Below are 60,948 nucleotides of genomic sequence, written 5' to 3'. Positions count from 1 at the left end.
AGTCTTCACCCTGAGAAGGTTTGTACAAAATGCTAGCAGGCCTTTCTAGCAAACAAAATGCTGTGCTTATGTCTGCAAAATACCTCCTTCCTCTCCTACTGTGTTTTGTTCACAGTAGATGTACTGGGAACAATATCGAGACCCAACTTTTTTTGGAATTATGTAGAAATACAGACTTATATTCACATATGCATACATAAATACATAGCAGAACTTAAAATACTTTACGAATCTGAGGTTTATGTCTAAACACCTCACAGACCTGTCTAGAATATGGCTTTGATACAGATTTTTGGTATTAATTTTGTTGCTGTTTCTGTTTTGTATAATGGAACAGTGTACACATATTTCAAACTTGCTTACAGGATCAGTCTGACCATGGCTTCAATTTGAAGTTCAAGGCCAGCACTACCATGCAGCCTAAAATAATCAAGTAAAAAAACTCCTTTAAGTTTTTGAAGTGTAGCATCAGAATACATTTCTGAACGGAACCAGTTAACTTTATTACATATGTGCATCACAAATATACCTGCAATAACTGGTCTACCCAGTAAGCATTTGATAGCCCAGCAAGCTTTTCATAAGTGAAGATTTTACAGATATGACTTTGATTAGTAAATAAACCACTAGATTTATTAAAGCATTAGAAAGATGGTCTGACAGCCTTTGTGAAAATATTAGCAATAATGCATCAATCAGCTCGTGTATGTTTCTGTTTAATTTTATCTGTTGAAGAAAAAATGTTTGCACATTTCCCATGTAATTTTATAGCCCTATTTTATTAATAACTTAAACTGCTAAGATTTTATTCAGGTATTGTTTATTACATTGTAAGAAGGCAGTAGAATTACATTTTTGTAATGTCATTTTCAAAATCTCTGTATAAAATACTCTAGGAAGCACAAACATACTGACCTGTAAAGTAGGTCTTTTGAGGAGAAAATATGATACATTAAATGTAACAGCAATATTATACAGTATCAGAATAGAATATTTATTATACAAGTAATATAATAGATAATTAAAACTGAAGAGAACATTAGTAATTGAAATTTTTTGCTAAATATGCAGCTAATGTGGTTTTGTCTGTAATGCAAAAGGCTTGATGGTTTGCTTTTATTAGGATAGAACTGAAGAAAGTGCTCAGTATTTCTTTACTCTAGACATCAAAAGGTCCTTTGGTCAGGCTTTTCAGTAAATCCTGTGGAAAAGTGTGGCTCAACTGCCACACTTTTGAGGCAACCAATTTATTTAATACACTGGATATGTGGCAGAAAACTACATTTCATCAGCATGGGCACTGCTCACTCAATAGTACAAGAAAATTCAAAGCAGGAGATTTTACTACAGAGCTAACTTCTACTAATGTTAAATAGTAACTACTTGTGCATCAATCCAAAAACAACATTCACACAAATTTAACTTCATTCATGATAATGGAAGATAACTGCTTTTAATTTTGTGGTATTGTTAAATATGTTTGTTTGGTTGGGGTTTTTCTTTGTCACAGTAATAGATGTATGGCAACACTAACAGTTTGGTAATGTAGCCTTCTCTCCTCCTTTAGCCATAATTTGATTTAACTTTCAGGGACATGACATAAATCTGTGCTTAGGATTCTTATAAACTCTCTCTTTGGTCATTTGCTTTACTTTCAAAACGTACATTTTCCGTATTCTATTTGTGAGAAGTCATTAGCTACCATCGCTGTAAGCAGCTGACATTCACAAATGAATTGAATGCTTTTTTATTAAATCTATTTAGTTTATCTTGCACTAGAGTACCAAAAGCTTGAAAGGGCTTTGAGTCTTACTCATAAGAGGGAATTAATTATTCTTCTGTAGATAGGTGGTAGTTCTCCCACTGCTGAAGTATGCAGAATAAACGCATTTACAGATTTCAGGAACTATCCAAATATGATTGTAACAAATATTTCCATTAACAGAAGAGTTCTGACTCAACTTTCTCAGTAGGCCAGTCTCCCAGTGTGAACTGCATACTGGAGTTTTGCTCCCACTCAAAATCCTGCTCTAAGTTCTAACCTGTTCTCATTTGATTTGCAGTAATGCAATAAATAAATTGCAACCCTCTTTTAAATTTGGTTGCTACTGATCATGAGTTCTAAAACTACCTGGAGAAATTATGAGAGACAGAAAGAAAGACAACTGCAGGTTGCAAAATTACACAGGTTTTCTGTTCTCAGGATAAAGGCTAAAACATGTATGTGGCAAGGTAATTATTTTTTAATTCTCTCTTCAAAATTGGCTTCTTTTAGATGTCTTACCTATCTTCTGTATGAGTTCTAGATGGATACATATTACTATAGATTACATACTACATTTTCTACATTCTAAAGTTTTACTACAAAACTTCATAGATTATAACATACCTGAACCAAAACTTGGCTTCACATCAGGTAGGTGAGTGTACACTTAAAGCCAAACTTTCCAAGTTGGCAATCAGGCCCCACTCATTTGATTACTTCCAGACTATCAGTGTCCATGATCACTGCTATGTTCTGAATCCTCTTCTCTCTGTACTTTCACATTTATCTCCTGTTGATGAAGAGCAGTTTATGATCTAATAATAAACTAAAGTTAGGAAACAAGGATTAAGAAATGGTTTTAGAGTTTTTTAAAGGAAGAAGTCATCAACATCAAAGGCTGCAAATGCAGTGACTGTAAAGTTGACAAAGTGTGTAGATGGTGCAAAGTATTCGTAGCAATCAACTGGAAATCTGACTGAGAAAAGTCACTGAAGAATTTAAAAGATGAATTATAAAATGACCAAAGAAATTAGTTTGGTAAATGTGAAGTAGTGTGTATAGGGAAGTTAATTCCATCATCTACACACAATAGTTACCTGTTACCTTTTGCCAGTCACAAATGGTCTCTTGACAGGTAGTGGAGCTCAGGAGAAGACTAGAGCCAAACAGAATGATCAGAAGGCTTTGGAAAAGGAGCACAAAACAAACCAGTCATCATAATTCCATATAATTCCTAAACTCACTGTACACCTTAATCATTACATGAAATTTTTGTCATGCATTAGTATTAGTAAGAATTAGAAGAACTAAAGAAATTCAACAAGGAGACTATTATGGAGTAGCTTTTAAAGCAAATACACAAACTTTTCAGTCGAAGAAGAATACTGAAGTATATTAACGGGGTATAACATTTTGCAGAAAAAAGTGAATAGGGTGCTTATTTTCTCCTCACAATGCAAAAACCTGGCACTGGCGAGAGACAAAAAAGGAAATACTGTTCCAGACAATACATAATTAAGAAGCGGAACATCCTGTCCAAGAAAGCACAAAGAGAAAAGCATAAAAAATTATTTTTCCAGTTCCTTTGTGCAGGACAGGCCCATGGACGCTATCGGGCAGGCTGGGTGGCTCCCGGGTCAGAGCTGAGGAAGGAAGGCCCGGCTGCAGGAGTTATTTGCTGCCCTCGCTGACGGGGCTGGGACAGGCTGCCAGGGCAGCCGGCTCTGCAGGCATACGCTGACTGCCAGCAGAAAAGCCGCCTGGCCTCTCTCTCACAGCATCGTCATCTTTCACACGGCCCAGCATTCCCGTCTCCGCGACATCGCCCGAGTGTTCCGTCCCGGCGAGCTTCATGAGGGATGGGGGTGGTGGGAAACTGCTCTGGAAACTGCATCCCGCCTCTTCCCGCAGCAGCTCCCTGCTCCAGTCCCGCAGTGCGGCGGCGGAGGGTGCACGATAAGCGGGGTCCCACAGAAAGCCGCGACCCCAGCGCCGAGCCTTCCTCCCCAGCGCCGAGCCTTCCTCCCCAGCCGCCATCTTGGCGCCGGGCGGAAGAACTACCGGTCCCGGCGCGCTCGGCGTGCGGCGCCATCTTGCCGCCGGAGACATGGCGCTGTTCCCCGCCTTCGCCGGGGCCGGCCCGCCCGGGGAGCCCCCCGCGGGCAGCTCCGAGGGCTCCACGAGAGGTAAAGTCCTGGGCGAACCGCCTTGCCCTTCAGTGCTGTCCGGCGGCCCTCGGCACAGGCCGCGCCCGCTGCGGCCGAGTTCGGCCCCGCCGTGTAGCGGCGGCGGGGCGGTGCTGCCGCCGGGCTCGGGCCGTGGGGCCGTAACCGGCGCCCCGCAGGCTGCGGAGCGCGGCACGGGGTTCGTCCTTGCTTTTGTTATTTGATTTTCATTTTTTCTCTTTTTTCCCCACTAGCTTTGGCTATCTTGAAAAGTTGTTATAAATTCCTTGATTACTAAGCCAAATCATAGTTGTAAAGGACTTTTTTGGAAATGAGATTATGATTCATTGTATCACATTGACTGTTGTAGTTGATGTCTAACGAGTAATGCTTTTAATAAAATAAGTAATAATATTAAAGTAAATAACACTTTCTGGTGTAATGCTAAGCGGTGAAGTAGGTACTAAGTTTATTAATGCTATTAAACAGGATTTGATCTTTTTTTTGCTTCTCAGGTTCTACCACCCTTAAATCTCCCCATTCCCTAGACACCAAGGGTTCCCTAGACACCAACAAAGAGAAAGCAAAGACTATTTTTTACCTAGGCTAAATTTCTTGTGTGTTTGGCCCAGTCAATATGGTGCACTAGCTTCTTGTTCTAGCCAGTTCTGCATCACTCCTGATGGCAGAACAGTGGCTGGAGCTCACTCTCCCAGTACAGAGCAGAGTAGCTGCACTTAGGATCCTTTCTGATAATGACATTTGGTATAGGGAGTAACAGACACAATATGATCTCAAACTACAGCTTTTAGGAATAGAGGAACTGCTCTGTCAGGCAGGGATGCAGTAAAATTCTCTAGTAATAAGACTTTCGTTATATTTTAAAACTTTAGGAATTTAGCCTTTAAGTTTGTTACAGTAACCTATGTCTCTTCAGGCCACCTGTCTGGAAGATCAGATTATACAGAAAAAGGTGTAAGACTGACTTTTGGATCCAGATTTCTGTTGTCAGCACTGCTTGTGACTTAAATTTTGGTATACTGGAAGCTTTTTGTGTGAGAATTATTTACAAAACTGGAACATAATTTATTTGGTTTATGTTTTAATAAATATTGTACTTTGTTGTTGACAACGACATTTTAACGTGAGTTGTAAAAATTAAGTATTAACTCAGAACCACGTTTATGGTGGTGTATATCAAATTTCACACGTTCAGCTTATGAGAACTTGAGAACTTGACAGGCATCTGTCTCTCTGATAGATGGTTCTCTACTCAGACCTGATGTGAAGCCAAAGTGCATCATAAGACAGATCCCAGAGTATTTTGATTTTAATGTTGTGTGCAGACATTTGGGACTGCTTCATAGTTTTATTGTAAAAGTTGAAGTAATAATGTATATATGTTAATCATGTTTCATGCAGCCAATCACTTTGTCTCATACTTTTAAAAACTTTCCTAAGCCATTTCTAAAGTGGAAGTGCTGTCTGAAACAGACACTGAAGCGGTGCTTATGCTTCCTATGCTGCCCAATTGCTGAGTTGCAGCAGCTTCTGGAGTGCTGCAATTTTCTATATGCTTCGATACAATTATGTTGTCAAGCTTAATTAGTGTTTGGTGGAAGATAAATTGTGAATTTACCTGTAGCCATGAAGAGAGCAGTGGTGGTAAGTAACCCTGCTGGCATTAGTAAGCATGATGTGCAGCATTATTTGCAATCTGAACTATGCTGTAAGTCAGATGATGCAGTGAGTTTTGCTGAAAGCAGATTTGCAGGATCCTGAGAGGCAACAAAAGGCTTCATGTAACTCTTAAAAATGGTCTCTGTAGATATGCACTGTAAATTAATAAGTTTTTCTTTTTGGTTGAGGAGGTATAAAGAGAGTGTAATTGGATTGCTGTTGTTGTGCTCATAAACATGTAACAAGTACATGCATATTACTGAAAAATAGATCTTTTATATCTGCTCTGCAGAAATGAAAAATGATAAACTTCTTAGACATTCCACAAGAAAAAAAACCTAACAAGTGTAGAGATAGTGTTTTAAAGTTTGGAATGCATTGTGATGTTTGAAATACTTGCATCCAGCTAACTGATTCACTTGAGATTATTTACAAGCAGTTTGAACTTGCATGTTGCATAATGGCAAAAATTGCTCATTTCTTTCTGAGTATTAAGCCAGTTTGGTTAAATTCTTCAGAAGATACTGTACTTGGAGTTGTTGTACTTGGAGAATTCTGAACTTCCCTGCTGTAGCCACAGAGGTGTATTGACAGTCCCACGGGGCCTGATTCTCACAGAGTGATTTCTTCAGTGCGTTAAAGATGCAGTTTGATCTTATCTGCTCAGGCAGAACCAAGCTACAGGAGCAGGCTGGGAAATGGTGCCTGGTGGTGCTCTGCAGCATATTGCTTGGGCTGGTCATGGGAAGTGTATTGGTCTGGACAGTGCCATGAATTGTGGACTCTCTCTATTTTAAAAGCAGGAGAGGTATATGGCTTGACCGACAAGGAGTTCTTGCTGTTTAAGGAGTAGAGGTTAGTGTAGTCAAAAGCACAAAGACAAGAGTGTGACAGGAAAAACACTGAGGCAAAAGTGATTGTAAAAAGCATGGAGGAGAGGCAGGGAGACCAAGTTTGTTCCTTATGTTATCTCTGTCAGTGTGGCACAGGAGGGACTGCTGTTAAGTTCTGTATTTACCCAAAATAACTTTTGTTGTTTAATAGCTAAGAAATTTCACATGCTTAAAGGAATTCTAGGTATGAAAACCCTGTGAAAAATCATCATACAACTTGTAATATCAGTAAAATTGTGACAGAAATTTTCCCTTCCATGTTCTGTCTGTGTCTGATCTTATCTGGTGACATAGATGCAGAATGCTTAATGCTGACTGCTGTATCCAAATTAGCTTCAGATAGATTTCTTTCACACTGTTGAAAGGTCTAATGATATTTCAGTGGTTAGAGAACTGAGAATCCAGTGCCATGTTTTGGCCATGTATAAAGCACTTGAGTATTCTTATCAGTAATGGACGTGCCTCTCAGTAAAATTGTGTTAAGAATATTTTCCACACAGTCCAAAAAGGACACTTTTGTTAGTTTGTATAAGATTTATCTCATTCATTACTTTACCTTTTGTTTAATTATGCTTTTATGTAATTTTTAAATTTCATTTTTAATATATATAACTATTTGTATTCTATATAGTATATATCAATTAATGTATAATTGGTATATAGTAGTAAATATATTATGATACAGTAGATTATCTTATAATATATCAAAAACATATTACAAATGTATACAGTTTATAAATACATAAAGTTAGAACCTTTAAATCATAAAAAGGAATGTTGGATAGATTCTTTATGTATAGAGCTGCATATTAAACATGGAATCTGCTTTCAGTATGTGCTAAATGGAAATTTCGTTGAGTGCTTTCCAATATGCTCAGTTATTGCACATGACTTAGTAACATTTACTGTGAGTTTAACTGTGTGCTGACTAGATTAACCCCCAACTTTAAAAAGCACAGCGAGCTAATTTGTATTGATCTCACACTTTTTTTATCTACAGAGTTAGACTGGCTTAGTAACCCAAGCTTCTCTGCAGAAGATGCACTCTTACTGCACCAGCGCACTGCAGAAGTTGCCAATCTCATTCCTGAAAAATCGCCATTAATAAGGTAGAGTGTACCTCAGTGTCGTATGAAATAGCCTCTTTCTTTTGTCCTGTTTATCTTTTGTTACGAGACCAAATTCAGAAGCTAAAAGCTGCTTTTCATTCTATTGTTCAGCATTTAAAAATACCTGAACTGAGTCATGTGTAAAAGAGTGAATAATGCTTCCATGTCTTTTAACTTAAAATAATGAGAAATTGTATGTATGCAATTACGTCCCCATTTTCTTTTTCTCAAAGCTGCATTTAAATTATTATTATTTTGGAATGGAGAGGGAACTGAGCACTTATCACTCTTCATCATTCTTCATTAGCTTGTAAATGTCTAAAGTGACCCCTAAAATAATGAAAAGATTAAGCATCATCTTTATGATTTCTCTATGGAAATCAGCCATTTCACAGTTGAGTTTTTTACTTTTTGAAAAACAGTTGCTGATGTGAACTAATGAAATATTGCACGTATCAAGTTGAGTGTGGCTGTAGAACATCCTGGCAAGCTGAAGTGGGTGATTATATCCTTTTGCAGAAATGAGCTTTAAGCAGTCGCATTTGCTGAAGAACTGGTTTTAATACGTTCACAGGACTGGGTGCTGTACTTGGCTTATCTACACTGTAACTGGCACTTAATAGTGAATGCAGTCAGGTTGTAGTTTTCAAGTTCAAAACCTTAGTCTCTTTTAATTTGATACAAGCTCCCTTGTCTGTGATGATTGTTGGTGGTCATGATAGAGAATATCTTTATATACCAAGCACACCTAAGCACATCTTTTTCCATACTTAGTCTTGAATTTACATGCATTGTGTGTTTGAAATGCAATCAGTGTTTTGTTTATCAGTCTATATTCTGCTGTGTTTCTTCAAATCTTCTTAGGACTTTAATGTCATAAAGCTAAGGATTTTGCAAGTTACCATCAGATAGAATGAGATAAAAAACCCACCATGTTTATTTTATCTCTGAAAAGGACTTTGTCAAAAAACAGTGTGCAGAAAAATGTTTGCGTGTTTGTTGTTTGGGGGTTGTTTTGCCTATTACTTGGATACTTGATTTAATAAAAACTAATTGGTTTCATCAGTTCAATAAAAACTAATTGCTCCAGTCTAGTTGGTGGTTTGGAGAGAGTTTGCTTTGGTTGGTTTGCAGAAGTGTGCATGTTTGTTTTAAAGGTCTGCTATTGGTTCTTCTTTGGTTTCTTTTTCCTTAGTGTCCCTAAAAAAATTGTGTCAGGGCTGTTGCTTGAGATGCCTTACTTCTGAAATACAGTATTTTCTTTTATTGACGTATTAGGAATAATGAGAGTTGTCACTCCTTTCTTTCATTGAAAGACTGCAGGAAAAAAAGTTTTAAAAGAGCTTGTGCTTTAATTAAGGGTTAGAGAAGACCTTCATTATTAATTTGATTGTTAAGTGCGGGAGATTTTGTGATATGCACAGTAATATACATGTGTTTTGCCAAAACTATGTGTCCTTTGTGTGATCTCTCAATAATTCAGTTGCCTGTTGTACATAGTGTTATTTATTACATTATACGGTATTATATGATAACATTAGTTCAGTAGTCATCAAAAATTGTTTCTTGTTTGGTAGATTTGATTTTTTTTTAATCTGGAAGTGATTGTAAAAGTGTGGTTTTGATGCTTCTTATATAAGTAATAAAAAAACAGAAAAAAATTTTTTCCTTTGCAAGTCACAGGGAAAGATTTCTCAGTTTTTTAGCATGACTTAAGTTGTTTAGCAAAATTAGGAAATTTTATCATCTCAATCATCTTATTTAATTTGGCAACATTAACAGATGGCTCTTTGTACAGATCACACATCAAAATGCCTTGACAATTAAAACATTAAGACTAGCTGTCAGTAATTCCAGCAGCTGAAAAATATAGTTGTGATTTATTGCAGATTTAGATCACTTTTGCTGTACACGTTACTGCTACTGTCTCAAAAAAATAGGGAGAATAAAGGTAAAAAATAAAATGTTCTGAACTTTCTTATGGTGGTAGTCCGTAACAGTTTTACTGCTTAGCTGTATTATATATAAATTAATATACTTTTTTCCAAGCAGGACTTCTTCGAGATCTGAGTTGTCAGAGGAGAGTGATACAGATGAGAGTCTGAAACAGACAAGTAAGAAAAGGAAAAAGAAAAAGAAAAAGCATCACCACAATAAGAAGACAAAAAAGAAAACCAAAGGGGATTCCAGTAGCAGCGAATCAGAGGTGGACACTAAGCACATCAAGGACAAAGGAAGTGGCAAAAGTAGTGAAAAGGAAACAGCAGCAAAGTATGTAAATATTAACATGATGCAAGATGTAAATTCATTGTGTTCTTATGCTTGTCTCTTCAGCTGAAATTCTTATCATTGATTGATCATCTAAGCTTTGTATGACTAAACATGCATTCAAAGCTAGGTGGTTCTAGATTTAGAACCACTTGTTTAATCATATCAAAAAATTGTGATTAAAATACTCAGTATGCTGAATATTCACCATAGTCACCAACTGTGACTAAAATATTCAATATAAAGCATGGTATGGTGGTAATGAAATAAATTTCTAAAGTCATGTAGAGGCTTATGTTCAGTTTTTGTAAGCACCTTGTTTCCTTTCACAGATCTTTTTTGAGGGTTTGGAGAGCAATTGCATTAAACATTCTTAATTAGTGCAAAAATCTTAGTATGTGTCTGGGTTTGCCTTGTAATGTAACTTCCCCCTCACAGAGTCAACATTTCCTTTTTTTTTTTCATTTTAAGACAAAATTTTATGTAAGATTTAAAAATTTTTATTTAAGACAGAATTTTTAATTATTTAATACATCTTTTGTATCCATATATTTTGCTTCATCCTTTCTGCTTATAATATTTCTCTATGAGTGTTTGAACAATTAAAATAGTTTTGTTAAATCTTCTTCATTAAATCCAGGAGCTCTAAGGTACTGTATAATTAGTAGAGCTGTCATTTTTAATGGAACAAGAAAATAGACATGTAGTGACTATCATGGTCTTTGAGCAGGAAAAGAGGTTCTGTAAATGCAGCGAGTATCCAGATTTGGCATACCTAGCTGTGCTTTCCTCAGGCTGCTGGGATTTTAACATTTCAAGGTGGCCCTATCCAGTTGGCAGCGAGTCACCTACTCCTGGTTTTCACCATGTTTGCTAGTTTGAGCAGCCATTTTTCCTCTCTTGGATTCCCTGCTTCCTGTGTTTTCTTTGGCATCAGCAGCTCTGGCTCTGGCTCTGATTCACTGCACTGCAGCTACTCCTGTGGATAGCGTGAGGGTTTGGTGAGATTAAGGAATTGTTGTTACAATTAATGTAGTCTGGGTAGTCTGTGAATTTCCCCCAATTTACTCCTTTTCTCAAGGGGAATTAATCAGGAGCTGAAAGCACACGTTGGTGTCTGCCAAGGTAGCATTGTTTCCCTGAGGAAGGGCGGCAGAGGTACTACAGATGCTGTCTGATACCCCTAGCCAGATGTGGCTCCTCCTTTATGGGAACTTTTATTGGCTTGTGGTGGCTAAGGTTTCCTTGACTGTGAGGAAGGGCTGTAAAAAATACTTGGGTGCTGAACCCATTCTGCTCAGTCCCATCACTCATCTGTGCTGGAGGGGTGCCTGGGCATGGTTCATAAGCTGTTTGCCAGGTTAGGCCAGACAGCCAGTGCTTTGCCCAAGTAAAAGTGTTGAAGTTCTTTCATGATGTCTTTCTTTTACTACTTTCCATAAATTGTTGATGCTGAGAGAATATTGAATTTTCAAAAGATTGGTTTTGAGACCTGAACCACAAAATTGCTCTGAATGTGAAGTGTGTTGTAAAATTTTAAAAAAACTTTTCAAGACTCTAAAACTCACATAATTGTACCATTAATTCAGATTGGAAATTCATAATTATCATAATTATCTAGAGTTCAGAGGCAGGTTGCAATTTCCACTTAAGTTCATTTGTATAACTGTAATCCATAAATCACTCTTTTATCAAATGCATGGGTATAATTACAGCTAGTCAATCCTCTTACGGATTATCTTAATTTTCTTGATTGTAACATCTTACCAAGGCAAGAGTAAATTTTGAAAGTAGTAATATGTGGCTTTTAGATTATAGTATGCCAAGCTATTGATTAAATTGATTGGTTAAATCTGGTAATTCAGTTTTTGGAAGTGCAAGGACTTTCAGTGTATTGATTTGATGGTATTATTAGGGTATTTCTGATTGTTTTTTTCGAAGCGTGGGGCTGACTTTGCAAGAGTGGATCATGGTCAATGACTTTGAGTAAGTTAAATTACTGTGAACTACAGAAATTTAATGTGTCTTGGGTTATGTGAATGCTGAATATGTGCACAAATGCTTAGAATATCCTCCTTCTGCTTGTCTGCAGTCTAGGTAAGAAAGCATCAAATGTTACCAGCAGTCATTCTATTTGGCTGGATGATATCCAGGCCCCCAGCGCAGACACCTTCCGGATAGACAAGAAGCCAGACCCTGCAAACTGGGCCTACAAATCCTTGTATCGTGGGGACATAGCAAGGTATGGAATGTTGTTCTCTATTGTATCCAAACTGTCGCTGAGGTACTTTGAGTCTGTCTGCAACATTTTTACATAGAAGATGAGAAAAGATAACTGAGTAGCTTATTTCAAAATCTGACTTGGCATTGGGCCAGTGTCAGTGGCAAGTGATGTCACTAGGGGGTCTGTACTGCTACTTAATGTGTTTGTCATCAATGACATGGGCAGCAGGATCAAGTGCAGACTCAGTAAGTTTTACAACACTAAGCTGAGTAGTGCACTTAATGCTCCTGAAGGACAGAATGACGTGCAGAGGGACCTGGGCAAGCTCAGCAAGGGGACCTCATGAGATTTAAGAATGGCAAGGTGCCAATGGGTCGGGACAACCCCACGTATCAACACAGGCTGGGGGATGAACAGATCCAGAGCATCCCTGCCAAGAAGGACTTGAGGGGTGCTGGTGGATGAGAGCAGTGATGAGAGCGAGTGGATGATGAGCTGGAAATACGCACTGGCAGCCCAGAAAGCCAGTTGTATCCTGGGCTGCATCCAAAGCAGAGTGGCCATCAAGGCAAAGAGGGGATTCTGCCCCTCCACTCTGCCCTGTGAGACCGCAATGAAGTGCTGTATCCAGCTCTGGAATCCCCATCACAGGAAGGACATCAACTTTTTGGAGGCCCCAGAGAAGGGCCACCAGATTGATTACAGAGAGCTGGAGCACCTTTCCTATGAGTAAAGGCTGGGAGAATTGGGGCTGTTGAGCCTGGAAAAGACAAGGCTCCATCCAGTACCAGGAGGGAGACTGGTGACAACAAGAAAAATGGAGAGGGACTTTTTATAAGGGCATGTAGTGACAGGACATGGGGAAATGGTTTTAAACTGAAAAGAATAGGTTTTGGTTTAATATTAGGAAGAAATTCTTTACTGTGAGGGTGGTGAGGCATTGGAATAGGCTGCTCAGAGATGCGGATGCCCTATCCCTGGAAGTGTTTGAGGCCAGGCCAGAAGGAGCTTTGAGCAGCCTGATCTAGTGGAAGGTGGGGCTGGAATGAGATTATCTGTAAGGCCCCTTCCAACCCAAACTATTTTATAATTCTTAGATAAATGTTTTAAAAGGCAAAAGATGGCATGAAAGAATGGGTATAATGTGCATGATTTTCATTGCTTTTAAAAACATTCTCTGTGTAGCAAACTACAGGGCCATCTGGAGGTGGCAGCACGGGGCAGATTCAAAGATATGTTTTTGAGGTCAGAAATCACAGGTTGTGTTATAAATTGTCTTTGGACAAGTGCTCTTTTTGGTCTCTATTGTTCTGTTTCTGCATCTGAAAGGGAAGTGAACGTATTGATTATTTCAGACTAGATTTGTCAAGAGGTTTACTTACTTGAATAGTTTGATATTGTTGTTAAAAAAAAAAGCTACAGGTATTGTCTTAGCAAACAGATTTCACCCAGACGTTGTACTGAATTGTGTCTGTCCTATGCAATGCTATGTTTCAAGTTAGTATAGATGAAATTGCACATTCAATACCCTTAGTGAGTTACTGGTGCTGTGATGACCCTTCAGAACATTTCCTTGCATTAATACAGAAGGCCATCCAAAGGAGCCTACAGTTGGCATGTGCATTATGTATGTACTCTTCTTGATTTTCTCAGGAAAACTGTTTATTGTATATACAATGATACTGTATATAAATACAGTGGAGGAGGGAGAATTTATTGGTTATATTTTTGTAGCATGGTTTCAATTTGTTTCAATTTTCTATCACCTTTGGATTGTCAGCTATTTTCTGAGATGAAAAGTATTATTTTAGTGTTGCATGTAACTACATTTGCCACTGAAATGACATTCTTGGTAATATTTGAAGATGGTCTTTTCCTGTCTTAATCCATAGGACTATTATGGTCTTTATAAACGTGGCCTTTCTTTTTCTCTTCACACCCCTCTCCACTTTTTGGCATACAAAATGGACAGAGGGTTAGCGATGCAGAAGGAAATTACGGGACTGAACAACTGGTGTCTCTTTTTCAGTTTAAAATAATCTAATCTAAATTAGATTAAATAAATTAAATAATCTAACCCTAAATAATGGCTGTTGTTCTTCCTTCAGGTTTGTCTACGTGGCTTAAAATGATGGAAAGGAGGGTTTCTTCTGCTTGAGTATGACATGTATTATTGAACTCAGAGGAAACTTAGTATGATAGTAAAAGTGTGATGGCACTGACTGAATTGATAAGTTGAAGTCTTAAGCAGAAATCTACCAAGTTCTTAAACTTTTTAAGGTCTATGCATACATTATCTGAGTTAATTTGAATGAAAGAATTTCTTTCAAAAAGGAGGGCTCTTTTCTAATGTGTATTTTAGAAGATATTTAATTGTATTTTTCCTTCCAAGGTATAAAAGGAAAGGAGAGTCCTGTCTTGGCATAGATGCAAAGAAACAGTGCATAACCTGGGAGAGTTCTGCATCAAAAAGGAAGCAAGCACAGAGTCGACCTGAGCGCTACTTTACAAAGAACAATGTGAAGATGCTGAACACAGATGGGATTCTTGTTTGTAATAAAAGTTCTCCATCTGATCCACCTGCTTTTATACCAGTTTCCCAAGTGGAAAATGATGATTCTTCTGACACAACAGAAGTAAATCCTCTTGGGATTTATGATCCGTCGACCACAGTGTGGCTACAAGGAAAAGGCAAGAGTGCAGACAATGAGTCTGTAAATACACAGCAAACAATTCAAGAGCGTGGGATAAACATGAACTCCATTCTAATGACAAAAGTGGAAGAATATAACAAGAAAGTTAGAGAAAACCCAAGAGATATTAATGCTTGGATGGAATTTATTTCCTTTCAGGTATGTATTCTAATGGACCTTGTTGCTTATTATAATAAATACATGAACATTATATTTTAATTTCATCTGTTTGGAACTGTATATCTTTTCTTGGTGAAGAATGAACTGTTAACTCATCTTCACAAATGTCAGTGTTCTTGTAATTCTAGTGGTCATTCTTCCTAAGGTTGTAATGATATTTCTTTTTGTTTTAGGATGAATTAATGAGAGGACCTAGCCTTTATGCCAGTAAGGGAGAGCAGGAATTAAGGAGAAAATCACTCAAGTTAATCTTGGAAAAGAAACTGGCCATTTTAGAGAGGGCAATTGAAAGCAATCCAAGTAATGTTGATCTGAAACTTGCTAGGCTGAAGCTTTGCACAGAATTCTGGGAACCACCAGCTGTGATCAAAGAATGGCAGAAGCTGATTTTTTTACATCCCAATAATCCAGAGATGTGGAAGAAATACCTTCTATTCTGTCAAAGTCAGTTCACTACCTTTTCTGTTTCAAAGATCAACAGTCTCTATGGAAAATGTTTGACAACACTGGCAGCTGTACAGGATGGCAGCATGGTATCCCATCCTCTGCTGCCTGGCACTGAAGAAGCTATGCTGGGTAAGGTTCTTTCTGTATATTATGGTCAGATTGGTCTTCATAGGAGCTAACTGCAGTAAGAACAGATTTTCCTGTGTATTGCATGAAGCTTTTATTCTCTTCAAAATGCCTGGCATCCTGGTTTCTTAGCTGAGAATTAAGGCAGATATTCCAACCAAATATGGATATAGCAGATCCTTCTCTTCCCCAGGAGAGTTTATGATACAACATCCATTAAAGTCTAATGTGCTGAGTGGTTTATAGTGCAATGTCAAGACTGGAGAATCACAGCCAACAGTCAGGAGATGTGCTTTTATAAAAGGGAGACTTGTGGAAAAAATAATTATCTCTTTTTTGGAAGTTTTACAACTGGTTACTTTAATTCAGAAAAGAGAAGGAGCATTACAAGTCTGACATAATTTTTCTTTGAGAAACCTACTCTGTAGATGGAGAATTCTAAGCTGTAATACCTTGTGATCATGCCTTTTATATTTCTTCTATGCATACATCTACCACTTTATAATTTATTTATAATTATCCCTGGAAGGAAAATAAGTCAAATAGTTAGGATGCTGGAGTGGATTCAGGAAAGAAATGAGTTCATGCTCAGTTTTGGCATGGTCTTTAAATTTATTTGGAGCTAAATGATAACCTATTCATTTCAATTTTACTTCCCTACCTTGGCATGTCATTGTGATTATTGATCTGTGAATACATTGAGGAGAGGAAAATATTAGTGTCACCATGAGTATTTTCGACCTTTTTTCTTTTATTTTAAAATTTGTTTTCAATCAAATAGACTGTTATGGAGGAGTCAATTTTTTTTCATGTGCATCATAGTCCAAGAAGCCTCTTTTTTTTATCCAGTTCTGTAATTCCTGTTGGAGCAATGATGTTATGCAGTATCCACTCTGGACTTAGAGATGCTGGGTTACAAAATTGATTTCAGGTGTTCAGATCTCATACAGTCTTTGGCTGATTCATCTTGGATCAAGCATTGGAAAAAGTGCTGCAAAGGAAAAATGTTCTACTGGCCAGTGGAGACTGTACAGCCTGATAGCTTCTAATTGCTTCTGCTGTCTCTGATTTCCAATATTTCAGTCACTTTGTACACTCACTAAAATGAATGATTCTCAGGACAAGGATTTTATTCAGAATCTGGTTTTGGAAACAAAGTTTTTCTTTCATTTTGTTTTCCTGCACATATTTGAACATATGTGACTAATGAAATACTAATTAATGAAGCAGTTTGTTAACTGCTATGAGATTTTTTTTTTTAAATGGAGTTCCTTTAGCAAGTTCACTAATATCAGATTGATATTTTTCTAAATACTTTTTTGCTGGCAATATTCATAGAGAGCTAAAATGAAAATGAACTCAAATTAAGAATGGAACAGAAGCACAAGTAACTTCTTGTTGTTTTGTCTTAAGTCTACAGTGATTTGTTTATGAGCACTCTGAAGTATTTTATTTTTCCTCTTCAGAATTTAAATCATAGGATTAGAGAAATTTCACTGGAAATCTTGATTTGCGATTTCTTTATTAGTGACTCAACTGTGTAATTCTTGGGCTGAATTTTAATTGGCAGCAAACTTATTAGGAAGGGTACCAAAGTGTTCATTGAGATAAATAGACAGAATATTTCACAAACTAATTATGAGGTGACTAGCACTGTAGATGTACATTAGGCTTATGTCTTCAACCTTTGACCTTTCCTAAGGACAAAGTGTAAGAGCTCTAATTTTAAATAGTGGGGGACTGTGCCATCTAGTGTTCAGTTCAGTATGGAGTACTGTCTGCTTGGAAATAGGTGGGGTTTTTTTTAAGTATTGAAAAACTTTCAAAATGTAAAGCTGAATTTAAAATGGTAGATTAGCCTTTACATAAATTTTGAGATAAGAATTTATAATGCTTTAAATTTACCAGGAACTGTTAATATAAAGCAGAGGAATATAAAATATTGTTAATTTCTGCTGTGTAAACCGAGTTCTGGTTTTCAAATTATACCTACTGGTTGGGGAGAAACATCCTTATCTTCTAGGTCAGTTCAGCTGCAGAAGTTTCTTAGCATCATGGAGTGAATTAAGTATGTATTCATGCAGTTTTCAGTGTTTGCCACAGAGAAAATGCTGATCTTTGCATTTCTTCAAATACTGTTTTTTGGGTTTTTTTTTAAATGTAGAAAAATTTACACTGTAATTTATTTCTGGCTCTGGTTTGGCAGCAAATCCTGATGAGGCATTTTCTACAGTCAGAGTATTTTAGTCGAAGTTCTCTGAAGCTGGGAGAGTAGGAAAGGACAATTTTTTCAGTGTCAGTTTGACACGGTGCCTAAATTAGTTAAAATACTTGAGAAGACTGTTATAAACTTAGTAATTGTTTTTGTTGTTTAAATATCTTCAGAAATCTCAGAGTCTTTGTTAGCAGGAATAATCATTGACTTTGCAGAAAAAATTGGATTAAATGCCTAGTTTGTATATTCCAGGTGAATCAGGTTTTTATGTGTATACATCTGATACATATGTAAATTCAGATAAAAGGAGTAAATAATTTCCCATATGTTAAATATAAGATGATGATTAAGAACAGTTGCTGCTAACCTATGTTGTTACATGTGTGTATCTGGACACCTAAATATTTGGATTGTTTAAAACCCTTCAAAGCTAGTGTGTTTAGTGAAGGAACAGTAATATTTAAAGCACTGTTTTACTGTTTTCCAAGCTGTTAGTGATTTGTTTAAGTCTTTATGGGCTTGAGGTTTTTTGCAAGTTGATTATGATTTAAAGCAATTTAAATGGCTTCTGTTTTGTTAAGACTAGAGTATAATTTGGAGTGATTATCACTGAAATGTCCTTGAGCTGCCTCATAATGGAGGTGTTTAGAATACCTGTTACTTCTCCAACTCTGTCATTGAAGACTCTCTTGCAAGATATGGAGAGGAACACTGGGACTTCCCTTTTTAAGCTGAGACTGAAGTTCAATGTGGAGTAGGGATATGGCAGTAGTAAGACAAATAATTTGTTGAAGAGTGAGGGATAGGGCTTTTCACTACTTTTAAGCAGTAATATTTTGACCAGAAGACTGGACTTCTCTTAACTCAGGTCTTACATACAGAAGAAAAGAATGACAATTGGAATGAAAATTATATCCTGCCAACATATTATCAATGTAAATATCTCATGCAAAACTGAGGCAAAAAGGATTTTTTCTTATTATCGCCTCCTGTATGCACTGTGATAACGCCCAGCATCTTCCAAGAGGGCTGATGTTGGGTCAACACTGGCAGATGTTGGATACAGTGAAGTTCAGAGCACTGTGTCTAACTTTGCATCAGTAAGGACAGTGCATGTATGGCACAAATAAAAATCATCTCTTTGGCACTTTTAAAGTGAGTGGTCTTAAGGTTCATTAAACTCTGACAATTTTGACATGCATTTATACTGGTTACCCTCCATGGTTTGGATTTTGATACTGTTCCAAAACAATTAATATTCTACAGCATATTGCGTATCTATTTTTATATTTGTGGGCTGTAATACAATACATTGCAACAAAATCTGAAATGCTAAAATTTTATCTTCTTTGCTTTACAGCTATATTTATTCAGCAATGCCACTTTCTGCGACAGGCTGGCCATTCTGAGAAAGCAGTGTCTTTGTTTCAGGCTCTTATTGACTTCACCTTCTTTAAACCTGACAGTGTAAAAGATCTGCCAACAAGGGGACAGGTAGCAATTTCCATTTAAATGGGTGTGTGTCTTTATGTATTACCAAAAATGCTGTACCAGAAAAATATTGATGAATTTTTAAGGCCACAGGGAAATATTTTGGATAATACCTTACTTAGAGGTTCTTCAAGGTGATGCTTGCATTGAAAAATGCTTGTAGGTCTTCTGGAACTACAGGCCAAATGCCTACTTTTACTGTATATAATAGAAGTGTGATAACCAGTCATTTAATATCTTTTTTAATAATTAAAAATGAAAAAAATGGAGCTAGCTGACCAGGGTCTGTGTCTAGCTAGAACTTGTCTTGCTTTTTTTCTCCCAAAATGCTGTTGTTTTGTTACTGGTGATGGAGAGAGCTGATAGGACATAAAATCTTTCGGTTCAGGCAGTTTTTGCCAAAGTTTCTTAGATTCTCTATTTCCATTAATTTGATGGCTACATTAGGAACACTTTTGTGCTTTCAAGTGCCTTTTATTTGACCCATGAGATTCTGTTCAGCTTATTATGGTAAATGTTGAAGTACTAAATAACTTTTTTTCTCTTAATTTGTTCAGCAGAATGTTGCACATGCACCCTTCTAATAATGAGGAAGTTAATATTTAGATGCCAGTAGCATCATCCCACTAAATTGTTAGGAACTGGTTCCTTTTTAATGAACGTAGAGAGCCACCCTTTAGGCAGCTGGGCTGATGTAGAGGATAAAAATTAAATTTGCTGCAGTTACCTCACTGTCTTGCCCAGAAACTCAGACTCCATTTCTTGCTGTCTTGATTAATACTGTTACCCACAAATGGAGCAATCTTAGAGGTTAAAAAATAGTGGTGTCTTCTTAAAGAGCTAAAATTTAGAGTGCAATCATAGCTATCATGGAGAATTTGGTGTAGCTGCACAGATACATGTAGTTACAGTTATAGTAGTTTGAAAAACTGCATGATTATCTGTAGTATTTAAAAAATCTTAGAGGAGGATGAAAAGGAACTTTGATTTAAAAGGACCATGTTTAGGTTGGAAAATGCAGTTCTTGAAAATAGGAAAATGCCAGATTTACAGCTGATCACACATTCTGCTGTCTTAGAGAAGTGTTATGACTCAGTCTGGAATTACTTGTTTCCGTACTGTTTTCACAGATCACTTTCTCACTTGCAGCAAAGAATAAATCCACAAGGAGCAGAATTATATTCTGCAGTTCACTGTAAGCCTCGAATTTTCTCATGTGTTGATGCTTGGTTTTTCTTGGAGTAAATTTTATTATTAATATTTGTATTAACAGTCACATCTCAATGTCCAAGCCAAGGGTTGGTATACAGCAGAGCATTTAATAGGTGAGAGATTGTCATTAGAGCTTAGGATACACAAAGCAGAGGAGGGGTTGATGAATCCAGAGATGACTGATTGCATACTGGCAGTGACAAAGTCACTAGGAGTAGAATCCTGAACCTCTGATTTACTGGAAAGTGCCCTGACCTTTTTGGCCATCCTTCAGCCTGAAAGATTAAAGTCCTTATGGATTTTTTTTGTCTTGTCTTTAGTCTAGTCATATTTATGTGCAACTGTAACCTTTGATTTGACCAAAGGTGTGTGAGTTATCATTCCATTAGCCAAATTCTTCCTGGTCCCATAGAATTTAAGGAGGAGGGGAGTTTTGGGTTCTGAAAGCCACACCTTAGGAACTTTGTACCTTTATCCATGAAAGATCTATAAGGGACTATAGGCACAAAAGTATTTTGCTTTCTTTAAAGCCTGTTACCTTTTAAAACAATCTTTATTTTTGTGAGAGGAGCTGATGACAGTCCTTGTGTGCCACAGCTGTGACTGAAGTACTCAATTGTGCCTGCTGAATCTTAAGCAGTATCTAACAAAGTCTTCAGATACAGAAATTATATGCAGATACTTACTGGGAAGCCTAAGTTGACAAAGATAATGTCTGTACAACAGCAAAAATTATTTTTCTATGTGTTTTGTTTTGGTTGGTCCTGTCAAAAACAATAGGTGGAATTCTTTGAACCCTTTTGGGATAGTGGAGAACCACGAATTGGAGAAAAAGGAGCAAGAGGCTGGAAAGCATGGATGCACCAACAAGAAAAGGGTGGCTGGGTTGTTCTTAAGCCTGGTATGTGTGTCTTAATATGTGTAGTTGTATGTCTGTGTGTTTTTCTAAACAAAAAGTGAAAGGAAGCTACTTCCCTTAAGACCGTTTCACCCTATAATAAGGTGAAGTGGGATTATATTGTTAAATGACAGTTGCTTCAAGGATACCTAGATTTATGATTCTGTTTCTAGAACTGGACTTTAGTTTCTCAAGCAAAGGTATAGCTAAAATAGGAGGAAAACATTTCCTTTATCTCTGTAATGCAGAAAATGAAGGAATTGTGTCTTCACTTGGCTGAAGTGCTTCTGGATGAGCAGGGATGCAGAAAACACTTCCTGCTGCTTAACCTCACCTTGTCTTGTGGTCCACAGTACTTCTTTTCATGTCAAGGACTATTTCTCAAGCAGATACAGCTTGCAGGGAAGCAGGAGGCTGGAATGTGTCTGATCAAGATGAGTGGTCTTTGCTTTTGCTACTCCTGCTGTAGAAACTCTGATGAAGCAAGTTGGGTCTGCTTTTAGTGAACAAAGGAACTGAAAGATAATTATGTGCCTCCCTTGTCCCTGGATTAAGATGGAATTTCCTTGGCCCCTGAGTTCAGCAGTTTTATTTTTGATGGCTCTAGGCATTTTAAGAAGACTCAGTATAGAGCAGAGGACGACTGCCAGTCCTGGGCAGCTCCAGTATATATGAATGCTTTCCCAATATGTGTCAACCCCTAAAGTTCAGGTGTAATTTTCAATAAGTGTGTTTATTAAAAACTGTCAGGCTTCTTCAAACTTTGACTAGATTGTGGAAATGCTGTCTCTTTTTCATAGAGTTGCTGACTAAAGGGGATACTATTGATCACAAAAACAGAGTAAAAATCTTGCAACCACCTGTTTGTTTTACCTGAAATTTAAGAAGAACTGGGATTGGGAGTGTTTCACTTAGGTAATGGCAGATGTCAGGATCAAGAATTTGGAGGTGGTGTAGAAATAGCTGGATTTTTATAATGCAGGCAACCATCAAATTTTGAGGGCAGTTTTTTTCCTCAGCAATAAAAAGGAAACATCTCTGCAAGCTCTTTGCCTATAGGTGCTCATCAGTTTCTGCACAGAATTAATATATTGCTGTCAGAGGAAAAATATGGTAATTGTATCCTATAGTCCAGAAAGATTATCATAAAAGTGGGATGTGGTTAAGCACGTCCTTTAGTGTGTGTGTGTAACTGTGTGGGTTGTTTCAATTGCACATTAATTAAAATGTTGAAAATACCACTTGTTATAAAGCAACATGGCCAAACTTATTTTGCAGTGTTTAATATTAAAGTACCATTTTTTATATTCAGTGGTTTTCTCAAAATGTTTTAGGCACACTAGTATTGATAGAGCATACTTGAAATTTTATGCTTCAGTATGAAGAATCTAAATTGCACAAAAGGATGACTGACTCTTGGCTGTTGCTTGCAGTTTGCTGTGGATAAAAGTGGTCCACTGCCTGTCAGTGTTTTTTCTTCTCTGAAAAAGTTTGAGTGCTGACACTGATTCACAGCTTCTGAAAGTTTGGAAGCTTCCTACCTTCCTATTCTTACTGAGTTAGTGTCAAACCCAGAACTGTGATGTGGAAAATGTCAGCTATGTTTTGTGTGGTTTTTTTTATTAACACTATATTTATTTCCATTGTTAAAGTAGTTAAAGTCTATGTCATGCCTGGCCTTTGGATTTGGTGGGATGATTTTTCTTTTATAATTTTCTGTGTTTATATATTGATTTGATTTTAGATGATGAGGATGAGGAAGAAATAGATGAGGATCAAGAAATAAAAGATAAAACTCTTCCCAAGTGGCATATTTGGTTGAATGTTGAATATTCCCGTGAGGCAAGGCACTGGTTACCTTGGAGGCCAGACAAAACTAAGAAGGAAACTGAAGAAGATTGTGAAGATCCGGAAAGACAGGTCACTGTGATATAATTGAACAAGGGGAGATGATAAGACTAGTTATCCTTTAATTTGAATTCATTGCCATATTTGTGGATATTTTAGAGGAATAATACTTTTCTTTGTTTGGAAAAAAGGTTTTTTTCTTTGAAATTCAAAATTTGCCTGAAGTTTTGTGCTGAAACTTCTGAAAACCATGGGAAGCTTATAGTAAACTTTGGAAAGTCTGCAGGCAAATAGTCTGTCTTTGCTGTTCAGTGATTCCTGTCATCTGTGTAGAGAAATCTCACAAAAATATGTGCTTAAGAAAAGATGTGCATTAAATAAACAAAGGTTTCATTGCCTTCAAGTCAAATAGTTGCATATTTTTTATTCCTTGGGAAATAGGTCAAGTCAGACATTGATTTTCAAATATGAATCTGTCAAAAGGCTTATAAATAAAGTCTTCCAGACCTTCATTTTGTAAGTTTTTTGTGGAGGTCTTTGTTGTTCACAGGCAAAGAAGTCTCTTGATGGCAAATTTACAGTCTGACTGGAAAATCAGATTGCTTGTTTAACTTGTCCGTTTTTAACTTGAATGACATTTTGATACCATTTAATGGTAATTGTAAATCCTATTGATTTTAAAAAGTTCTTTAATTACATAAACTAGAGTGTTGCTGCTTTTGATTGCATAAACTAATGGAATTTGTTTTAATTTGGATTTTTTTAGGTGTTATTTGATGATCTTGGACCATCTTTAATCCGTCTTTCTAATCCAAAGCTTCAACATCAACTATTGTACTCTTTTTTGCAATTTCTGGGAGTTCCATGTACAAGTAAACTCTTTCCTTCCAGTCTCTATATTGCCATGGATGAAAATAGCATCTTTGACAGTGTGCTTTATGATGATAAACCACTGACTTCTGTTGATTTTCCACTTTCTGGATTCAACAGTATTGGTCATATGGATATGATGTCACGAGGCAGACATCAGATAGGCCACTACAAAGAAGGAGAGGAGTTCATACAGAATGTCTTCCATGTTCTGTCCCAGATATTTACAGGAAAGGAAAAATCTAACCTGGCCATTTGTTGGCTACAGTATGAAATATCTAAGGTAATGAGGAGTCTGCATATAATCAATGTTGTGATGTGTGACTTTCTTCTGTAATAATTTTTGTATTGAATTTTAAAAAGTCTTGATGAAAGTTGTCTTGCAGGACTAAGTATTCAAATCAGGAAATGCCAGTTAAGATTGGACAAGGGGGAAAAAAAAGAGAAACAAAAAGCTCTTTGCTTCAGTACATGTTAAAGAGTGGCATACCTGTAGCAAACTATTTTTTGAAGTTCTGCATAAATATTATTATACGATAATATATAATTTTATAATTATATTACAAAAAATTGCTGTGAGGGGCTTTTTTTCTCCTTTCTGCTTCCATCCCTCTCAAAATATACTCTGTTTATTTCCCCCTGCAGGTAATTCAGTGTATCCAAGCTAAAAAGAAAAAGAAGCTAAAAGCACAGGGGAGGAAGAGTAAAAAGTTGGCCAAGAATTTTCTTAAAGCACCTGACAACCGAAACAACCTTTCTCTCTGGAAACTCTATGCCTACCTAGAGTGGCTGCTTGGTAACACAGATGATTCCAGGAAGGTGTTTGACACAGCTCTTTGCACAGCAGGGACAGGAGGATTGAAAAGTGCTCAGCTCTGCAGCCTCAGCCTGCTGTACGCTCAGCTGGAAGTGGAACTGCTGGAAAGTACAGAAGGAGCTGTCATGTCACGTGCTGTTCATATATTGACCAAATTGACTGAAAATGGACCATATGTGCCCTACAGTGGACAAGTGCTACCTGTGAATGTCTTGAAAGCTCGTAAAATATATGAGCATGCACTGCAAGATTATTTAAGTAAAACAGCAGTATCTGATCAGGATCAGGTCAATGATGCTGATCAGCTGGTTAACCTGGTTGGTTGTTATGCACTGTTTCAGTATTTGACTGTTGGGATTGATGCTGCAGTATTAATATATACGCAGGCTTCAGAAAAACTTGAAGTTTCTTGTTCACAGAAATGTGAAAATACAGGAGAGAATTTTGGCATTCAAAATTTTCCCACTGCTCTTGAAGCTGTCACACTGCTGCATACAAATTTACTGAGATTCCACATGAAAATTAGTGTTTATCCTTTGAATCCCCTGCGAGAGGCACTGACAGAGGCTCTGAAACGGTATCCTAGCAACCAGTCTCTTTGGAGGTCATACATCCATATCCAAAGGAAGTCTCACAGTGCAAGCAAAGCACGAAGATTTTTTGATAGTGTCACAAGGTCTACTAACTCTTTAGAGCCATGGCTGTTTGCAATCCAAGCAGAGCAGATGAGAAAAAAACTCACAGAGAAGGTCCAGAGGTAACACCTTGCAGCTCCTTACAATTATGCTGTTTTGAATCTGTGTAATTGCTCAACAGAGGAGAGAAAATGCTATCACAGTTCTCATTTTGCAGATGAAGAAGCTGTAGCTGAAGGTTTCTAGTTCAAGGCTGAACAGGGAGTCAATGGCAGCATCTTGAACAGAATAAAAGCCCTGGGTGATAGCCTTATGTCCCTTCTCCTGAGCCAGATTGTATTTGAATTTGTTTGATTACTTGCTGCTAGCATCAGGATGATACACGTTTCTTTAAGGAATTTTCAAATAACTAAGCCTGCTTAGATTGCCAAGATAAACAGTGTGAGCTTAGAAACTGCTGCATTTTAGTACTACAGCAATTAGGAGCATAATGCAGAGCTATGCTGCAGTTTCTGCCTGAGCTGGCTGCCCTACTTTACTCCTGAATCACAGAATACAGTTGTGGCGGATCTGTTTCCATAGTGAGTCCTTGAGAGTTTAGTTTTCCTATGGGGCTGTTACTAGGTAGAAGAGGCTGGAAATTCCATGAATTCATAGTGGTCTGGGCTCAGATTTTTTGCTCCTGAGAAAGGAGGAAAGGGTAGGAGATATGGGGAACAAGGTACATATTCATTCTTAGAGCTTAGTCTCTTAACTATTGTCTTCTCATTGTTTGGAGCTCCCCACCCACTGCTACCTGCATATCTCCAGTGACATCAACAGCTTGGTTGTTTGTGTCTGCACGTGACAGCAGATTTCTAGGAAACAGTTACCTGGAAGTTTTACAGGGCTGTAAACTCACAATATTCACACTTGGTGAAATTACACAGTTACCAGTATAATTTGAAATGATGGTGCATCCCCTTCTTTGATTGCTGCAGGCTGGCAACAGGCATTCAGACATGATAGTGGTGTTTCTGAACTGTTAAGTCTGTGTCATCCTAAATTGTTATAAGAATTCTACAGCCACCAAATGTAAAGGAGGATTGTGATTTGATTTACTCTTAATTTCAGATTAACACTATAATAGGTTTTCATTATTGTTACTTGGAACTGAAAAATTCAGAATTATTTTCTCTGTGAGGTTGAGTTCCTTTCCAGATTGTTCATTGCTAGCAAAGCCTTTCCTATAGATTATAAGGGACAAGTTGGATGTTGCAAGAGCAGAGCTGAACTACTGCAACAGGGAGATAAATGGCCGGTCAGTCATGCATTAAACTAATGTTTTGTGATGTTGTGACAAAATAAGAAAATGTCTGTGCTGTGTCCGACTATTTCATAGTCCTTAAGCACATGGAATTCAGATGAAAAAATGAGCGCACAAAGGGTAAAACTGGAATGTTTTTAAGTCACTGTTAGGTATAAGGCTTCAAATGTTTGACTCCATGCAAAGTAAGTTACATAACTTTCCTTCATGGCAAAGGTTAAGATGAGAGGGAAAATTACTTCAAAGACACATGAAAAAACAAGAGATAGATTAGGAGCCAAGTGTTAATGGTGAGTGGAACAAGCTGGCAGGTTGAGAGAACATGCACAGACAAGTGATGTTGCCATCAGTGCTCCAGTCTGTTTTGTCAAGCTCAAGCAATCAAAAGTAAGCCAGTCTGTATCAGCTGTTGAAGGAAAACAGTGCTTTGGTGAAAACTGTATGCCTGCTTTTGTGTTCTGCTTGGAATTTAGGGGATTTGAATCTCTGGGTGAAAATTGCTGTTGTGGTTGAAATCCAGAGTTGTAATTGTGACCTTGATCAAAGACCAATGTATGGCCTTACAAAAGTGAGGGGTAATTTTGAACAAACTTGCCTGGGCACCAGAAGATGTGCTGATCCAGACTTGAATTTCTTTTGAGCTGCTCTGTCAAGGTTAGAGGGATAAATTATCTTGGAGGTAGGCTAAGGTGTTTTAAGATCATATGATAGTGGGCTATTGTGTTCGAAGAGAAATGATTTTTGAATATGCTACATTAATTTTCACAAAAATACTTAATTTTTATTTTTCCTTACTTTCTATTTAGAAATGTGTTGATTTTTTAGCACATTAGCAAGTGATAAAAATCTGATTTATAACATTGAGTTTATAGCACAAATTACAAAAACCTGGCTGTATATGGTGAACAGAAGCAGTGCATTGTTCTTGACCCCTTCTTACCCAGATGTGGTCCCTTGGCTTGGATTTAAAGGACTGTTATTTCTTCTCTGTGTTTCAGGGCAGATGTTGGTGAAATACATTGTACTATTCCTGAAACTGGATTAACAAATCGGATTGTAGCTCTGTTTGAACATGCAGTTCAGAGTGAAAATGGTACCCACTGTCCACTGCTATGGAGAATGTACTTGAACTTTATGGTAAGAAGTATCTGTTTTGTTTTGTTTCACCATATTTTGAATTCTCATAAACAGCTGGAATACTGCATAGAAAAATGAGTACTAAATGCTGCCATGCCTCTGTGATTTGCAGGGTTATATATTTGATTTGCACTGCTTATTGTTGAGAACATTAAGGAAAAGCTATTTCATGTGGATTAGGAGTAATAGCTTCTGACGGAGTAGTCTTAATATAGATGCAGACATTGTGTCTGTCATCTTACATAGATAAAAAGTATGTCATAAGATACCAATAGATGCCAAGCTGCTTTCCAGTGGAGTAGACTGCAGCATATATTAGTGCAGGAATTTTCACTTCCCGTTGAACTTCCAGGTTTCTGTCAGCTGATTTCTTCATTCCATTGTCATCCCTCTGCATGGCAACATGACCCTGTGGTGTATCAGCCAGTCCTCTCAGTTTCGTGTGGTCTGCAGGCTTGCTGAGGGTGTACTCTGCACTATTAGCCAGATCATTAACAAAGGTGTTAAATGAGATTGGTCCCAATAGTACCCAGGGGTCCTGCTAGTCACTGACTGTAACTAGGCTTGTTCCACAGATCACCACCCTCTGGGCCCTCTTTGAGACAGCTTTCTCACTGTCTGTGCATCCAATTCTTTTGTCAACTGCTTGTTTAGGAGGTTCTTAGAGGAGACAGTATCAAAGGCCTTACTGAAGTCCAGACAGACAATGGCCACTGCTCTCCCCTTATCCAGCAGGCCAGTCATTTCATCATGGCAGTTTACTGAGTTGGTCAGTCATGACTTTTAGTGAATTCACACTGCTGCTGCTGATTTTCTTCTCACTCATGGGCCTGGAAGTGGTTTCCAGGGTTAGCTGTTCTGTCACCTTCTCAAGATACAAGGTGAGGCTGACCAGCTTGTAGTTCATTGGGTACATCTTCCCTTTCTTAAAAGCAGGAGTGATGTTTTACTTTCTTCAGTCTTTGGGTCCTTCTTCCAGTTGCTGTGATCAAAGATTGTCAAGAGTGACCTCTCAGTGACATCTGCCAGCTCCCTCAACACTTGAGGTGCAGTTCATATGCAAAATAAATGCATAGTAGGCAAAACATAGCTATAGCTTCTAAAACTGGCCTTCAGTTTTGACAGTCTTTTGATTCTTAAAACCTGCATATAACAGTTATGTTAACTGGCATTGCAGTTTAATGCTAAAAAGCAATAATGTTTGTTTCTTCCATAGCTCCCCATGGAAGTACATAAATAAAATCATATAGTCAGCTTTGCCCTTTTTGGTTTTCTTGCTTCTCTAAAGTACCATATGGAAGTTGAAAACACTCAAGTAATAACTTTCATTCCCCAGTGTTGACTCTTCTGTTCATGTCCCCTGGTGTAATAAGTTGTCAGAGGGGGATCAGCAATCAGAAGGCTGTGAAATAGAGAGGAGGCAGGGAAAGAAGAGATCGAGATCTTGTTGTGTGTTTGAGAAGATCTCTTGTGCGGGACTTAATTGTGACCATTTCTACACATATATATATGCTTGTAAATATTTTATACAACTTTGTATGTAGGAATGTACAAATTAATTACTGTTACTCTTTACAAATTAATAATGACACCCCAGTATGCACAAATGGTAAAGATCACCCATTATGTATATCACTAGTGCTTCATTCATGGAAGATACTGTTCTCACAAGAACAACAAGGAGTATTTACTAGATGCTAATAAGATGGAGGAAAATACAGTAATAGCTTGGAATAACATTGTTTAGAGAAGCAAAATCAATTATAAACATTTAAATTTTCAGATATAGTCATAGAAGAAGTTGTGTTGTTCAGTATTACCCTTAGTTCTATAGATCTGTTTTGTCTTTGCTGATGAAACATAGGTTAGGTAAGTGGACAGGGATGTAGGCTGGAATCTGGCTGAACTGCCTGGCTCAAAGGCTTGTAGTCAGCAGCATGAACTCCTGCTGCAGGCCAGCCACTGGTGCTGCAGCCCAGGGATTGATTCTGGGACCAGTGCCCTTTAACATCTTTGATAATGATCTGGATGATGAGAGTCTGTACCATCAGCAAGTTTGCATCTGACACCAAATCAAGAGGAGTAGCCAAAGCACCATATTCTGCTCTTGGTCTGTCCACGTTCCTTTGAATAGCTGAGTCCTTGTTCTCTTACTTGTCTCACAAGTAAAGCCTTGAAACTCCTATAAGACATCTGAAGAGTGTAACCTGACAAAATACATAGCTACTACAATGTATAATAAAAATGATTTCTCAGCAGAACAACACTGAGCGTTTCAGCAACCATTTTTTTGTTTCAGAAGTAATTGTTTCAGTATTTCAGCTATTACTGCACTGAAGTATGAATGTTTTTTTATCATACAGGCTTCACTAGGAAAAAAAGAAAAGAGTAAAGGATTGTTTTATAAAGCCCTTCAAAACTGTCCTTGGGCAAAGGTAAGGACAGAAAACAGGTAAACTTGTCATCATACTTTAATTTTTGAGGTTCTGTATTTGAAAAAAGGTTTAGTTGTTGTAAGAGTTTATATGCAAATGAAAGGAGAGGTTTCTAAGTAATGTTAGGATTTTCTACAAATAAGAGATGTATCTTAAATGGGCATATGATCAGTAGTCCATGATGTCTGTGTTTCAAACAGAAGGGTGTTGCATTGAGGCATGGCAGTAAGAGATCCTTTGTGATCTAGAAATGATTCTTTCAGACTTCTATCATGAGCATGGTTAAATACATAGTTAAATAAAAATTTATGTAATAATATATAAAAATTATTGAGAGAACCTGTAACTCTTCAGGTAATGTCTGTATATGCTGCAAATGCTCCAGTGCCCCTTGACCACCACTTTATCTTTTTGAATAAAGTTACTCAGTAGCAGTTTGAGAAGATGAAACATCTACTTGGCTGTCACTGAAGGAATACTAATTGAGTTCCTATTACCTTAAAGAATACATAGTATTAAGTTCTTGCTATAGCGGTGTTGCTGTCTACTTACTTTATACTGTGTTTCTTGCTAGAAAGGTAGCATAGAAAATATTCTTGCTTGCAGGTACTCTACATGGATGCAGTAGAGTATTTCCCTGAAGATCTGCAAGAGACACTTGATCTAATGACTGAAAAAGAATTGAGAGTGCGGGTGCCTATGGAAGAGCTGGATCTACTACTAGAGATTTAAAAGAAGACTGTAGCGGAGTGGAGGAAGTACAGAAGCTGCTTCCAAAGCTAACAATTATTTCCATTTTCATACAGGAACTCTGTTGGGACTTGGGTACTATGTACTTGATATTTTTTGTTGTTAAGTATTTTATATAAATTCCTATCAAAATGGAGTTCTACTACCTGCAAGTATTCTGGAATCAAGGACTGCATTTTGCCCACAGTAATGGATCCATTTCTCCGAAGTATTGCTGGCTCCCACAGAAGGATACCCTCTTTAAATAGCCTCCTGTTGGAAGTTGCCTGCATTTTTTATTCTGTTGTTTGAAATTACATTCCCTAGGGTTCAGTAGAGGTTCAGTACATGCCGACTATGGCTTGGTGAGCAGCATAAGAAATAAACATCTGCCAAATGGATGCTCCACTGTCCTCCAGTTGGCAGACTTCAGTAATTTCCTTCAGCATGGTATGGCTGTACATATACAACTGCCAAGTCAAAGAGCCGTTACATCTGTACATATTCTGTGAGTAAAAGCTAAATTATTGTTTGAGCAGGCACCTATTTTGGTATGTTTTGACAGATGACCATTTAAATGTAAATCTTTCTGAAAAATGTACCTGAATATTTGAGAATTCAAAAGTAATTTGTTTTTTATGTATTAATTTAATAGAACTGAGTGTATTAAAAATGAAAACACATCCATAATGTATCTCTAAGCAGCTCACTTCTAAACAAATTTTTGTAATTGATCACTGGCTTTGACTCAAATCCAGGCAATTGTTGTAAGAGAACTAGAGGTGTGATCTGTATTTGATTCTCATCAAGAAGGCATAGTCTTCTATGATTATTTAAAAAGTAGCTTATATTCCAAGAGGCTTTTAGCAAGCTCCTAGAGAAGTTATAGGAAAAATGGTAACAATTTAAAGATACAGGTATGTATTTTGGAAAACAGAACATGCTGAAATGGAAAGGATTGTTTTGACTCAAGGACTCAGAAACTGGATTTTCATCTGCAACAAGTATACCTGCAGCCACAGAATACCCAAAATTGCTTCAGAGATTTTTCATGAGAAAACTAATTGAAAGATCATCTGGTCCAACCTTTTGTGGGACAGGGAGCCTGGATGAGATTAACAAGCTCTCTCTGCAGTCACATTTGAAAACTTCGGGTGATGGCAGCAACAACTTCTCTATCTATCACTTTTCTGTTCTTCCATGCATCCTGTCCCAAGTCCTTTCCTTTGCAGTTTCTCCCAAAGCAGCACTTGGACTGCTTCCTTCCTTTTGATGGTCAGAAGCTTCCTAGATCAGGTCCTGCCTTTTAATCCAGTCCCCAGGAGATTTTCTGTCCTTGTGGGGAATATACTTGCTGTTCACTTTCTCCTGGTATTTATTACTTTTGTCTTGTCAAGTTCAGAAACTCTGGCAAAAGTGGCAGCAGTTAAATTCTGCTGCAAAAGCTAAGAGCTGAATTTTCAAATGTGTTTTTCAGTTCCTGTGGTGGCATTCAGGGTACCAGAACAGAGTCCTTGGGTTCATTTAATGCAGTGCAGCTGTTCCTTCAGAGATCTGAACCCATCTCTTTGTGGCTGTTGCTTGGAGCCAGCAGTAACAGCCATGTCCTTAATAAAAAGTGCCTTGCTTGCCATGCATGTCATAAAGCTCTTCAGCCCCTCAAGCAACAGTGAAATCAACTGCCATGATTAGAAAGTGCTAAAAAATCCCCTAGCTGTTTGTGACCTTTCCAAGGAGACAGATCTCCTAAGGTTTCTAAGAATGGGTAATAAAACTTGTTTTTCTAGCTCCAGATGAAAAACAATTCTATTTCAGGATTTCTGTCATCCAGATTAAATAAAGGACTCCATTCATCTCTAGGGTTCATTTTTAACAATGAGCCACATAATTTTTACATAGAAAAATCTCCTGGCCCTGCTGCTGCCATTGTTGTTGGAGCACTGGCAGTGAGTGAAGGCATTGCTCTGGGTGTAACTCTCCACTCTCTCTTACTGGCCTGTTTTCTTCCACAGAAAGTTCCCAGAACAAAGACTGCACATTGCATAACTGGTTTGCATGTGGAACTTTTATCTAAACCTTAAAGATCACATGTACAACATTTGGAAATAAATTACTTAGAACTTAACATGGCCTTCACAGAAGTGTACTACACAGGATACTGCATAAGTAGTATATGCATGGCTACAATGGAGCCAACAGCCCCCGTGAGAAAGGAGCTGTAGGCAACAGAATTGTCTAGAGAGGAAGAATTCAAGGTTATGCTGTAGAACACCAGGCCTGGGATATAGTTAGGATTTCTCTGTGCACAGCTGCAGCATACCAGACCCTGCACCTCTAGCACTGGGGCTGGTGCCTTATGAGTGACATCCTGCCATGGGCATGGGGCCCTTGAACCTGTTCCTACTGTGTTGGCTTTTTCCAGAGACATTCTGATATTTATCTAATGAACTGAAACCCTTTTTGAAAAAACAAATTTCTAAACACTAATCTTACAAGTACCCCATCCAAATATGTTTAGAGGTTTAAGGTAAGATTACTAATGAGCATCCATCTTGCTGTCTTATAAGCTGGAAGTGCTAGAGATGGGTACCTTTAAAGTGTATCTCAATGTTACCCACAGTTGCAAACTTGTCATTGATTTTCATCTATAAATGACTGAGGACATTTGCGTTTACTCAAAAGTGATACTTGTCCTGTTTAGCCCCTAAAAAAACATGTAAGAAGGTAATAAAAAACAACAGCAATGCTGGAGTAGTTGTAAGGGACTGCCTAAGGAGGGTTAAGATTTGGGGCACCTGCATTGCTCCCTGCCCACATGGTGTGGGTGACAGACAAAAGCACTTGGGTCACCAGCACTTTTCTTTTTCTTCAGAGTGAGAGAACACAACAGACAATTTCATGTAAATAGCAGGGCTTTGCCACCAAAACAGTTCAATTCAAATAAACATTTTATTGGGAAGTGAAGAGTTACACTGACTGAAAACCCAGAACCCAGCAGCTTTTAACCTGTTCATGGATGCAAACTAGCTGTGTGGTTTTACACAAGACTCACCAACACAGAAAGTTCTGTATAGTTTCCAAAGAGACAAATGACTTAAAGATACAGTCCCTCAGGGGTTCCCTCTTGCTTTTTATAGAGAACGTTCTCCTTAGACTTTTTGAAATCTTCATTTGTTACTTTCATTCTCCGCTCCCTCAAAGCCATCAATCCAGCTTCTGTACAAATTGCCTGCAACACAGGAAGCAAGGATAGTTACACTTTCTGTGCAACCCCTTCAAACCACACCCTCAAAAGCAGCTGGATCTTTCCTACTGCTCCAGTAAGGGTAGAAGGAAGGAGTGTTTAATGAAGTCTACATTCTAAAGTTTGATACCGTTCTCTAGCACTGAAGCAGACTCCATAACGCCAGGTGAGTGTGTCAGAAAGGAAAGAGGTTGGTTTAAGCTCATGAGTGTGGTAACTGTAGCAAGGGCTCTATCTGCTTCAAAAAAGCAGACAGGATATGGCTGAAGGGTCCTAATATACAGTTGCATTTTTATCTGCCTTGCAAGGTAGTCCATAAAAATGCTAATTATCTTGTACTAGCTTAAGTACTGTTTAAGATACCTTGCACAAGATTCCACACTCTCCTTTTAGTTTCTACTTTGCTACTTTAAAATTTCATATTCAGGTAACACAGGTACATACTCTTACCAACACAAGCTACCTCACAATTATTATTTTGACAATTTCCCATTTGTAAAGCAGAGTCCTTGGCACTCATAAAAGTGAGTGTCCCTTATCCCACTGTCCCTCAGTGATGTAAGTGCACAGTTCAGATGACAATGGTATTGGATGCAGCAAAAGTGAGATTTGTTTTTGCTTTGAAATATAAACAAGATGTGCACTGACCTTAATATCTGCACCACTGAGATCATCTTTTGCCATAATCAACTCATCCAAAGTCACATCATCTGCCAACGTCATCCTGCTTGTGTGAATCTGGAAGATTCGTTTCTTCGTCTTTTCATCAGGTAGAGGGAACTCTATTTTCCTATCAATACGTCCTGTGCAAAAGAAAAGTTCAGTCTCAAGTTTCTTGCAGGCAGCCATTGGAAACAGCAGGAAGGGTTAACCTGAAGGGTTTAACTGGCAGTAACTCTTAAGCTGGAGCATGTCCAGAGAAGGGCAATGGAGCCGGTGAAGGGTCTGGAGCACAAGCCCTATGAGGAACACCTGAAGGAACACCTGGGGGTGTTTAGCCTGGAGAGAAGGAGGCTCAGCGGAGACTGTATCACCCTCTGCAACTGCCTGAGAGGAAGCTGTAGCCAGGTGGGGATTGGTCTCTTCACCCAGGTAACAGATCAAGAGAAAATGGCCTAAAGTTCACATGGGGAGGTTTAAGTTAGATATTAGGAAAAATTTCTTCATGGAAAGGGTTGTGAAGTATTGGAACATGCTACCCAGGGGAAGTGGTGAAGCCACCATCCCTGGAAGTGCTCAAAAGAGGTGTAGAAGTGGCACTTGGGGATGCAGCTTAGTGGTGGACTTGGCCATGGTAGCTTAATGGTTGGCCTCAGTGACCTGAAAGGTTCTTTCCAAACTGAACACTTCCATGATTTTTCGTGCCACAGTGAATCATGTTTTGGAGTAGAAAGCAAGGTCAGACTATCTCTTTCAATTCTGGCATAGTATTATCTCATTTGTATTCTTAACAGCACTGGGCTTGAGCTGAAGAGTCTAAAGGTAAGTGATGACAAAACCAGACCAAACACATACCCCAGCAACTTCACGCCATGGAGGTATTTCAGCTTATTCCTTTGATCTCTGTGTTGTTTTATACCTTCCAATTTAACAGACACCACAGGCACAATATGCTTTGGTACATTTTCAGTGGCCATTTAAAAATACTGTGTTTAAAATACCTGTGCCTGCTCAAGCTCAACACGTCTCCCTCACTTATCCCCTACATGGCAGGAGTGTGCCAGGTCAGTGAGAAGCAGCCTGCTTTCCCTGCACCAGGATCCAGGCTGTCTCTGGTAAAGCCTAGGCTCTCACCCCCAGAACACAGGTGGTGCTGCCCTGTCTTCCCCAGCTGCTGCAGGTGTGCTGCTGCTGCAAACAGCTTGCTTAACTATTACTTAAAATGGCTGTGCTATCTTAACAGGAAGAATATTCAAATTGTTTATGTATATCTAAAGGAATTAACACACTTCTCTTCCAAAGATTTTTCTCCTATTTAGAAGCTTGTGAATAGGTTCTGATTTCAACAGATGAACCAGCATAGATGAGATGGTGAATAAGAATAAGCTTGCAGTCATTTTGCCTGCCAGTGTTTGTCAAGTTATGACAAGTCCTTTCACAAGAAAAGTGGCTTAAGCATACACAGCAGGGAAGTCTCTTACCTGGTCTAATTAAAGCTGGGTCCAGTGTTTCTATTCTGTTGGTAGCCATGATAACTTTAACATCCCCCCGAGAGTCAAACCCATCCAGCTGGTTCAGCAGCTCCAACATCGTGCGCTGGATCTCTCTCTCACCCCCTGAATTTGAGTCATACCTTGTAGAAAGAAAAGTACAGTCAGAAAAGGCACTAAGTAACTGGCACAAAGATATAAACATAAGGGGGAGAGGGGTATTTTGTTTGTAAATATCTGTAAGAGATTTAAATAAAATTTAGTTTTTAAATAAAAAGTTCTATGCTTATCCATATAAACAAAACAGGTTTTCAGAATCACGTTGTGACATCTAGATAAGTAAAAAGACACTGAACTACTCTTGTAGTTGGGGAATGCAACAGCCATCATGTGAAGGAGATCTGGGGTTTTTTCCCATGTTTGTTATATATTTGGAAATATCTTCTTCCCTCATAACACAATCAACATAAAAAGGAAAAAACTAATTCTTAAAAGTACAGAGATCCATACATACGGCAGCAGCTGGCACTTTGGGCTGGCGGCACTTTGGGCTGGTGGCCATGTAGTAAACATGTATGAGCACCTTGACTACTTTAAAGACTATTTGCATTGGACAGGTCCAACAAACCTACAGAATTTTCAAAGAAATACCGTTTGGATATGGGCTCAACAACAGTTTGGTGTGGCACAAGCAATACTTCTCCATGACATACACTGTAACCTGTAAAATACTCTCAGAGCAGAACTCTTTAGCCACCTACTTGAGAGGCAAACAACAAATGGATACATTCTGTATTAAATATTCTGCTTTACCATTGGATCACTAAAGCCAATTACTATCTATGGATTTGCAGCTAGAGAATCCTCAGTGTCTCTTTCTGGTTTTGACACTCCTGGAGATGCTGCCATGTAGCAAGAGAACAGAGATTATCTCTGGTCATGCCTATTTAGTATAAAAAGGCTGTGATATACTGTTTCCACAGAAGTTATTTGAAGTGCTACTTGCTACAAATGCTTACATCAAAACAGTGTATGCAAATGTAGCAGAGCAAATAAACAGTCCCAGCACGGTTGCAAAAGAAGTGTTTGCAGCGAAGCTGCTGCTGGCCCTGGCAGTCCCTGTGTGCTGGAGCTCAGCTGCTGTACCTCTTGGTTCCGATGGCATCGATCTCATCGATGAAGACGATGGACGGGGCGTGCTCCTCAGCCACGCGGAACAGCTCGCGCACGAGCTTGGGGCCATCCCCCAGGTACTTCTGGATGAGCTCGGAACCAACCACTCTCAGGAACGTTGCTGATGTTTGGTTTGCCACTGCTTTGGCAAGTAAAGTTTTGCCTATTTTTAGTTGGAAATAAATGTATCAGTTTGCAGAGAAGGGAAAGAAAAAAGTGCCCTAACAAAACAGTTGTATGAAATTTGTGACAGACTGAGCAATGTTTTAAATACTAACCAAGTGTAAATTATTTTACTTGTATTATCTCAGCACAGGTGTTACTGACTGTAAAATACCTGTGCCAGGTGGGCCATACAGAATGACTCCTTTGGGTGGCTTTATACCCATCTCTTCATAATATTCAGGGTGAGTGAGAGGAAGCTCCACAGACTCCTGAAGCACAAGAAAAACATGTTTTTATAAGACTGAGTGGTCTCCAACAGAGATCTGTAGGGATCTTCAAAACAGCAATAATGAAAGCAGTGAACGCAAAAAGAGCTTAACTGATTTCAAGACAGACATTGAACAGCATGACTCTCTGCTGCCTCCAATTCTAAGGCAGACAACTACTCCTTTTGCAAAGGTCTTCCTATTGTTTCCACTTGACGTGTGGTAGAGCAGCAGTGAACATTCCCCCTCCTCCATCCTCAATGCATCATCCCAGATTTAGAACCCTGGAGCTCCTGAATCTCAAACATGCACAGATGACCTTGGGGCCAGGGAACCCTTTATGAAAGGGTGCCTTCTAAATAGTTACCAGATACCATAGATTTTAAGAGCATTTGTGGTTTTAGACACCTACCCAGAACCTTTAGCAAGGTTCAGGCAGAGTTCTGCTGGTAGGGAAAAAAACCAACCAACCCAACACATCCCAACCAAACAACAAACAAATGCAAAAACAAAACAAGCAATTGCCCTGAAAGACTAAATCCTTACGTTAGATTAGACAGCATCAGACACCCAGAATAGCCTCTGCAGTTTTTACAATTTAACTCTCATCTTACAACTACTGAAACTTTACATGTTGCAAATAATAAGCTATTAGAGAGATTTCAGGAGCTCTGGGCTCTACAGGCTCCTGAGCAACTGTGAAAGGTTCCTGTGCACACAGGCTCTGGTGACCCACATAAAAGATTGAGGAACACGAGTCTGCCTAGTGAAATCTAATGAAGAAATACACTACAGAAAGATAAAGGACACCACTACAGTAATAGCAGCCAGTCCTGCTGTTTCTTTCCTCAACTCCTAGCACAACAGTTATATTGCTGGCTTAACTGTAAGTGACTACAACTGAATACCTTGATTTCTTGAATTTGGTTGTCAAGGCCACCAATGTCAGCATACGTTTCTTGAGGAGCTTTCTCTACTTTCATCACAGTCACTAAGGGGTCTGTGTCATCCATCAGGACTCCTATCACAGCATGAACCTAATTCAAGAATTAAGAGTTGTCAAAGAAGGCAAGCAGCATTTTCAATACAAGCTGAAGTCTAATCCCTATGCCTACTTATTTAGGTGTATGAAATAAAATAAATCTCTCCTGTGATCTTCAGAAAAATAAAGCCAGTTAAAAACAGTACAAGAACTTGTAAGAAACTTGATTTTATAAAAAAACCTCACCTTATGATTTAGCAAAACAGAGCAGCCTGGCTCTAGCAGGTCCTTGTCCACAAAAGACAGAATACTGACATAGTGCTCTGATCCCACTGATGTGGACACAATGGCGTGGTTGTCATCAATGATCTCCTCCAAGGTACCCACAGACATCGGTGTTCCTCTCAGATCATCCACCTTGGACCTTTCTTCCTGTTGTCAAGAAAAATCCAAGAAACAACTGAACAACACAGGCAAAAGCATTCTTGTACAACACTGGCTCAACAATTCAGACAGAAGAACCAGCCCTTCCTATTGTTCGACTGCCACAAAAAGACAGAGGTCAGTAACAAAACCCACTATTAATTTAGTCCTACCCTACAGACACCATGCATATGGATGTGAATAACTAGAACCTTCTTTCTCTGTTGATGGATATCTGCAAGCTGTACTCTGACAGAGCACTAAGAAACAAAAAACTCCCATGGCTCCATCTGTAGTGATCCGTGCTTGGTCTAAAACAATTTAGCCAATTAATGAGGAATTGTGATAAACCTGCTATGTTTGCATCAACTTGCACACTGCTGGTACTTTACTTCCACTCTGATACGAAGTAGCTCACATTAATAAAGAGCATTTTCTGTAACAGTAACACCACACTCAAACCTCACCTCTTGTTTTTCTTCCAAAGGTTTCATCTGTTCTTGGTTTCTGATAAACTCTTCCTCCATTAAGAGGTAATCTTTAATTCTCTCCAATTTCAACAGCTTGAGTCTGCACTGTGTGTGAGGAGTCACTGTAACCAAAGCAGAACCACAGTATTTCAGAACAAGTTTGACATGGTACCAACTAAACACTAATTCATTACTAGAAATCCTGCTTTATTTTCCTGGCAGTAACTCATACATTACTTGTCCCACCGTAATTCCAGGCAAAAAACAGATTTAATACTTCCCCTGCATTTTCACTCGGTTTAATTTCTCTCTCTCTCCTACCTGCGAGATCATGGCCTGCCATCTTGCAAAACAGTAATCTCATTCTGTGGGGACTTTTTTATGTTAATTGGAAATAAAATGACATTTGGCATTGTGTTAGTGATCTCCACAGAGGCAGATTTGAGGAGAGAAGAGCGCTGTACTTCCCAAAGAGCAGCCCACAGCTCTGCAGGGGAGGCAGAATACTTACCCAGGGGGAGTTTGCTGGCAGCATCTGGTCCCTTGGTCTTCTTTTTCTTTTTCCCCACTCTGGTTGGAACTGGAGGTTCATATTTCTTCTTCTTGTCCTTATTCATAAAAAGAATTCCGTACAAAAAGAAGAAAAATTGGGATAGTAATAAGTAAATAATACACACAAGTGTTAAGTGCACAGACTAAAAAAGAGCTCAAGGTGAAGGACTTAGTAACAAAAGTTTCTCTTTATGATCTGTAGCAAGAAGCCCAAAAGAAACATTACTCTTATTTTTTAAGAATGTTCAAAAATATCTCCAGCTTATTTTACATCACTCTTTCTGATTTAAACTTCTGCCATTTTTCAGTGAATACAGGACAGGGAAGGTTCAAGTCTGAAGTAAATCACAAACAAAACTAATAGATGAGACAATGAGAAAAATATTGAATCTCCACCTTTCTGCTGCACTTCAATCAATAAATCAGACACACTCAGTTTCCCAGCCTAGACACTGCTGGCTGTGTACGTTGTACTTTCCTTTTCCAAAGGAGACCAGGGACCCCTGATGTCCCACGGTGTGAAGTACACTCCTACTCCAGATCGTTGTGCTTTGTCACTTCCACGCCAACAGTTCTGTCAGTGACAGCTTGAAGGCAACTAATCTTTCATAACCCTGACACATTTATAGTTTTTTTTAAAAAAAACAAGTCACTATGAAGAAATTTCAGGGTTTTTTAAGCTCTTTTTTATTTAAGAGCAATACTTGTTTTCTCCAATGTACACCCAGAAAAGACATTCATCAGAGTCAGTAAGAGCATAATTTTATACAGTTCCAACTACAACAATAATTTTTAAAAAGTCAATTTAAAAAGCCTATTGCAGGCAGGCTCTGTAGCAGCACACCCGTACTTCATTCTGTAAGTATTTGTTTGGGTTTCAGTTACCTTGTCATCCTTCTTGCTACCACCAGGACCATGTCCACCACTCTGACTTTGACCCTAGACAAAAGGTAAAAAAACAAACGTCAAAAACCATAACATATGTACAGTTCTATGAATCGAGACGCCTACGGGCAAATCCACCTACAGAAATCCCGTAACTGGATTTCTCCCGCCTAAACAAGGCGATAACCTATTCCGCTCATTGCGCAGAAAGAAAAAGAAGCGTCCGGCCCGGTCCCGCTCCCGCTCCCGCTCCCGGTCCCGGTCCCGCTCCCGCTCCCGCTCCCCCCCGCCGGGCCGCGGCCTAGAGGCGCCGGCGGTGACTCCGCAAAAGGCCGGGCGCGGGCGGCGGGGCCCGGCTCGGCGCGGGGCCCGGCTCGGCGCCGCGGGCGGAGCGGCGGTGTGCCCCGCCGGGCCGCGCTCGGTGCCCGGGGCCCGGGCCGGGGCTGAGGGGCCGCGGGGTCTCTGAGGCGCCGCTCTCACCATGGCGCCGCCGCCCGGACCCGCCCGCGCCGCCCCGCTACGGGCGGCGGCGAGGGACAGGCGAGCGCGGGCCGGGCGCGGCGCGGCGCGCAGCGGCCGGCAGGGGGCGGCAGGGAGCGGCAGCGGCCGGCAGGGGGCGGCAGCGGCCGGCAGCGGCCGGCAGGGGGCGGCAGCGGCCGGCAGGGGGCGGCAGCGGCCGGCAGCGGCCGGCAGGGGGCGGCAGCGGCCGGCAGGAGGCGGCAGGGGGCGGCAGCGGCCGGCAGGGGGCGGCGCTGGCCGCGGCGAGCCCGCCGGGGTACGGCGGCTTCTCCTCCCGTCTCCTGCATCAGCCAAACAGATAAACGCTTCTGTGTGTGCTGTAAGGATTGGTTTTCTTGTGGCAGCGCTTTAGGAACGTGGGTAAAGTTCCCAGGAAATCCCTCCCTCCACAAAAACATGACTTTGTACCTACACTGAGTTCTGCTGGTCTGTGGTGCTCCTGGGAAATGGAGAAGCTTTTAGTGAAATAAACAGCATTCTCTCTGCTGTGATCTTCAGACAAACAAAGCCAGTCAGAAACAGTACAAGAACTCGTGAGGAAGTTGGTTTTAGTGCCCGCCTGTGCCAGGTGAGGGCATAGCCTCCAAACACTGCCAGCCTGCTCTGACCCAGGCAAGCAGCGTGTGATGATCTTTACATCCATCACTGTGTTCCTTGGAGAGATCGGGGCGTTTGTGAAACGAGGCTTCAGGTTACAGCAGACAGTGGGATGTGGGGTTGTATTGCTTTACTTTGATTTATTTTTTCCCCACACTTTCTCTAGAATTCCTGTCTGGATAGGGAATTTTATTAATTATTAATGTAACTGGCTGAGCTGTGTAGAAAGGTGTGAGGTTTTGATCATTTACTTTGGTTTGGTTCCATTTGCTCACAAGGGTTGCTGTTGTACACTGTAGATTTAATTTGACTTTTCTATGGTTTTTATTGTTTTATCAATTGGCTTCTTTTTTGTTACAGTATCAGCTTTTCTGTAACTTTTAAGGACCTTTAAACAAAATTAAATATAATGGCTATTCTTTGCTTTAAAAACATTCACTTTTTTATTTTACAGTCTTACAGGATTGCATCTGTATTTCTTTTAACCTTATGGTATAAAGATGCTAGAACATTCTTTCCTTCACACGATTTTTCCTCCCTTTAACCTCCCTTTATACTAAGATATAGCCATATTTATTTCAAATTATACCTGTAATTGGTAGTTCTGGTTATGATTGAGAATTGTTATCACCTTTTTCCTTGGAAAGCCTGATTTTAGTGCCACGTAGCTTTGCACATATTTTAACTGTGAGGATTATGGCATAAACTGACCTAAATGGTAGGAGTGTAGGATGAATGTAAAAGCTGAACTTTCCATTTATCAGCCAACAAGACAAATCTGTGACAGCCTACCTTGTTTTTAAGTATTAATAAATATTAGGACATTATATATGGGAGCAACTGTAAAAGGTTTTTGGCAAGATTGTCTCCCAGCTGATTCACTTAAAGACATACTATGAAACAGCTGTGACAGGAAATATGAAGGAAGGGAAGGGAACAGAAAGGGAGACACTGTGTTTGGGTGATTTGGTGACTGGCTTTCAGTTCTTGGGGTGAATAGTGTTGGCAAACTGGAAGTGAAATAGAAATGTGGTTCTGTAACCTGGCTGATGGCTTAACTTTACATATACAGAATTTTGCTTTGGTTTCAGAGTACAGATAATGCCAAATTAGGAACTTTAAAAAATAAATATTGTATAAACAATAAAAATTATACAAGTGTCTCTGATTTCTAGGGTTATGCTTACTAGGAAAAAAAAAAAAAACAAAAGAGTGGGCCAGGGTAACAGGAAGGAACACACAGTCCTTGTTTGTTAAAATGAACATAGCCTCAGGGGCATCAAAAAGCTGTTCATATCAAAAAATACCGAGATTTGTTCAGAGAGGGTGGGGGTTTTGTGCTTTGTTTTTAGTTAGTGTTTTCTACCCCTCTTCTTTGTTCTGCAGTAAGCTTACTGCTGATCTTTTAGGCATATTGTAAAGCCCTCAGCTGTGTTCCCAGGCCTTTGAGGAGGAGGAGGACAGCTGAGGGCTGGGGGAGTATTGGGTTTGGAATTAGTAAATAACAAAGATGTTTATTTTCCCTTTGCACATACAGGAAATTACTAGGATTGCTTATGTTGTTGATGTTAATTTGTCTTTCTGAGTATATGTCTAGTGCCTAGAGCTTTCTATATTTGCATAAAATGAAATAAACCTACAGACTGGAAAAATACTAATCTTGCTATTACAGCTACGTATAGTGGATTGCTTTTTCAAAAGCTGCTATTTGGACACCCTCTTTTCACAAATGGACTTTAAACTTACATCAGCTTCAATAAATGAATAAAATTGCAAGGGTTTAAGGACCATCTGGATTTTTTTTCTTTTAAGTGTGCATGTGTCAAAGTACCAAATTAACCATTAAGCTTCTCTGCTGCTTTACAAATTATGCAAACAGTGTAGAAGTGGAAGGTATTCCTATCACCTACCAATGGGCAAGTAACAATGTGAGGGAATGCAGAATTAGCAGAATACTAATCCTTGTGGGCTCCTCACAGAAATAACTCAGCAAAGATTCTCTCCCAAACTCAGAATAAGGTTTCTCACCCTCTGGAAGTCTTTTATTTTACATTGTCCATCCATGGGACTATGGACATTACTTAAAATTAAGGCGCTTAAATAAGTGCCTGATATCAGGCAACATGATTGCTTCCTCCTTCTCCCGTCACCAAATATAGTTTTAAAAATAGGAATGTCACCTTCACCTCCCCTGTTTTTCCTGAAGTCTGTACTGTACATTTGAGACAGTTCATTTTCAAAAAGGAGTGGAAGCCAACAAGCTTCAGCCTGAACTACATCGATGGCTCTTATCTAAAACCCCTTTGATATGAACTATTGAGTATTCACAAAGATGACAATCCCTTAGAAGAGATTCACCTGATATTCTCTGACTCGATTCATCATTCATAAGTTCTCTGGTCTTCCTTGACAGGTGTTGTGTGTCTCAGCTGTGAAGGGCTGAGGTCCTTATGCCCTCCTGAGTTCTGTGCTTTGCTCCCAGTGTGGATGAGAGCAGCTTCAGCCGCCTCTGCAGGGACTCTGCTGCGTCCCCAAGGCACAAAGAGCTCCCGCCCTGCCTTTGTTTCCCTGTGGTGGCCAGGCTGCTGCCCGAGGGAAGAGAAGAAAGAGGAAATGAAGGCACCTCACAGATTCCTCATTTCACTGGAGAGCACAGACAGATGCCCCTTTTGTGCGGCTTCATGGCTGTGGATGAGCACCAAGAAGCTGTGGCAGAGTGGAAGGGCTGCATCCATGAGCTTATCCCTCTGAAACAGCAATGCATGTTCCCACCATTGGTGGTACCAAAGACTCCAGTGAGACTCTTCAGCTACTCCAACTGAAGCAATTTCCAAAGTGGACAGATTCTACTGTGCATTGGAGAGATGCTAAAGCAAAGGAGGAGTCTTTACACTCTTACTTCCTAAACAATTTGAAAACTACATTTTCTGCGTGGCTAGAAATAATCTGGATGAACGTCATGTTCTTGGATATGCCGTCTTCCATTTACACAATCTGAGCTGGCATTTATTATATTCCTAAACATATTTATGCACCATTTACTGTTGTAAAATTTTATTTCTTGGCAGCAACCACATTAAAGCAACATTTAGGTATACTAAAAATTAATGGTCTTGACAGCAGTAGCTACAGATTTGCTTTGAAGCTTTGATTACTACATATTGGTTAGAACAAGGTCATATATGAAAGGTTGCTGAGACCATTCTTTAAAGTAGCTGATGCACTTAATTTTAACAATAACTAGTTTAAGAGATTTATTAATTAAACTTGGAGTATGCAGTAACATTTTTTGTGAAAACAGAATTTTTTTCATCCACATGGAAAGGCAATATATGCTTTTAGTTTAAAAAGCAAGTAGAATGAGTTGACAATGTTAAAGTTTTTTCTCAGACTTTCTTTGAATAAAGGAATTAATTGTAACCAACCCTTGCCATAGTCTTACTTTTGGAAAAGAAACAACCCTCAAACACTTCGCAAAGAAAAATGTCAAAATGTCCAACCAGATATCCCTAATTAGCTTTGGAAGGAAGTGATATGTTTGTCCATTTTCCAGATAAACAACTACCTTAAATATAGTTGAGCAAACCTGGTTTTGGTTCTGGAGCCAAAAGGACCAAATTTAATATAGTATTTAATATAACAAAGATTTATTGGAAGGGTAAATGATGCCAAATTGAACGGAGTAGAAAAAACAGTTTCTATATGCAAAGGTTCATTCTGACATAGTGTTATAACTGAAGGAAGGTATTGCACTAAAATGTGTGTATTTGAGAGAGGGAGGTCAAGAAATAAGGAAAAATTATCAACTGCCAAATAGCAAGAATCATTAGGAAATGGAAATATATGTTTGTTTCTTAGCTAAATTATTACGAAGGAGACAGCTGAGCAGTACAGCAAGTGTTCATTCTCAGAGCTGTATTAATCCCACTGTGCTTTACTACAGACTAAACAGGATGGTGTACTTTTTAGTTTGCTTTTCTGTTATAGGGGTTGAGGTGTGCTGGCACATCATGAAGTATCTGTCCCATCCTGTTTGCCTGCTGGCTGTGGTAGGTGTTGATTAGTGCCACAAATAATATGTTTCATTTTTTTTTTCAGTATCTATTCATTTAGCTCACCTGAATTTCTGGCTACTGATTCATCTGAAAAGCAGACTTCTTGGAGCAGGAATTATTTAGAACTAGACAAACAGAATTCAAAACATCTGAAGTGCATGAATGCTTTCAAAAATTTTGGTAATAAGATTCTTGGGAATCTTTCCATGCTGCAGCAGACTCTGACACCTTGAAGATTGTTTCATACATGTTTTCAGAATACTGCAGAAGTAATTTTATTAAAAAATATGTTTAAAATATCCTATGTCTTTATACAATCTCATTTGGAAGTCTCAGAGCAACATACAATTCCCCTAAGTTAGACCTCATAGTCTTGCAGGCAGGCTGGTAGCTGAAGGAGACTGTCTCAGTCTTACCATCCAACAGCTGAAGTGAAACTATTCTCCCTTAGTGTGAGAAGTATCAGAGGCATCTCATCCACCTGGTGGCAAATACATTCCCATAAGTGATGGCAAAATTTGGCCCAAAGGATTCCAAGGAGTGAGAGAAGAACAAGAGCAAAGTAGAATCCTAAACTCAATGGAAAGTGAGTGTAAGAAGAATATACCTTTCTCACTGTGCAGAGGCTAACAAAACACCAGGTAGTGTGGCTTCTTGGGTCTCATATTTTGGTAAGAGAAGATCCTGTGGCACTTCAGCAGTGAGCACAGAATGATGTTGCTATGGTGCTTTCTTGTTGTGTAGCAGGAAAATGTAATAAGAAACAGATTTTTTCATAAAGTCTAACATATCAGCTGGTTAATATTCTGTAGTTTTTGGTAGCTTTAGGAAAGCTGGAACAAAAGATTATGGGATTAGAAACTTACTACTTTTGGGGCAAAAAAAAAAAGATAAGTGATCAAATATGGAGCTATCCTCTAAATGGAATACAGAGTTCTTCACCTGGATAATTAATGGTTGCTGATACTGAAAAGTTCCCATCACACACTCCTCAGAGTCAACCCATTGATACACTAATAGCTGAGGATGGTTTTAATAAACAGAACATTTCTTCAGTAATTATATCAATATTCTCTTAAATTAGTTGGTTTCACTTTGCAGGACTCAGATTATGAAGAGACAGTGAAATAATTTTTATGTAAAGCGAAGAAAAAGAAATAGGCTTTTCCTTTCATTTCTGAGAAAGCAGTATTTCTAAAGACACAAATGCTTTCTAAATATTATACTGACTCCTACTTGGGCTGTGAGTCTGAAATTCCTAGACAGTATAAATGTTTGCCAAATCTGTGTGCTCCATTGTTTTATTAACTGCTAATAATCTCTATGTTTTCCGTCATGAAAGAGCAGAGTTGTTACAATTACTCATCCTATGCTGAAAGTGTTCTTGCTTTGCAAAACCCAAGAAAGTCATTATGCCTGCTCCAGGTCTTCTCCTCAGAGAGCAGTGCAGAGAGAGGCCAGAGGGCAGAGCACATCTGCACAAATACACCAGCAAAGCCTTCATTAAAGACAGGAGTTTGGAGGAGAGTCTTTAAGTCAGAAAGCATTTAGGGACAATCCCAAAGCCCACTGATGCAGATAGAAGGAAAGGCAGACTCTAACAATACAAGCATAAGTGGGCTGAATGCACTGCAGTATTAAAGGCAGTAGAAATTGGAAAGAAGGGAGAGAACTATCATCAGTGTAGGGGAATGAGAAGTAATTGTGTGAGACATCAGAGTGTCCTGGGTTGTAAGATAAGCTTGTATTCCATTTGCCATCTGTCGAAGGCGAACCGGTTGGACAGGTTTTTTGTTATCTCTCTCAGAGACAATGGTTTGTGTATACACCTTTGACTGATTCAATGAAAGGCTGAAAAAATGTAACGCCGTGAGGGGTCCCACCCGAGAGGGGGGAAGCAGCTCGCCTTCTTCTTCGCGGGACTCCGAGAGAAGCAGCTCTCTCACTCTCTCTTCGCGGGATTCCGAGAGAAGCAGCTCTCCCTCTTCTTTGCGGGACTCCGAGAGAAGCAGCTCTCTCTCTCTCTTCGCGGGATTCCCAGAAAAGCAGCTCTCGCTCTCTCTCTCTTCGGCGGCACTCGCAGCGAAGCAGCCGGCGCGCGCTGAGGCGACAGCGGCAGAGCTCAGAGGCAACCCCGGCGCAGAGGAAGACCGGCCCCCACTGCCACCAGATCTTCAGAGGAAAACTATACCCTTCTAAAGATCACCACTTCAGCTGCAACTCATCAACTATTGCAAGGGAAAGCAATTGTCCCAGCAAAACCTGATACTGGCATTCCTCAGGTTCTAGACTTTTTTCTTTCACTAGTTTTGTTTGTACCGATTGCATTTTCCTTTTTAAATTGTTGTCTAGTTTTCTCCTAGTAAAGAATTGTTACTCCCACTCCCATATCTTTGCCTGAGAGCCTTTTAATTTAAAGATCCTCGTAATTCAGAGGGAGGGGGGTTTGCCGTTCTCCATTGCACAGGAGGCTTTGCCCTCTTTCACAGACTCCTGTCTTGTCTAACCAAGACAGAATTTGGCGCCCAACGTGGGGCCCGAGGGCATTGAGAGGGAAAAAGGATTAACAGTTCTTAAGTAATTTGGTTTTGTTGTGTGTAAAAACATCTTCAGCATCACCATGTGGTCTAGTTTACCTTGGTTTGGGTGGCATGTGATCGTGGCTATACTTTTCCCATTTGCAGACCCTTATCTAAAAATGGGTCCTATGACTAAGACTACGGTGTCTGTTATCAAGTTTGGCTTCTGGGTTAATTGGGTGAAGAATTCATGGATCTTTAATTTCCTCTGGAAGGCAGGTACATGGATTCATAGCTATCACACGTTAACTGTATGTTTTTGGGGTTACTTTAATAACGGTACCTACTGCAAGGAAATAGCACCTGGGCAAACTTTCTCTCAACCTTTTAACCATCTTTTTGGGTCTGTTCCACCAGTTCTCAAAGGGTTAAGATCCTTTATAAGTGCTAATGATACCATACAATGGGTGGTGTTGCTGATAGTCCTGTTATATTTAGCATTCAGAGATAAGGGAAGATTAACCTGGATAACTACCCTCACACCTACACCACAGACTCGAGATGCTGCTGCTCCAGAGCCTGACCCTGCCCCACAGCCCACCTCAGAAATGAACCACCCAGATTGGGTGAGGGTTCTGGTTAAGGAGATACGAGAGATGCTGAAGGAGTGCATTTCCCCAGCTGGTGAGAAACCGGCCCTTTGCCTTGAGGAGGGACAGTCTAATAGTACAGCTGTGGAACCCACTAATGTTACAACTGTCCAGGTTCCAGCTGAACCACAAGGGCAGTCACGGTCAGCAGCAGTGGCCCCGGTAGAAACAAGGAAGTCTAAGGTGAAAGCAGAGCACCCTGCAGATAGGGACAGGAATGGAGGAACCTCACAACCCACAGGGGAGCCAGAGGTTGCTATCATCACCGAGTCCCTGACGTACGAAAGTCTTCGCAATCTGCATAAAGACATTGTGCGACGAGGGCGTGAGGCTTATGCTACCTGGCTACTCCGGGTTTGGGATCTTATGGGTACAGGCGTGCAGCTGGACGGTGGTGAGGCAAGGAACTTGGGACCCTTGACCCAGGACTCGGGTATAAATCAGGTTTTTGTAAGGGAACCAGGGTCCCTTTCTCTCTGGGAGCGGCTCTTAATGAGTGTCAGGGAGAGGTTTATCCACAGAGAGAGAATGCAAGAGCACCATCATAGAATGCGCTGGAAGACCCTCGAGGAAGGGATCCAACAGCTGAGAGAAGTGGCAGTATTGGAGGTACTCTTTGGGAGGGATGGACGACACAATAATGACCCTGACAAGGTCAGGTGTACGGGACAAATGCTGTGGAGTCTGGCAAATCTTGGGCCATCTCAATACGCCACCTTCATTGCAACGATCAATGCTGACACCCACCGGAAGACAATAGGTTCTGTTGCCAACAAACTTAGGAATTATGAGAGTATGATTAATGGCCCAATGCAGGCTCATATCTCAGCTGTGATTAAGGAGTTTAAAGAGGAGATGAAGGAGGAGATAAGGAAGGTTAATACAGCACCCGTGAGAGTCACAGGCCCCAGAATCAGCACCCAACAATCCCCAGCTAGAGAGAGAGGGTACACCCCAAGGGCTAATCTGTGGTTCTTCCTGCGTGACCATGGGGAAGACATGGGGAGGTGGGATGGGAAACCCACCTCTGTCCTGGCAGCACGGGTCCGTCAACTCAAGGAGGGAAACTCTAACCGGGGGAGTTCCACCAAAGTGAAGGTAGCCTCAACCTCCCGTGACCAAGCTTGTAGGTACGATCTGTCAGACCCCCTTGAAGGGACCTCTAGTATGTATGCCCAGGGAAGGAATGATAACCAGTGTTAGAGGGGCCCTGTCTCTAGCCAGGGAGAGGCACGGGAAAACCGGATCTTCTGGACAGTGTGGATCCGATGGCCTGGCACATCAGAGCCACAAAAATATGATGCTTTAGTTGATACTGGTGCACAGTGTACTCTGATACCATCGGGACATGTGGGGGCAGAGCCTGTTTCCATTGCTGGTGTGACAGGGGGATCACAACAATTGACTCTGGTGGAAGCTGAGGTGAGCCTGACTGGGAAGGAGTGGAAGAAACACCCTATAGTGACTGGCCCAGATGCTCCGTGTATCCTAGGTATAGACTTCCTCCGGAACGGATATTACAAAGACCCAAAGAGACTCAGGTGGGCTTTTGGAATAGCCGCTGTAGAGGCAGAAGACATTAAGCAATTGAACACCTTGCCTGGACTGTCAGAAAACCCCTCTGCAGTAGAACTCCTAAGGGTGGAAGAACAACGCGTGCCAATTGCGACCTCGACAGTGCACCGCCGGCAGTATCGGACAGATCGAGATGCCGTAATCCCCATCCACAAAATGATTCGGGAGCTGGAGAGCCAAGGGGTGGTCAGCAAAACCCACTCACCCTTCAACAGCCCCATCTGGCCTGTGCGCAAATCTGACAAAGAATGGAGATTGACTGTGGACTATCGTGGCTTAAATGAAGTGACTCCACCGCTGAGCGCTGCTGTGCCGGACATGCTGGAACTCCAGTACGAGCTGGAGTCCAAGGCAGCAAAGTGGTATGCCACCATTGATATTGCTAATGCGTTTTTCTCCATTCCTCTGGCAGCAGAATGCAGGCCTCAGTTTGCTTTCACCTGGAGGGGCGTGCAGTACACCTGGAACCGACTGCCCCAGGAGTGGAAACACAGCCCCACCATCTGCCATGGACTGATCCAGGCTGCACTAGAAAAGAGTGAGGCTCCAGAACACCTGCAATACATTGATGACATCATTGTGTGGGGGAGCACAGCGGCAGAAGTGTTTGAGAAAGGTGAGAGGATCATCCAGATACTACTAGAAGCTGGCTTTGCCGTCAAGAAGAGCAAAGTCAAGGGACCTGCCCGAGAGATCCAGTTCCTGGGAGTGAAATGGCAAGATGGACGGCGCCAGATTCCCACTGAGGTCATCAACAAGATCACAGCTATGTCCCCACCAACCAGCAAAAAGGAAACACAAGCTTTCCTGGGTGCCATAGGTTTCTGGAGAATGCACATTCCTGAGTATAGCCAGATTGTGAGCCCTCTTTATCTGGTTACCCGAAAGAAGAATGATTTCCACTGGGGCCCTGAGCAGCAACAAGCCTTCACCCAGATCAAGCAGGAGATCGCTCATGCTGTAGCCCTTGGCCCAGTCAGAACGGGACCAGAGGTCAAGAATGTGCTCTACTCTGCAGCCGGGAACCATGGGTTGTCTTGGAGCCTTTGGCAGAAAGTGCCTGGGGAGACTCGAGGCCGACCACTGGGATTCTGGAGCCGAAGTTACAGAGGGTCTGAAGCCAACTACACTCCCACAGAGAAGGAAATCTTGGCTGCCTTTGAAGGAGTTCAAGCAGCCTCGGAAGTAATTGGCACAGAAACACAACTCCTCCTGGCACCCCGACTACCGGTGCTGGAGTGGATGTTTAAAGGAAAGGTTCCTACTACCCACCATGCCACTGACGCCACATGGAGCAAATGGATTGCCCTCATCACTCAACGCGCCCGTATTGGAAACCTGAATCGCCCTGGGATTTTGGAGATAATTACGAACTGGCCAGAAGGTGAAAACTTTGGTCTCACTGATGATGAGGAGCAGGTACAAGTGGCAAGGGCTGAAGAAGCTCCACCATACAACCAACTACCAGCAGAGGAGACCTGCTACGCTCTTTTCACTGACGGTTCCTGTCGCATCGTAGGGATGAACCGGAAGTAAAAAGCAGCCGTATGGAGCCCCACACGCCAAGTTGCACAAGCTACCGAAGGAGAAGGTGGATCGAGCCAACTCGCTGAACTCAAGGCCGTTCAGCTGGCTCTGGACATTGCTGAAAGGGAAAAGTGGCCAAAGCTCTACCTTTATACTGATTCGTGGATGGTAGCCAATGCTCTGTGGGGCTGGCTGGGAAGGTGGAGAAAGGCCAACTGGCAACGTAGAGGAAAGCCAATCTGGGCTGCTGATATATGGAAAGACATTGCCTCTCGGGTGGAAAAGCTGACGGTGGAAGTCCGTCATGTAGATGCCCATGTCCCCAAAAGTCGGGCTAATGAGGAGCACCGGAACAACGAGCAGGTAGATCAGGCAGCAAAAATAGAGGTGTCAAAGATAGACTTAGATTGGCACCATAAGGGGGAGTTGTTCCTGGCTCGATGGGCTCATGATGCCTCAGGTCATCAGGGCAGAGATGCCACCTACAAGTGGGCACGAGACCGAGGGGTGGATCTAACCATGGACAGTGTTTCCCAGGTTATCCATGACTGTGAGACGTGTGCTGCCATCAAACAGGCCAAGAGAGCGAAGCCCCTATGGTATAGTGGGCGGTGGTCCAAGTACAAGTATGGGGAGGCCTGGCAGATTGACTACATCACACTGCCCCAGACACGCCAAGGCAAGCGCTACGTGCTAACCATGGTAGAAGCCACCACTGGATGGCTGGAGACTTTCCCTGTACCTCATGCCACTGCCCGGAACACCATCTTAGGCTTAGAAAAACAAGTCCTGTGGAGACACGGCACCCCTGAAAGAATTGAGTCTGACAACGGCACCCATTTCAAGAACAGCCTTATCAACACCTGGGCCAGAGAACATGGTATTGAATGGATATATCATATTCCCTATCATGCTCCAGCTGCCGGCAAAGTTGAACGGTGCAACGGACTCCTTAAGACTACCCTGAAGGCACTCGGTGGGGGAACATTTAGAAACTGGGAAATTAACCTGGCAAAAGCAACCTGGATGGTCAACACCCGGGGGTCTGTCAATCGAGCTGGCCCTGCTCAGTCAGAACCCTTACACGCAGTAGATGGAGATAAGGTCCCTGTAGTACATATGAAAGGTATTTTAAGGAAAACTGTTTAGATTAATCCCACCTCAGGCAAAGACCAACCCATTCGTGGGATTGTCTTTGCTCAAGGACCTGGTTACACTTGGTGGGTAATGCAGGAAGATGGGGAGATTCGCTGTGTACCACAGGGAAACTTAGTCTTAAGAGAGAACTGGGTGTAAGATTTCATGGTGTGCAGATGGAAATAGAATAAGGGGTGGATAATGTCCTGGGTTGTAAGATAAGCTTGTATTCCATTTGCCATCTGTCGAAGGCGAACCGGTTGGACAGGTTTTTTGTTATCTCTCTCAGAGACAATGGTTTGTGTATACACCTTTGACTGATTCAATGAAAGGCTGAAAAAATGTAACGCCGTGAGGGGTCCCACCCGAGAGGGGGGAAGCAGCTCGCCTTCTTCTTCGCGGGACTCCGAGAGAAGCAGCTCTCTCACTCTCTCTTCGCGGGATTCCGAGAGAAGCAGCTCTCCCTCTTCTTTGCGGGACTCCGAGAGAAGCAGCTCTCTCTCTCTCTTCGCGGGATTCCCAGAAAAGCAGCTCTCGCTCTCTCTCTCTTCGGCGGCACTCGCAGCGAAGCAGCCGGCGCGCGCTGAGGCGACAGCGGCAGAGCTCAGAGGCAACCCCGGCGCAGAGGAAGACCGGCCCCCACTGCCACCAGATCTTCAGAGGAAAACTATACCCTTCTAAAGATCACCACTTCAGCTGCAACTCATCAACTATTGCAAGGGAAAGCAATTGTCCCAGCAAAACCTGATACTGGCATTCCTCAGGTTCTAGACTTTTTTCTTTCACTAGTTTTGTTTGTACCGATTGCATTTTCCTTTTTAAATTGTTGTCTAGTTTTCTCCTAGTAAAGAATTGTTACTCCCACTCCCATATCTTTGCCTGAGAGCCTTTTAATTTAAAGATCCTCGTAATTCAGAGGGAGGGGGGTTTGCCGTTCTCCATTGCACAGGAGGCTTTGCCCTCTTTCACAGACTCCTGTCTTGTCTAACCAAGACACAGAGGAACAAGGTCCCTGGTAACCTAGGAGCCACTAGCTTCACCACCTTGCCACTGGAGCTGAAGATATGTTGGCTTTAATTGCTCCTCCCTGAAGTACTGGTTCTGCATTTATCTGTTGACTATAATGTAATGGCTCCTCTGTCATTTCCTGCAGCACTGCACAATCTAATACTGCATGAGTGTCTCACCATGTTCACATTCTCTGTTGAGTAATTGTGGCTTTGATTTCATGATGCATAGTCTGTTCAATCAGCCTGTAATTGCAGCACTGTCTGCAAGTATTGTTGATATATCTATGTAATTATGTTTATTGTTAATAATGCAAATGGAATCTGTTGAGTTAGTCAAGTCAGTCATCCTCAAGAAGCAATTTCTACAGATGATTTCTTTAGCTGCTGAGGAGTGGTTTTTTTTAGTTCTCCTTTGTTCTTTCACAGAAAATACTCTTACTGAAATTTTGAAAGTAAGAACCACAGCCCCTTCATGGAAGTGTCAGCATGTACTGTAGAGGCTATGTAGAAATCTTGTCTATCCAAAACATCTGGAGAAGGCCCTGAGTTCAGTCATATTGCTTGATATGGGATTTTCTAATAATTGGCAGGGTGATGAATTATGGAGTATTTGGAGATACTAATCTTGTCTGGAAAAGCATAGGAGCTGTGCAGGTGCTGTGGCTCTGAAGCTGTATTTTATCTTCTACAAACATGTCTGTTAAAAAAACTTTGTCCCTCCCTGATACAGATTTCTTTCCCCAGTCTCACATAAAGTCAGGCCTGGCAAAGGCTTTCAGATACATGTTTATAGTTGATAATATTGTCTTTATTCCCTTCTGTAAATACAGCTCTCTGTATTGGTTTCCTTCATATTACTCAAATGTTACACTTATCAGGATAATATACTTAATACTCTGTTCAAGGCCAGGTTGGATGAGGCCCTGAGCAGCCTGATGTAGTGAATGGCATCCCTGTGCACAGCAGGGGGGTTGAAACTAGATGATTTTTAAGACCACGTCTAATCCACATCATTCTATGATTCATGATTATAGTGTGAAGTGTTTGGACTGTCTGCTTCCTAGTGGTGTGTGGCACATAATTTCCTTCTCTTGAAACCTGCTTTCTTGAGAATTTTTCTTTGTTAAAAGAATTACTCATTTTGTGGTCTTTTTATCTCAGGATGCTCCTTTTGTAAATGAAGAATTGGTCATACAGTATGGATAACACTTGAAAATGGGTCTATTGAGTTCAAGTCTATTGAGACTGAATGTAGCACTGTTGCAATAAAATAAATTCAGTTCTGCATCCAACAGCTAGGAACACATTTTGCATTACATAGTCACAGAGTTCTCCCCCCTTTTCTACATTTAGGTGGATGTTGGAAACCATTTGTTGGTCCTGCATTGTTATTCTGGGCAGCTCTATTGCCTGTGGCTCTGCAAACTCCCTGAAAACAACCCTGGGTTCAGCTATTTACATAATGGCTGTGGAGTTTTCTTAGGAAGTGCCCTCTGGACATGCCAATCTCTCCCCACCTTGCTGGCCCATGTGGTGCCTCAGCTCTGACTGACCTGAAACATCACTTCAGGTTCTTCTATGATGCCAAAAGTGCACAAGACTGTCAAAGATGGAGCATTTAAGGGGCAGTGTTATTTTATTTACACAAAGCTGGTAAGCACCCCTAAGGCACTCCACCTCCATCCTCCTGTCTCACCACTGGCCAGCTGGGTGGAGTTGGCCCTGGCCATGCAGAAGCTCTGCAGAGTCTTGATGGCAGCTGTGGGGCAGGGTTATTGAAAAGGTTACAGAAAGCAATCAAGAGGAACCTGCCAAATTTTCTATTGGTTCCTTAGCAACACTGTCAACATTTTTATACTTAATTTTCTGTCATCTGCTTAAAGCTTTGAAGTTTCAGAGTGTTCTCAGGGACTTTAGGGTATTTTACCAACCACTCCAGGCTTCTGGCTATTCAGACTGGAGCGTAGTTACTACATGGTAAATTGGAAGCATTTCCAAGTTGGTGTTACTGCAATTCAGTGGGAACTCTCAGTTTCCCTGGAAGGTAGCCAAGAGCCCTCTCCCATTACTTTGACTTCCACTCTTAGTCCACCTCCTCTGTGCTCTGGGGGAGGACTTTGTAAAGACATTAAATAGTTTCCTTCTTTACAATATGAGTGACAAATAGAATTCTTTTTTTTTTTTTTCTCTTTTTTTACATTTTCTTGGTAATGAGACACTACTTGTCTTTTTTTGCTTAACATAAGCACTATTCCGGTGGAGAAAAAACCAAGGCTTTGAAAGTGAGTATCTCAACAAGGGTGAAATCCCCATGCCATGGCTTGGGCAAATGCAAACTGTATTATCTACAAAGTGAATTTACAAGAAAAGTAGGGCACTCCTCTGAAACCTAGATAGCAGTGGAGTGTTCCCAGAAAGCTGACAAGTCTCAGGAATCAGCTGTGATCAAAGAAAGTGAAAATTCCATTTATTTCGGTCCTGGTCTATTCTTCAAAGATGCCATGCTTCTTTTATAGCAGATATTACACAACATGTCTTAAACACAGCCCAACACTCTGAATTTTGTTTTGGAGGTTCTGACTTTTTCTAGGCGTTTCCCACAGCCAAGTGAAAGTTATGATTTCCAAGAAGTGACAAAGAAAGAATTCCCAACTATGCAATTCCAGGGATTTTGGTGGCTTTCTGATGTCCAATTTGACATTTAGTCATTTGAGAATATAAATTTATGGCCTTTATCTCTATAGTAACTACAAACTCTCCTGTACTACTGTGAGCCTCAGCCAGGCAGATGAGAAGCAGGCATGGTACTGTAAGTAATTATGATGGTTTAGTAGAAGTCTTAGTGTTAAATATCTGTTCTTCAGAAAGAAAAATCTGTAGCATGTATAGTCATGGTATTTTCACTTATGCTAGATTCCAAGCTATGAATATGCTAGCTTTAAGATATAAGGAAATCAAAATGCTAGCTATAAAATATAAGGAAATTCAAAAAGGATCTGACTCATTGCCTTGTAAGAAGACTATCTCTCTTCTTATTAACTAACTTCAGTCTGTGTCTCCCCAAGGTATTTGGAGCAGCTGATCTGTCTTTCACTTCATGACTGGGCTGGCTGTACTCCAATAGGATAAATGGAATAAAAACAAATGGTACACAAATGATGCATTTGTACAGTGAAGGGGAATAATATCAATCATGGCTTCTGTGGGCTTCAGTGGAAGTTTCCAAACTGTTCAATATTATAAGCAAGACAAACTAGAAGCAGGAATCTCTAGAGTGGGTGGATTTGCTAGCCCAACCAGATGCATTTTTCTTTGGTCCTACTGCCTGTTAAAAAGTGATTGGCTGTGTAATTACGGATATGATCACGAATATTAGATCAACAGGCTGACAATGATCACAGCAGCCAAATTTTAGTCTCTGGCAGAAATGAGATTAACAATTGAGAAGTTCTTTCATGGAGACTAACCAGATTTCCTGTGCAACATAAGCATTATTTTATTGAGGTTTCCCAATGAAAAGGCCACAAGACATCCTGAAATAGCAGTTTGTTTCACTGTCTTCCTCTGAATAGGTCAATGTCTGATGTTCCCACCGGTTCTATAGATCACTGACTGTGTGTGGAATGGACACCTGGTTTGATGATCAATCCAAACATGGCAGGGAAGGCAGCAGAGCTGGATCACTGCTAGGGGAGGTGTCTCATCTGAATCTGAAGCAGTGCAGGCTCTGGACAAGCTGTGGGAGGCTGGTGCATGGGCTGTTTGCAGGCTGTTCAGGGCAGAAGCCAGGTTTGAATTGCAGAGTCAGAAGTCACCAATTTCCACACCAAGCAGGAAAAAGTTTTGGCTGAAGGCAGTGCAGACCCCAGGCAGGCAGCCAGCACCCTTTGCTTAAGTGTGCATGTTCATAGCACTGGGTACCTTCTGTTCCTGTCAATTTGCAGAGTCCACTCTACCCCTCAAGGAGGCTAAATCCATTGTAGGAAGCCTTTTTCAGATTTTTCTGCTGCCTCCTGGTAATTTTTCTGTGGGAGCTGCAGACAATCCAATCCCACGCTAACAATTGCTCACTGCAGGGCTTGTGTATAACATTCACAGCACTTCCAACCCCAAATCCCAAAGCCATGCTGTAAACACTGAAATGAGAACTGCAATATTTTCCATTATTTTTAGAAACACATTTTAATGGTTCCTCTGCCCACAGCTTTATGACTTTACAGAGTGCACCAGGACCTTGTGTTCCAGCTATTCTGTGTGACCATGACAGATAACTTTCTTTCATAAAAGCTAAGATTCCCCCAGATGACAGGGATACAGGGCTTGGGAAATCCACAGAAAATGTTCAATATGCTCAATGCATCAATAAAATAATGGTGTTGACAAATGCCATGAATATTGATGATCATTCTAGGAGTACAGACCTTGCAAGGCAGTGATGAAACAGTAAGAACTTGTTGGTTAGATAAAGGACAATAACAGTTGAAGCAATGAAAGGAGAGGCAGGAGAACAGAGTTTTATAGGGCTGTGCTGCCTGGCTGCTGGCTGAAGTACAAAGGAATTTCAACTGACTGCTGACACCTATAGCTAGAGAATGTATTTCTGTAAGAGTAAAGTAAGAGACTGGAGGAGCTGTATAACAGTGAACATAAAAAAATTGGACCATCATTTAAGTTTCAGTACTAGCTTGTGGTAGGAGCACTGGAAAGTCACTGTTTACATGTGCCCCAAATAAAAAGGAGCACTGGGCAGGCAGAAGTCTGAGGTGTATCCAATTAGCATAAAACCAGCAGGAATGTAATGTCTCTGTGCTCTCAAATTCCTTGGAGGAGGCAAAAATTGCTGCAAGAACCCTTAATCATTTACTTGCTTTAATGTCCTGAGTTTGTAAACAATTTGATTCTTCCCATGGTAAAAGAGATGTAGTTTTGGCTGTGGGCTGAGATATCCTGACGACACTTCATGTCCCCTAGAGCCAGCCTAGCCAGGCTTCCCAGTGACTCAGGGCTGCTGGAGAGCTCCTGCTGGAGAGCACCGCTGGCAGCTGAAAGACAGCATCACACAGAAAGGACCAGGAGGTCCTTTTTACTTCTTTCCAATCTCCATGCATCATATGAGGCTCAATATATTCACTGACAGCCCTGGAACCGAAGATTTCTATACACACAAAAGACAGCCTGGAGTTCATCCCTACATGTGTGACCTGAGGATATAATTCCAAACAGATAGAAGTTCAGTTTTCATGACCCTCTCTCTCTTAATCCTATACCCTCAGGGTGGTGGCCAGGCATCCCAGTTGAAAAATATCATAAGGTAGGAGCATCAGTCCCAGATGAACTGGGAATAAACAACTCACTTCCCAAAACAGTAACAGAGGAACAACCAGGTGCTGAAGTTATCCAGACTCAGCAGCACCCTGGAAACTTGTAGTGACCAGCCCAGAGGGAAAATCACAGACTGTCACCCTGGTGCTCCCAGCTCTCCAGAACAGACAAATAATAAGGAGGAATGGAAACATACACAGTAGCACCTACAGTGTGCCAGGAAGCTCCCTGCATATGCTATTCAATGATAGACATAGGTACAGCTGGGCCACTTCACATATTGATTTAATTTTGAATGGGGGCACTGCTGAGAAAAAGAAGAGATGAGAATTTCTTCTCATGTGTCAACTGATTATTATAGCAACTCAGTCTGAGAATGTGAAAAACACAATACCTCTTGAGAGCATATGAGCTGTTTGCTGCCTTTTTGGTCACCTCCATGTTACCACTGGTATAGCAAAGAAGTTCTCAAGTCCTTTGTCTAAAAACTAACCTGCACCTCTCAAAGCATGAATGCAACACTCAGGACCACTCAGGACTGGGTTTGGTCATTAGGCTAATTCAATTCTGTAAAAGTAAGTTTG

At 40.5% G+C, this 60,948-nt stretch overlaps 2 protein-coding genes and 1 long non-coding RNA gene across 3 annotated transcripts; 2 read left to right on the top strand and 1 right to left on the bottom strand.

The window, feature by feature from the left end:
* The first annotated feature begins 778 nt into the window (after positions 1–778).
* Positions 779–31,833, top strand: NRDE2 (NRDE-2, necessary for RNA interference, domain containing). The gene is made up of 14 exons (XM_021531927.4): positions 779–3,951; positions 7,504–7,612; positions 9,665–9,883; positions 11,973–12,122; positions 14,497–14,956; positions 15,151–15,553; positions 19,126–19,259; positions 21,249–21,369; positions 23,111–23,286; positions 23,981–24,367; positions 24,730–25,658; positions 27,841–27,979; positions 30,343–30,414; positions 31,021–31,833. The coding sequence occupies exons 1-14, from the start codon at positions 3,873–3,875 to the stop codon at positions 31,144–31,146; spliced, it is 3,504 nt and encodes a 1,167-aa protein (XP_021387602.3). The 5' UTR covers positions 779–3,872; the 3' UTR covers positions 31,147–31,833.
* Positions 31,834–34,073: 2,240 nt separating this feature from the next.
* Positions 34,074–41,974, bottom strand: PSMC1 (proteasome 26S subunit, ATPase 1). The gene is made up of 11 exons (XM_021531928.3): positions 41,934–41,974; positions 41,454–41,507; positions 40,528–40,624; positions 40,014–40,138; positions 39,370–39,555; positions 39,050–39,178; positions 38,048–38,144; positions 37,684–37,873; positions 36,529–36,680; positions 35,036–35,190; positions 34,074–34,372 (listed from the first exon to the last, which is right to left on the bottom strand). Exons 1-11 carry the CDS (start codon positions 41,934–41,936, stop codon positions 34,238–34,240), a joined length of 1,323 nt encoding a protein of 440 aa, XP_021387603.1. The 5' UTR covers positions 41,937–41,974; the 3' UTR covers positions 34,074–34,237.
* Positions 41,975–42,204: 230 nt separating this feature from the next.
* On the top strand, positions 42,205–45,989 carry LOC146767388 (uncharacterized). The gene is made up of 2 exons (XR_014955733.1): positions 42,205–42,540; positions 44,983–45,989. It is a non-coding gene; the product is annotated as an uncharacterized LOC146767388 (long non-coding RNA).
* The last annotated feature ends 14,959 nt before the right edge of the window (positions 45,990–60,948 follow it).

Source organism: Lonchura striata, chromosome 5, assembly GCF_050655825.1.
Source record: "Lonchura striata isolate lonStrDom1 chromosome 5, ASM5065582v1, whole genome shotgun sequence".
Lineage (NCBI taxonomy): Eukaryota > Metazoa > Chordata > Aves > Passeriformes > Estrildidae > Lonchura > Lonchura striata.
This window is presented reverse-complemented; position numbering and strand designations above follow the sequence as displayed.

Excerpts from the sequence above, each read along its gene's own strand:
- PSMC1 (XM_021531928.3), bottom strand. Across the intron at positions 39,179-39,369 it reads CTGTTTTGCTAAATCATAAG|GTTCATGCTGTGATAGGAGT; the intron begins GTGAGGTTTTTT and ends TTCTTGAATTAG. Across the intron at positions 38,145-39,049 it reads ACCAAATTCAAGAAATCAAG|GAGTCTGTGGAGCTTCCTCT; the intron begins GTATTCAGTTGT and ends CTTGTGCTTCAG.
- NRDE2 (XM_021531927.4), top strand. The coding sequence starts at position 3,873 with ATGGCGCTGTTCCCCGCCTTCGCCGGGGCCGGCCCGCCCGGGGAGCCC. Across the intron at positions 14,957-15,150 it reads TGGAATTTATTTCCTTTCAG|GATGAATTAATGAGAGGACC; the intron begins GTATGTATTCTA and ends TTTTTGTTTTAG. Across the intron at positions 19,260-21,248 it reads ATCTGCCAACAAGGGGACAG|GTGGAATTCTTTGAACCCTT; the intron begins GTAGCAATTTCC and ends CAAAAACAATAG.